This window comes from Ranitomeya imitator, chromosome 7 (assembly GCF_032444005.1).
Source record: "Ranitomeya imitator isolate aRanImi1 chromosome 7, aRanImi1.pri, whole genome shotgun sequence".
In the NCBI taxonomy this organism is placed as follows: Eukaryota; Metazoa; Chordata; class Amphibia; order Anura; family Dendrobatidae; genus Ranitomeya; species Ranitomeya imitator.
In genome coordinates this window covers 186,152,902-186,224,990 of record NC_091288.1, presented here as the reverse complement: position 1 = coordinate 186,224,990, position 72,089 = coordinate 186,152,902, and the positions used below count along the sequence as shown (strand labels likewise).

General features: G+C 45.3%; 1 protein-coding gene across 1 annotated transcript; it reads right to left on the bottom strand.

Annotated features, from left to right (window-relative positions):
• Positions 1-42,605: 42,605 nt before the first annotated feature.
• CRYM (crystallin mu) lies at positions 42,606-69,766 on the bottom strand. The gene is made up of 8 exons (XM_069734188.1): positions 69,501-69,766; positions 62,692-62,842; positions 56,581-56,643; positions 55,025-55,126; positions 51,633-51,816; positions 49,759-49,880; positions 48,413-48,497; positions 42,606-43,001 (listed from the first exon to the last, which is right to left on the bottom strand). The coding sequence occupies exons 1-8, from the start codon at positions 69,665-69,667 to the stop codon at positions 42,928-42,930; spliced, it is 948 nt and encodes a 315-aa protein (XP_069590289.1). The 5' UTR covers positions 69,668-69,766; the 3' UTR covers positions 42,606-42,927.
• Positions 69,767-72,089: the final 2,323 nt, after the last annotated feature.

The window sequence follows — 72,089 nt, the reverse complement described above, 5'->3', positions numbered from 1 at the left end:
TATACAGACAGCAGACTCCTCACCTCCTCCTTATATACAGACAGCAGACTTCTCACCCCCTCCTTATATACAGACAGCAGACTCCTCACCCCCTCCTTATATACAGACACCAGACTCCTCACCTCCTCCTTATATACAGACAGCAGACTCCTCACCCCCTCCTTATATACAGACAGCAGACTCCTCACCTCCTCCTTAAATACAGACAGCAGACTCCTCACCCCCTCCTTATATACAGACAGCAAACTCCTCACCCCCTCCTTATATACCGACAGTAGACTCCTCACCTCCTCCTTATATACAGACACCAGACTCCTCACCCCCTCCTTATATACAGACAGCAAACTCCTCACCCCCTCCTTATATACCGACAGTAGACTCCTCACCTCCTCCTTATATACAGACAACAGACTCCTCACCTCCTCCTTATATACAGACAGCAGACTCCTCACCTCCTCCTTATATACAGACAGCAGACTCCTCACCCCTCCTTATATACCGACAGCAGACTTCTCACCCCCTCCTTATATACAGACAACAGACTCCTCACCTCCTCCTTATATACAGACAGCAGACTCCTCACCCCCTCCTTATATACAGACAGCAAACTCCTCACCCCCTCCTTATATACAGACAGCAGACTCCTCACCCCCTCCTTATATACAGACACCAGACTCCTCACCTCCTCCTTATATACAGACAGCAAACTCCTCACCCCCTCCTTATATACAGACAGCAGACTCCTCACCTCCTCCTTATATACCGACAGCAGACTCCTCACCTCCTCCTTATATACAGACACCAGACTCCTCACCTCCTCCTTTTATACAGACAGCAGACTCCTCACCCCCTCCTTATATACAGACAGCAAACTCCTCACCCCCTCCTTATATACAGACAGCAGACTCCTCACCCCCTCCTTATATACAGACAGCAGACTCCTCACCTCCTCCTTATATACAGACAGCAGACTCCTCACCTCCTCCTTATATACAGACAGCAGACTTCTCACCCCCTCCTTATATACAGACAGCAGACTCCTCACCCCCTCCTTATATACAGACACCAGACTCCTCACCTCCTCCTTATATACAGACAGCAGACTCCTCACCCCCTCCTTATATACAGACAGCAGACTCCTCACCTCCTCCTTATATACCGACAGCAGACTCCTCACCTCCTCCTTATATACAGACACCAGACTCCTCACCTCCTCCTTATATACAGACAGCAGACTCCTCACCCCCTCCTTATATACAGACAGCAAACTCCTCACCCCCTCCTTATATACAGACAGCAGACTCCTCACCCCCTCCTTATATACAGACAGCAGACTCCTCACCTCCTCCTTATATACCGACAGCAGACTCCTCACCTCCTCCTAATATACAGACACCAGACTCCTCACCTCCTCCTTATATACAGACAGCAGACTCCTCACCCCTCCTTATATACAGACAGCAGAGTCCTCACCTCCTCCTTATATACAGACAGCAGACTCCTCACCTCCTCCTTATATACAGACAGCAGACTCCTCACCTCCTCCTTATATACCGACAGCAGACTCCTCACCTCCTCCTTATATACAGACACCAGACTCCTCACTCCTTCTTATATACAGACAGCAGACTCCTCACCTCCTCCTTATATACAGACAGCAGACTTCTCACCCCCTCCTTATATACAGACAGCAGACTCCTCACCCCCTCCTTATATACAGACAGCAGACTCCTCACCTCCTCCTTATATACAGACACCAGACTCCTCACTCCTCCTTATATACAGACAGCAGACTCCTCACCCCTCCTTATATACAGACAGCAGACTCCTCACCCCTCCTTATATACAGACAGCAGACTCCTCACCTCCTCCTTATATACAGACAGAAGACTCCTCACCCCTCCTTATATACAGACAGCAGACTCCTCACCCCTCCTTATATACAGACAGCAGACTTCTCACCCCCTCCTTATATACCGACAGCAGACTCCTCACTCCTCCTTATATACAGACAGCAGACTCCTCACTCCTCCTTATATACAGACAGCAGACTCCTCACCCCTCCTTATATACAGACAGCAGACTCCTCACCCCCTCCTTATATACAGACAGCAGACTCCTCACCCCCTCCTTATATACAGACAGCAGACTCCTCACTCCTCCTTATATACAGACAGCAGACTCCTCACCCCTCCTTATATACAGACAGCAGACTCCTCACCCCTCCTTATATACAGACAGCAGACTCCTCACCTCCTCCTTATATACAGACAGCAGACTCCTCACCCCTCCTTATATACAGACAGCAGACTTCTCACCTCCTCCTTATATACAGACAGCAGACTTCTCACTCCTCCTTATATACAGACACCAGACTCCTCACCCCTCCTTATATACAGACAGCAGACTTCTCACCCCCTCCTTATATACCGACAGCAGACTCCTCACTCCTCCTTATATACAGACAGCCGACTCCTCACTCCTCCTTATATACAGACAGCAGACTCCTCACCCCTCCTTATATACAGACAGCAGACTCCTCACCCCCTCCTTATATACAGACAGCAGACTCCTCACCCCCTCCTTATATACAGACAGCAGACTCCTCACTCCTCCTTATATACAGACAGCAGACTCCTCACCCCTCCTTATATACAGACAGCAGACTCCTCACCCCTCCTTATATACAGACAGCAGACTCCTCACCTCCTCCTTATATACAGACAGCAGACTCCTCACCCCTCCTTATATACAGACAGCAGACTTCTCACCTCCTCCTTATATACAGACAGCAGACTTCTCACTCCTCCTTATATACAGACACCAGACTCCTCACCCCTCCTTATATACAGACAGCAGACTTCTCACCCCTCCTTATATACAGACAGCAGACTCCTCACCTCCTCCTTATATACAGACAGCAGACTTCTCACTCCTCCTTATATACAGACAGCAGACTCCTCACCCCCTCTTTATATACAGACAGCAGACTCCTCACCCCTCCTTATATACAGACAGCAGACTCCTCACCCCTCCTTATATATAGACAGCAGACTCCTCACCCCTCCTTATATACAGACAGCAGACTCCTCACCCCTCCTTATATACAGACAGCAGACTTCTCACCTCCTCCTTATATACAGACAGCAGACTCCTCACCTCCTCCTTATATACAGACAGCAGACTTCTCAACTCCTCCTTATATACAGACAGCAGACTCCTCACCCCTCCTTATATACAGACAGCAGAGTCCTCACCTCCTCCTTATATACAGACAGCAGACTCCTCACCTCCTCCTTATATACAGACAGCAGACTCCTCACCTCCTCCTTATATACCGACAGCAGACTCCTCACCTCCTCCTTATATACAGACACCAGACTCCTCACTCCTTCTTATATACAGACAGCAGACTCCTCACCTCCTCCTTATATACAGACAGCAGACTTCTCACCCCCTCCTTATATACAGACAGCAGACTCCTCACCCCCTCCTTATATACAGACAGCAGACTCCTCACCTCCTCCTTATATACAGACACCAGACTCCTCACTCCTCCTTATATACAGACAGCAGACTCCTCACCCCTCCTTATATACAGACAGCAGACTCCTCACCCCTCCTTATATACAGACAGCAGACTCCTCACCTCCTCCTTATATACAGACAGAAGACTCCTCACCCCTCCTTATATACAGACAGCAGACTCCTCACCCCTCCTTATATACAGACAGCAGACTTCTCACCTCCTCCTTATATACAGACAGCAGACTTCTCACTCCTCCTTATATACAGACACCAGACTCCTCACCCCTCCTTATATACAGACAGCAGACTTCTCACCCCTCCTTATATACAGACAGCAGACTCCTCACCTCCTCCTTATATACAGACAGCAGACTTCTCACTCCTCCTTATATACAGACAGCAGACTCCTCACCCCCTCTTTATATACAGACAGCAGACTCCTCACCCCTCCTTATATACAGACAGCAGACTCCTCACCCCTCCTTATATATAGACAGCAGACTCCTCACCCCTCCTTATATACAGACAGCAGACTCCTCACCCCTCCTTATATACAGACAGCAGACTTCTCACCTCCTCCTTATATACAGACAGCAGACTCCTCACCTCCTCCTTATATACAGACAGCAGACTTCTCACCTCCTCCTTATATACAGACAGCAGACTCCTCACCCCTCCTTATATACAGACAGCAGAGTCCTCACCTCCTCCTTATATACAGACAGCAGACTCCTCACCTCCTCCTTATATACAGACAGCAGACTCCTCACCTCCTCCTTATATACCGACAGCAGACTCCTCACCTCCTCCTTATATACAGACACCAGACTCCTCACTCCTTCTTATATACAGACAGCAGACTCCTCACCTCCTCCTTATATACAGACAGCAGACTTCTCACCCCCTCCTTATATACAGACAGCAGACTCCTCACCCCCTCCTTATATACAGACAGCAGACTCCTCACCTCCTCCTTATATACAGACACCAGACTCCTCACTCCTCCTTATATACAGACAGCAGACTCCTCACCCCTCCTTATATACAGACAGCAGACTCCTCACCCCTCCTTATATACAGACAGCAGACTCCTCACCTCCTCCTTATATACAGACAGAAGACTCCTCACCCCTCCTTATATACAGACAGCAGACTCCTCACCCCTCCTTATATACAGACAGCAGACTTCTCACCCCCTCCTTATATACCGACAGCAGACTCCTCACTCCTCCTTATATACAGACAGCAGACTCCTCACCCCTCCTTATATACAGACAGCAGACTCCTCACCTCCTCCTTATATACAGACACCAGACTCCTCACTCCTCCTTATATACAGACAGCAGACTCCTCACCCCTCCTTATATACAGACACCAGACTCCTCACTCCTCCTTATATACAGACAGCAGACTCCTCACTCCTCCTTATATACAGACAGCAGACTCCTCACTCCTCCTTATATACAGACAGCAGACTCCTCACTCCTCCTTATATACAGACAGCAGACTCCTCACCTCCTCCTTATATACAGACAGCAGACTTCTCACCTCCTCCTTATATACAGACACCAGACTCCTCACTCCTCCTTATATACAGACAGCAGGCTCCTCACCTCCTCCTTATATACAGACAGCAGACTCCTCACCCCTCCTTATATACAGACAGCAGACTTCTCACCTCCTCCTTATATACAGACAGCAGACTTCTCACTCCTCCTTATATACAGACAGCAGACTCCTCACCTCCTCCTTATATACAGACAGCAGACTCCTCACCTCCTCCTTATATACAGACAGCAGACTTCTCACCCCCTCCTTATATACAGACAGCAGACTCCTCACCCCTCCTTATATACAGACAGCAGACTTCTCACCTCCTCCTTATATACAGACACCAGACTCCTCACTCCTCCTTATATACAGACAGCAGACTCCTCACCTCCTCCTTATATACAGACAGCAGACTCCTCACCCCCTCCTTATATACAGACAGCAGACTCCTCACCCCTCCTTATATACAGACAGCAGACTCCTCACCTCCTCCTTATATACAGACACCAGACTCCTCACTCCTCCTTATATACAGACAGCAGACTCCTCACCCCTCCTTATATACAGACAGCAGACTCCTCACCTCCTCCTTATATACAGACAGCAGACTTCTCACCTCCTCCTTATATACAGACAGCAGACTCCTCACCTCCTCCTTATATACAGACAGCAGACTCCTCACCCCTCCTTATATACAGACACCAGACTCCTCACTCCTCCTTATATACAGACAGCAGACACCTCACCCCTCCATATATACAGACAGCAGACTCCTCACCTCCTCCTTATATACAGACAGCAGACACCTCACCCCTCCTTATATACAGACAGCAGACTCCTCACCTCCTCCTTAAATACAGACAGCAGACTCCTCACCCCTCCTTATATACAGACACCAGACTCCTCACTCCTCCTTATATACAGACAGCAGACTCCTCACTCCTCCTTATATACAGACAGCAGACTCCTCACTCCTCCTTATATACAGACAGCAGACTCCTCACTCCTCCTTATATACAGACAGCAGACTCCTCATCTCCTCCTTATATACAGACAGCAGACTCCTCACTCCTCCTTATATACAGACACCAGACTCCTCACCCCTCCTTATATACAGACAGCAGACTCCTCACCTCCTCCTTATATACAGACAGCAGACTTCTCACCTCCTCCTTATATACAGACACCAGACTCCTCACCCCCTCCTTATATACAGATAGCAGAATCCTCACCCCCTCCTTATATACAGACATCAGACTCCTCACCCCCTCCTTATATACAGACACCAGACTCCTCACCCCCTCCTTATATACCGACAGCAGACTCCTCACCTCCTCCTTATATACCGACAGCAGACTCCTCACCTCCTCCTTATATACAGACAGCAGACTCCTCACTCCTCCTTATATACAGACATCAGACTCCTCACCCCCTCCTTATACACAGACACCAGACTCCTCACCCCCTCCTTATATACCGACAGCAGACTCCTCACCTCCTCCTTATATACCGACAGTAGACTCCTCACTCCTCCTTATATACCGACACCAGACTCCTCACCCCCTCCTTATATACAGACAGCAGACTCCTCACTCCTCCTTATATACAGACATCAGACTCCTCACCCCCTCCTTATATACAGACACCAGACTCCTCACCCCCTCCTTATATACCGACAGCAGACTCCTCACCTCCTCCTTATATACAGACAGTAGACTCCTCACTCCTCCTTATATACCGACACCAGACTCCTCACCCCCTCCTTAAATACAGACAGTAGACTCCTCACTCCTCCTTATATACAGACAGCAGACTCCTCACCCCCTCCTTATATACCGACAGCAGACTCCTCACCCCCTCCTTATATACAGACAGTAGACTCCTCACTCCTCCTTATATACCGACACCAGACTCCTCACCCCCTCCTTATATACAGATAGCAGAATCCTCACCCCCTCCTTATATACAGACAGCAGACTCCTCACCCCTCCTTATATACAGACATCAGACTCCTCACCCCCTCCTTATATACAGACACCAGACTCCTCACCCCCTCCTTATATACCGACAGCAGACTCCTCACCTCCTCCTTATATACCGACAGCAGACTCCTCACCTCCTCCTTATATACCGACAGCAGACTTCTCACCTCCTCCTTATATACAGACACCAGACTCCTCACTCCTCCTTATATACAGACAGCAGGCTCCTCACCTCCTCCTTATATACAGACAGCAGACTCCTCACCCCTCCTTATATACAGACAGCAGACTTCTCACCTCCTCCTTATATACAGACAGCAGACTTCTCACTCCTCCTTATATACAGACAGCAGACTCCTCACCTCCTCCTTATATACAGACAGCAGACTCCTCACCTCCTCCTTATATACAGACAGCAGACTTCTCACCCCCTCCTTATATACAGACAGCAGACTCCTCACCCCTCCTTATATACAGACAGCAGACTTCTCACCTCCTCCTTATATACAGACACCAGACTCCTCACTCCTCCTTATATACAGACAGCAGACTCCTCACCTCCTCCTTATATACAGACAGCAGACTCCTCACCCCCTCCTTATATACAGACAGCAGACTCCTCACCCCTCCTTATATACAGACAGCAGACTCCTCACCTCCTCCTTATATACAGACACCAGACTCCTCACTCCTCCTTATATACAGACAGCAGACTCCTCACCCCTCCTTATATACAGACAGCAGACTCCTCACCTCCTCCTTATATACAGACAGCAGACTTCTCACCTCCTCCTTATATACAGACAGCAGACTCCTCACCTCCTCCTTATATACAGACAGCAGACTCCTCACCCCTCCTTATATACAGACACCAGACTCCTCACTCCTCCTTATATACAGACAGCAGACACCTCACCCCTCCATATATACAGACAGCAGACTCCTCACCTCCTCCTTATATACAGACAGCAGACACCTCACCCCTCCTTATATACAGACAGCAGACTCCTCACCTCCTCCTTAAATACAGACAGCAGACTCCTCACCCCTCCTTATATACAGACACCAGACTCCTCACTCCTCCTTATATACAGACAGCAGACTCCTCACTCCTCCTTATATACAGACAGCAGACTCCTCACTCCTCCTTATATACAGACAGCAGACTCCTCACTCCTCCTTATATACAGACAGCAGACTCCTCATCTCCTCCTTATATACAGACAGCAGACTCCTCACTCCTCCTTATATACAGACACCAGACTCCTCACCCCTCCTTATATACAGACAGCAGACTCCTCACCTCCTCCTTATATACAGACAGCAGACTTCTCACCTCCTCCTTATATACAGACACCAGACTCCTCACCCCCTCCTTATATACAGATAGCAGAATCCTCACCCCCTCCTTATATACAGACATCAGACTCCTCACCCCCTCCTTATATACAGACACCAGACTCCTCACCCCCTCCTTATATACCGACAGCAGACTCCTCACCTCCTCCTTATATACCGACAGCAGACTCCTCACCTCCTCCTTATATACAGACAGCAGACTCCTCACTCCTCCTTATATACAGACATCAGACTCCTCACCCCCTCCTTATACACAGACACCAGACTCCTCACCCCCTCCTTATATACCGACAGCAGACTCCTCACCTCCTCCTTATATACCGACAGTAGACTCCTCACTCCTCCTTATATACCGACACCAGACTCCTCACCCCCTCCTTATATACAGACAGCAGACTCCTCACTCCTCCTTATATACAGACATCAGACTCCTCACCCCCTCCTTATATACAGACACCAGACTCCTCACCCCCTCCTTATATACCGACAGCAGACTCCTCACCTCCTCCTTATATACAGACAGTAGACTCCTCACTCCTCCTTATATACCGACACCAGACTCCTCACCCCCTCCTTAAATACAGACAGTAGACTCCTCACTCCTCCTTATATACAGACAGCAGACTCCTCACCCCCTCCTTATATACCGACAGCAGACTCCTCACCCCCTCCTTATATACAGACAGTAGACTCCTCACTCCTCCTTATATACCGACACCAGACTCCTCACCCCCTCCTTATATACAGATAGCAGAATCCTCACCCCCTCCTTATATACAGACAGCAGACTCCTCACCCCTCCTTATATACAGACATCAGACTCCTCACCCCCTCCTTATATACAGACACCAGACTCCTCACCCCCTCCTTATATACCGACAGCAGACTCCTCACCTCCTCCTTATATACCGACAGCAGACTCCTCACCTCCTCCTTATATACAGACAGCAGACTCCTCACTCCTCCTTATATACAGACATCAGACTCCTCACCTCCTCCTTATATACAGACACCAGACTCCTCACCCCCTCCTTATATACCGACAGCAGACTCCTCACCCCCTCCTTATATACCGACAGTAGACTCCTCACTCCTCCTTATATACCGACACCAGACTCCTCACCCCCTCCTTATATACAGACAGCAGACTCCTCACTCCTCCTTATATACAGACATCAGACTCCTCACCCCCTCCTTATATACAGACACCAGACTCCTCACCCCCTCCTTATATACCGACAGCAGACTCCTCACCTCCTCCTTATATACAGACAGTAGACTCCTCACTCCTCCTTATATACCGACACCAGACTCCTCACCCCCTCCTTATATACAGACAGTAGACTCCTCACTCCTCCTTATATACAGACAGCAGACTCCTCACCCCCTCCTTATATACCGACAGCAGACTCCTCACCCCCTCCTTATATACAGACAGTAGACTCCTCACTCCTCCTTATATACCGACACCAGACTCCTCACCCCCTCCTTATATACAGATAGCAGAATCCTCACCCCCTCCTTATATACAGACATCAGACTCCTCACCCCCTCCTTATATACAGACACCAGACTCCTCACCCCCTCCTTATATACCGACAGCAGACTCCTCACCTCCTCCTTATATACCGACAGCAGACTCCTCACCTCCTCCTTATATACAGACAGCAGACTCCTCACTCCTCCTTATATACAGACAGCAGACTCCTCACTCCTCCTTATATACAGACATCAGACTCCTCACCTCCTCCTTATATACAGACACCAGACTCCTCACCCCCTCCTTATATACCGACAGCAGACTCCTCACCTCCTCCTTATATACCGACAGTAGACTCCTCACCCCCTCCTTATATACCGACAGCAGACTCCTCACCTCCTCCTTATATACCGACAGCAGACTCCTCACCTCCTCCTTATATACAGACAGCAGACTCCTCACTCCTCCTTATATACAGACATCAGACTCCTCACCTCCTCCTTATATACAGACACCAGACTCCTCACCCCCTCCTTATATACCGACAGCAGACTCCTCACCTCCTCCTTATATACCGACAGTAGACTCCTCACTCCTCCTTATATACCGACACCAGACTCCTCACCCCCTCCTTATATACAGACAGCAGACTCCTCACTCCTCCTTATATACAGACATCAGACTCCTCACCCCCTCCTTATATACAGACACCAGACTCCTCACCCCCTCCTTATATACCGACAGCAGACTCCTCACCTCCTCCTTATATACAGACAGTAGACTCCTCACTCCTCCTTATATACCGACACCAGACTCCTCACCCCCTCCTTATATACAGACAGTAGACTCCTCACTCCTCCTTATATACAGACAGCAGACTCCTCACCCCCTCCTTATATACCGACAGCAGACTCCTCACCCCCTCCTTATATACAGACAGTAGACTCCTCACTCCTCCTTATATACCGACACCAGACTCCTCACCCCCTCCTTATATACAGATAGCAGAATCCTCACCCCCTCCTTATATACAGACATCAGACTCCTCACCCCCTCCTTATATACAGACACCAGACTCCTCACCCCCTCCTTATATACCGACAGCAGACTCCTCACCTCCTCCTTATATACCGACAGCAGACTCCTCACCTCCTCCTTATATACAGACAGCAGACTCCTCACTCCTCCTTATATATAGACATCAGACTCCTCACCTCCTCCTTATATACAGACACCAGACTCCTCACCCCCTCCTTATATACCGACAGCAGACTCCTCACCTCCTCCTTATATACCGACAGTAGACTCCTCACTCCTCCTTATATACCGACACCAGACTCCTCACCCCCTCCTTATATACAGACAGCAAACTCCTCACCCCCTCCTTATATACAGACAGCAGACTCCTCACCCCCTCCTTATATACAGACACCAGACTCCTCACCTCCTCCTTATATACAGACAGCAGACTCCTCACCCCCTCCTTATATACAGACAGCAGACTCCTCACCTCCTCCTTATATACCGACAGCAGACTCCTCACCTCCTCCTTATATACAGACACCAGACTCCTCACCTCCTCCTTATATACAGACAGCAGACTCCTCACCCCCTCCTTATATACAGACAGCAAACTCCTCACCCCCTCCTTATATACAGACAGCAGACTCCTCACCCCCTCCTTATATACAGACAGCAGACTCCTCACCTCCTCCTTATATACAGACAGCAGACTCCTCACCTCCTCCTTATATACAGACAGCAGACTTCTCACCCCCTCCTTATATACAGACAGCAGACTCCTCACCCCCTCCTTATATACAGACACCAGACTCCTCACCTCCTCCTTATATACAGACAGCAGACTCCTCACCCCCTCCTTATATACAGACAGCAGACTCCTCACCTCCTCCTTAAATACAGACAGCAGACTCCTCACCCCCTCCTTATATACAGACAGCAAACTCCTCACCCCCTCCTTATATACCGACAGTAGACTCCTCACCTCCTCCTTATATACAGACACCAGACTCCTCACCCCCTCCTTATATACAGACAGCAAACTCCTCACCCCCTCCTTATATACCGACAGTAGACTCCTCACCTCCTCCTTATATACAGACAACAGACTCCTCACCTCCTCCTTATATACAGACAGCAGACTCCTCACCTCCTCCTTATATACAGACAGCAGACTCCTCACCCCTCCTTATATACCGACAGCAGACTTCTCACCCCCTCCTTATATACAGACAACAGACTCCTCACCTCCTCCTTATATACAGACAGCAGACTCCTCACCCCCTCCTTATATACAGACAGCAAACTCCTCACCCCCTCCTTATATACAGACAGCAGACTCCTCACCCCCTCCTTATATACAGACACCAGACTCCTCACCTCCTCCTTATATACAGACAGCAAACTCCTCACCCCCTCCTTATATACAGACAGCAGACTCCTCACCTCCTCCTTATATACCGACAGCAGACTCCTCACCTCCTCCTTATATACAGACACCAGACTCCTCACCTCCTCCTTATATACAGACAGCAGACTCCTCACCCCCTCCTTATATACAGACAGCAAACTCCTCACCCCCTCCTTATATACAGACAGCAGACTCCTCACCCCCTCCTTATATACAGACAGCAGACTCCTCACCTCCTCCTTATATACAGACAGCAGACTCCTCACCTCCTCCTTATATACAGACAGCAGACTTCTCACCCCCTCCTTATATACAGACAGCAGACTCCTCACCCCCTCCTTATATACAGACACCAGACTCCTCACCTCCTCCTTATATACAGACAGCAGACTCCTCACCCCCTCCTTATATACAGACAGCAGACTCCTCACCTCCTCCTTATATACCGACAGCAGACTCCTCACCTCCTCCTTATATACAGACACCAGACTCCTCACCTCCTCCTTATATACAGACAGCAGACTCCTCACCCCCTCCTTATATACAGACAGCAAACTCCTCACCCCCTCCTTATATACAGACAGCAGACTCCTCACCCCCTCCTTATATACAGACAGCAGACTCCTCACCTCCTCCTTATATACCGACAGCAGACTCCTCACCTCCTCCTTATATACAGACACCAGACTCCTCACCTCCTCCTTATATACAGACAGCAGACTCCTCACCCCTCCTTATATACAGACAGCAGAGTCCTCACCTCCTCCTTATATACAGACAGCAGACTCCTCACCTCCTCCTTATATACAGACAGCAGACTCCTCACCTCCTCCTTATATACCGACAGCAGACTCCTCACCTCCTCCTTATATACAGACACCAGACTCCTCACTCCTTCTTATATACAGACAGCAGACTCCTCACCTCCTCCTTATATACAGACAGCAGACTTCTCACCCCCTCCTTATATACAGACAGCAGACTCCTCACCCCCTCCTTATATACAGACAGCAGACTCCTCACCTCCTCCTTATATACAGACAGCAGACTCCTCACCCCTCCTTATATACAGACAGCAGACTCCTCACCCCTCCTTATATACAGACAGCAGACTCCTCACCTCCTCCTTATATACAGACAGAAGACTCCTCACCCCTCCTTATATACAGACAGCAGACTCCTCACCCCTCCTTATATACAGACAGCAGACTTCTCACCCCCTCCTTATATACCGACAGCAGACTCCTCACTCCTCCTTATATACAGACAGCAGACTCCTCACTCCTCCTTATATACAGACAGCAGACTCCTCACCCCTCCTTATATACAGACAGCAGACTCCTCACCCCCTCCTTATATACAGACAGCAGACTCCTCACCCCCTCCTTATATACAGACAGCAGACTCCTCACTCCTCCTTATATACAGACAGCAGACTCCTCACCCCTCCTTATATACAGACAGCAGACTCCTCACCCCTCCTTATATACAGACAGCAGACTCCTCACCTCCTCCTTATATACAGACAGCAGACTCCTCACCCCTCCTTATATACAGACAGCAGACTCCTCACCTCCTCCTTATATACAGACAGCAGACTCCTCACCTCCTCCTTATATACAGACACCAGACTCCTCACTCCTCCTTATATACAGACAGCAGACTTCTCACTCCTCCTTATATACAGACAGCAGACTTCTCACCTCCTCCTTATATACAGACACCAGACTCCTCACCCCTCCTTATATACAGACAGCAGACTTCTCACCTCCTCCTTATATACAGACAGCAGACTTCTCACCTCCTCCTTATATACAGACAGCAGACTTCTCACTCCTCCTTATATACAGACAGCAGACTCCTCACCCCTCCTTATATACAGACAGCAGACTTCTCACCTCCTCCTTATATACAGACACCAGACTCCTCACTCCTCCTTATATACAGACAGCAGACTCCTCACTCCTCCTTATATACAGACAGCAGACTCCTCACCCCCTCCTTATATACAGACAGCAGACTCCTCACCCCTCCTTATATACAGACAGCAGACTCCTCACCTCCTCCTTATATACAGACACCAGACTCCTCACTCCTCCTTATATACAGACAGCAGACTCCTCACCCCTCCTTATATACAGACAGCAGACTCCTCACCTCCTCCTTATATACAGACACCAGACTCCTCACTCCTCCTTATATACAGACAGCAGACTCCTCACCCCTCCTTATATACAGACAGCAGACTCCTCACCCCTCCTTATATACAGACAGCAGACTTCTCACCTCCTCCTTATATACAGACAGCAGACTTCTCACTCCTCCTTATATACAGACAGCAGACTCCTCACCCCTCCTTATATACAGACAGCAGACTTCTCACCTCCTCCTTATATACAGACACCAGACTTCTCACTCCTCCTTATATACAGACAGCAGACTCCTCACCTCCTCCTTTTATACAGACAGCAGACTCCTCACCCCCTCCTTATATACAGACAGCAGACTCCTCACCCCTCCTTATATACAGACAGCAGACTCCTCACCTCCTCCTTATATACAGACAGCAGACTGCTCACCCCTCCTTATATACAGACAGCAGACTCCTCACCTCCTCCTTATATACAGACAGTAGGCTTCTCACCCCTCCTTATATACAGACAGCAAACTCCTCACCCCTCCTTATATACAGACAGCAGACTCCTCACCCCCTCCTTATATACAGACAGCAGACTCCTCACCCCTCCTTATATACAGACAGCAGACTCCTCACCTCCTCCTTATATACAGACAGCAGACTCCTCACTCCTCCTTATATACAGACAGCAGACTCCTCACCCCCTCCTTATATACAGACAGCAGACTTCTCACCCCTCCTTATATACAGACAGTAGACTCCTCACCCCCTCCTTATATACAGACAGCAGACTCCTCACCCCCTCCTTATATACAGACAGCAGACTCCTCACCCCCTCCTTATAAACAGACAGCAGACTCCTCACCTCTCCTTATATACAGACAGCAGACTCTTCACCCCTCCTTATATACAGACAGCAGACTCCTCACCTCCTCCTTATATACAGACAGCAGACTCCTCACCCCCTCCTTATATACAGACACCAGACTTCTCAACTCCTCCTTATATACAGACAGCAGAATTATCACCCCCTCCTTATATACAGACAGCAGACTCCTCACCTCCTCCTTATATACAGACAGCAGACTCCTCACTCCTCCTTATATACAGACAGCAGACTCCTCACCCCTCCTAATATACAGACAGCAGACTCCTCACCTCCTCCTTATATACAGACAGCAGACTCCTCACTCCTCCTTATATACAGACAGCAGACTCCTCACTCCTCCTTATATACAGTCAGCAGACTCCTCACTCCTCCTTATATACAGACAGCAGACTCCTCATCTCCTCCTTATATACAGACAGCAGACTCCTCACCTCCTCCTTATATACAGACACCAGACTTCTCACCTCCTCCTTATATACAGACACCAGACTCCTCACTCCTCCTTATATACAGACAGTAGGCTTATCACCTCCTCCTTATATACAGACAGCAGACTCCTCACCGCCTCCTTATATACAGACAGCAGACTTCTCACCCCCTCCTTATATACAGACACCAGACTTCTCACCCCCATCCTTATATACAGACACCAGACTCCTCACCTCCTCCTTATATACAGACACCAGACTCCTCACTCCTCCTTATATACAGACAGCAGACTCCTCACCCCTCCTTATATACAGACAGCAGACTCCTCACCCCTCCTTATATACAGACAGCAGACTCCTCACCCCCTCCTTATATACAGACAGCAGACTCCTCACTCCTCCTTATATACAGACAGCAGACTCCTCACCTCCTCCTTATATACAGACAGCAGACTTCTCACCTCCTCCTTATATACAGACACCAGACTTCTCACCCCCTCCTTATATACAGACATCAGACTCCTCACCTCCTCCTTATATACAGACAGTAGGCTTCTCACCCCCTCCTTATATACAGACAGCAGACTCCTCACCTCCTCCTTATATACAGACAGCAAACTCCTCACCCCTCCTTATATACAGACAGCAGACTCCTCACCCCTCCTTACATAGAGACAGCAGACTCCTCACCCCTCCTTATATACAGACAGCAGACTCCTCACTCCTCCTTATATACAGACAGCAGACTCCTCACCCCTCCTTATATACAGACAGCAGACTCCTCACCCCCTCCTTATATACAGACAGCAGACTCCTCACCCCTCCTTATATACAGACAGCAGACTCCTCACTCCTCCTTATATACAGACAGCAGACTCCTCACCCCTCCTTATATACAGACAGCAGACTCCTCACCCCCTCCTTATATACAGACAGCAGACTCCTCACTCCTCCTTATATACAGACAGCAGACTCCTCACCTCCTCCTTATATACAGACAGCAGACTTCTCACCTCCTCCTTATATACAGACATCAGACTCCTCACCTCCTCCTTATATACAGACAGTAGGCTTCTCACCCCCTCCTTATATACAGACAGCAGACTCCTCACCTCCTCCTTATATACAGACAGCAAACTCCTCACCCCTCCTTATATACAGACAGCAGACTCCTCACCCCTCCTTACATAGAGACAGCAGACTCCTCACCTCCTCCTTATATACAGACAGCAGACTCCTCACCTCCTTATATACAGAGAGCAGACTCCTCAACCCTCCTTATATACAGACAGCAGACTCCTCACCCCCTCCTTATATACAGACAGCAGACTCCTCACCCCTCCTTATATACAGACAGTAGGCTTCTCACCCCCTCCTTATATACAGATAGCAGAATCCTCACCCCTCCTTATATACAGACAGTAGGCTTCTCACCCCCTCCTTATATACAGACAGCAGAGTTCTCACCTCCTCCTTATATACAGACACCAGACTTCTCACCTCCTCCTTATATACAGACAGCAGACTCCTCACCTCCTCCTTATATACAGACAGTAGGCTTCTCACCCCCTCCTTATATACAGACAGCAGACTCCTCACCCCTCCTTATATACAGACAGTAGGCTTCTCACCTCCTCCTTATATACAGACACCAGACTTCTCACCTCCTCCTTATATACAGACAGCAGACTCCTCACCTCCTCCTTATATACAGACAGCAGAAGTCTCATCTCCTCCTTATATACAGACAGCAGACTCCTCACCTCCTCCTTATATACAGACAGTAGGCTTCTCACCCCCTCCTTATATACAGACAGCAGACTCCTCACTCCTCCTTATATACAGACAGCAGACTCCTCACCCCTCCTTATATACAGACAGCAGACTCCTCACCTCCTCCTTATATACAGACAGCAGACTTCTCACCTCCTCCTTATATACAGACACCAGACTCCTCACTCCTCCTTATATACAGACAGCAGACTCCTCACCCCTCCTTATATACAGACAGCAGACTCCTCACCTCCTCCTTATATACAGACAGCAGACTCCTCACCCCTCCTTATATACCGACAGCAGACTTCTCACCTCCTCCTTATATACAGACAGCAGACTCCTCACCCCTCCTTATATACAGACAGCAGACTCCTCACTCCTCCTTATATACAGACACCAGACTCCTCACCTCCTCCTTATATACAGACAGCAGACTCCTCACTCCTCCTTATATACAGACAGCAGACTCCTCACCCCTCCTTATATACAGACAGCAGACTCCTCACTCCTCCTTATATACAGACACCAGACTCCTCACCTCCTCCTTATATACAGACAGCAGACTCCTCACTCCTCCTTATATACAGACACCAGACTCCTCACCCCTCCTTATATACAGACACCAGACTCCTCACTCCTCCTTATATACAGACAGCAGACTCCTCACTCCTCCTTATATACAGACAGCAGACTCCTCACCCCTCCTTATATACAGACAGCAGACTCCTCACTCCTCCTTATATACAGACAGCAGACTCCTCATCTCCTCCTTATATACAGACAGCAGACTTCTCACCTCCTCCTTATATACAGACACCAGACTCCTCACTCCTCCTTATATACAGACAGCAGACTCCTCACCCCTCCTTATATACAGACAGCAGACTCCTCACCTCCTCCTTATATACAGACAGCAGACTTCTCACCTCCTCCTTATATACAGACACTAGACTCCTCACTCCTCCTTATATACAGACAGCAGACTCCTCACCCCTCCATATATACAGACAGCAGACTCCTCACCTCCTCCTTATATACAGACAGCAGACTCCTCACCTCCTCCTTATATACAGACACCAGACTCCTCACTCCTCCTTATATACAGACAGCAGACTTCTCACCTCCTCCTTATATACAGACAGCAGACTCCTCACCTCCTCCTTATATACAGACAGCAGACTTCTCACTCCTCCTTATATACAGACAGCAGACTTCTCACCTCCTCCTTATATACAGACAGCAGACTCCTCACTCCTCCTTATATACAGACAGCAGACTCCTCACCCCCTCCTTATATACAGACAGCAGACTCCTCACCCCTCCTTATATACAGACAGCAGACTCCTCACCTCCTCCTTATATACAGACACCAGACTCCTCACTCCTCCTTATATACAGACAGCAGACTCCTCACCCCTCCTTATATACAGACAGCAGACTCCTCACATCCTCCTTATATACAGACACCAGACTCCTCACTCCTCCTTATATACAGACAGCAGACTCCTCACCCCTTCTTATATACAGACAGCAGACTCCTCACCCCTCCTTATATACAGACAGCAGACTTCTCACCTCCTCCTTATATACAGACAGCAGACTTCTCACTCCTCCTTATATACAGACAGCAGACTCCTCACCCCTCCTTATATACAGACAGCAGACTTCTCACCTCCTCCTTATATACAGACACCAGACTTCTCACTCCTCCTTATATACAGACAGCAGACTCCTCACCTCCTCCTTTTATACAGACAGCAGACTCCTCACCCCCTCCTTATATACAGACAGCAGACTCCTCACCCCTCCTTATATACAGACAGCAGACTCCTCACCTCCTCCTTATATACAGACAGCAGACTGCTCACCCCTCCTTATATACAGACAGCAGACTCCTCACCTCCTCCTTATATACAGACAGTAGGCTTCTCACCCCCTCCTTATATACAGACAGCAAACTCCTCACCCCTCCTTATATACAGACAGCAGACTCCTCACCCCCTCCTTATATACAGACAGCAGACTCCTCACCCCTCCTTATATACAGACAGCAGACTCCTCACCTCCTCCTTATATACAGACAGCAGACTCCTCACTCCTCCTTATATACAGACAGCAGACTCCTCACCCCCTCCTTATATACAGACAGCAGACTTCTCACCCCTCCTTATATACAGACAGTAGACTCCTCACCCCCTCCTTATATACAGACAGCAGACTCCTCACCCCCTCCTTATATACAGACAGCAGACTCCTCACCCCCTCCTTATATACAGACAGCAGACTCCTCACCTCTCCTTATATACAGACAGCAGACTCCTCACCCCTCCTTATATACAGACACCAGACTTCTCAACTCCTCCTTATATACAGACAGCAGACTCCTCACCCCCTCCTTATATACAGACAGCAGACTTCTCACCCCTCCTTATATACAGACAGTAGACTCCTCACCCCCTCCTTATATACAGACAGCAGACTCCTCACCCCCTCCTTATATACAGACAGCAGACTCCTCACCCCCTCCTTATATACAGACAGCAGACTCCTCACCTCTCCTTATATACAGACAGCAGACTCCTCACCCCTCCTTATATACAGACACCAGACTCCTCACCTCCTCCTTATATACAGACACCAGACTCCTCACCCCTCCTTATATACAGACAGCAGACTCCTCACCTCCTCCTTATATACAGACAGCAGACTCCTCACCCCTCCTAATATACAGACAGCAGACTCCTCACCTCCTCCTTATATACAGACAGTAGGCTTCTCACCCCCTCCTTATATACAGACAGCAAACTCCTCACCCCTCCTTATATACAGACAGCAGACTCCTCACCCCCTCCTTATATACAGACAGCAGACTCCTCACCCCTCCTTATATACAGACAGCAGACTCCTCACCTCCTCCTTATATACAGACAGCAGACTCCTCACTCCTCCTTATATACAGACAGCAGACTCCTCACCCCCTCCTTATATACAGACAGCAGACTTCTCACCCCTCCTTATATACAGACAGTAGACTCCTCACCCCCTCCTTATATACAGACAGCAGACTCCTCACCCCCTCCTTATATACAGACAGCAGACTCCTCACCCCCTCCTTATATACAGACAGCAGACTCCTCACCTCTCCTTATATACAGACAGCAGACTCCTCACCCCTCCTTATATACAGACACCAGACTTCTCAACTCCTCCTTATATACAGACAGCAGACTCCTCACCCCCTCCTTATATACAGACAGCAGACTTCTCACCCCTCCATATATACAGACAGTAGACTCCTCACCCCCTCCTTATATACAGACAGCAGACTCCTCACCCCCTCCTTATATACAGACAGCAGACTCCTCACCCCCTCCTTATATACAGACAGCAGACTCCTCACCTCTCCTTATATACAGACAGCAGACTCCTCACCCCTCCTTATATACAGACACCAGACTCCTCACCTCCTCCTTATATACAGACACCAGACTCCTCACCCCTCCTTATATACAGACAGCAGACTCCTCACCTCCTCCTTATATACAGACAGCAGACTCCTCACCCCTCCTAATATACAGACAGCAGACTCCTCACCTCCTCCTTATATACAGACAGCAGACTCCTCACTCCTCCTTATATACAGACAGCAGACTCCTCACTCCTCCTAATATACAGACAGCAGACTCCTCACCTCCTCCTTATATACAGACAGCAGACTCCTCATCTCCTCCTTATATACAGACAGCAGAGTTCTCACCTCCTCCTTATATACAGACAGCAGACTCCTCACCTCCTCCTTATATACAGACACCAGACTTCTCACCTCCTCCTTATATACAGACACCAGACTCCTCACTCCTCCTTATATACAGACAGTAGGCTTCTCACCTCCTCCTTATATACAGACAGCAGACTCCTCACCGCCTCCTTATATACAGACAGCAGACTTCTCACCCCCTCCTTATATACAGACACCAGACTTCTCACCTCCTCCTTATATACAGACAGTAGGCTTCTCACCCCCTCCTTATATACAGACAGCAGACTCCTCACCTCCTCCTTATATACAGACAGCAGACTCCTCACCCCCTCCTTATATACAGACAGCAGACTCCTCACCTCCTCCTTATATACAGACAACAAACTCCTCACCCCTCCTTATATACAGACAGCAGACTCCTCACCCCTCCTTATATACAGACAGTATGCTTCTCTCCCCTCCTTATATACAGACAGCAGACTCCTCACCTCCTTATATACAGAGAGCAGACTCCTCACCCCTCCTTATATACAGACAGCAGACTCCTCACCCCCTCCTTATATACAGACAGCAGACTCCTCACCCCTCCTTATATACAGACAGTAGGCTTCTCACCCCCTCCTTATATACAGATAGCAGAATCCTCACCCCTCCTTATATACAGACAGTAGGCTTCTCACCCCCTCCTTATATACAGACAGCAGAGTTCTCACCTCCTCCTTATATACAGACACCAGACTTCTCACCTCCTCCTTATATACAGACATCAGACTCCTCACCCCCTCCTTATATACAGACAGTAGGCTTCTCACCCCCTCCTTATATACAGACAGCAGACTCCTCACCCCTCCTTATATACAGACAGTAGGCTTCTCACCTCCTCCTTATATACAGACACCAGACTTCTCACCTCCTCCTTATATACAGACAGCAGACTTCTCACCTCCTCCTTATATACAGACAGCAGAAGTCTCATCTCCTCCTTATATACAGACAGCAGACTCCTCACCTCCTCCTTATATACAGACAGTAGGCTTCTCACCCCCTCCTTATATACAGACAGCAGACTCCTCACTCCTCCTTATATACAGACAGCAGACTCCTCACCTTCTCCTTATATACAGACAGCAGACTCCTCATCTCCTCCTTATATACAGACAGCAGACTTCTCACCTCCTCCTTATATACAGACAGCAGACTCCTCACCCCTCCTTATATACAGACAGCAGACTCCTCACCTCCTCCTTATATACAGACAGCAGACTTCTCACCTCCTCCTTATATACAGACACCAGACTCCTCACTCCTCCTTATATACAGACAGCAGACTCCTCACCCCTCCTTATATACAGACAGCAGACTCCTCACCTCCTCCTTATATACAGACAGCAGACTCCTCACCCCTCCTTATATACAGACAGCAGACTCCTCACTCCTCCTTATATACAGACACCAGACGACTCACCTCCTCCTTATATACAGACAGCAGACTCCTCACTCCTCCTTATATACAGACAGCAGACTCCTCACCCCCTCCTTATATACAGACAGCAGACTCCTCACCTCCTCCTTATATACAGACAGCAGACTCCTCATCTCCTCCTTATATACAGACAGCAGACTTCTCACCTCCTCCTTATATACAGACACCAGACTCCTCACTCCTCCTTATATACAGACAGCAGACTCCTCACCCCTCCTTATATACAGACAGCAGACTCCTCACCTCCTCTTTATATACAGACAGCAGACTTCTCACCTCCTCCTTATATACAGACACCAGACTCCTCACTCCTCCTTATATACAGACAGCAGACTCCTCACCCCTCCTTATATACAGACAGCAGACTCCTCACCTCCTCCTTATATACAGACAGCAGACTCCTCACCTCCTCCTTATATACAGACACCAGACTCCTCACTCCTCCTTATATACAGACAGCAGACTTCTCACCTCCTCCTTATATACAGACAGCAGACTCCTCACCTCCTCCTTATATACAGACAGCAGACTCCTCACCTCCTCCTTATATACAGACACCAGACTCCTCACTCCTCCTTATATACAGACAGCAGACTTCTCACTCCTCCTTATATACAGACAGCAGACTTCTCACCTCCTCCTTATATACAGACACCAGACTCCTCACCCCTCCTTATATACAGACAGCAGACTTCTCACCTCCTCCTTATATACAGACAGCAGACTTCTCACCTCCTCCTTATATACAGACAGCAGACTTCTCACTCCTCCTTATATACAGACAGCAGACTCCTCACCCCTCCTTATATACAGACAGCAGACTTCTCACCTCCTCCTTATATACAGACACCAGACTCCTCACTCCTCCTTATATACAGACAGCAGACTCCTCACTCCTCCTTATATACAGACAGCAGACTCCTCACCCCCTCCTTATATACAGACAGCAGACTCCTCACCCCTCCTTATATACAGACAGCAGACTCCTCACGTCCTCCTTATATACAGACACCAGACTCCTCACTCCTCCTTATATACAGACAGCAGACTCCTCACCCCTCCTTATATACAGACAGCAGACTCCTCACCTCCTCCTTATATACAGACACCAGACTCCTCACTCCTCCTTATATACAGACAGCAGACTCCTCACCCCTCCTTATATACAGACAGCAGACTCCTCACCCCTCCTTATATACAGACACCAGACTTCTCACTCCTCCTTATATACAGACAGCAGACTCCTCACCTCCTCCTTATATACAGACAGCAGACTCCTCACCCCCTCCTTATATACAGACAGCAGACTCCTCACCCCTCCTTATATACAGACAGCAGACTCCTCACCTCCTCCTTATATACAGACAGCAGACTCCTCACCCCTCCTTATATACAGACAGCAGACTCCTCACCTCCTCCTTATATACAGACAGTAGGCTTCTCACCCCTCCTTATATACAGACAGCAAACTCCTCACCCCTCCTTATATACAGACAGCAGACTCCTCACCCCCTCCTTATATACAGACAGCAGACTCCTCACCCCTCCTTATATACAGACAGCAGACTCCTCACCTCCTCCTTATATACAGACAGCAGACTCCTCACTCCTCCTTATATACAGACAGCAGACTCCTCACCCCCTCCTTATATACAGACAGCAGACTTCTCACCCCTCCTTATATACAGACAGTAGACTCCTCACTCCTCCTTATATACAGACAGCAGACTCCTCACCTCCTCCTTATATACAGACAGCAGACTCCTCACTCCTCCTTATATACAGACAGCAGACTCCTCACCCCCTCCTTATATACAGACAGCAGACTTCTCACCCCCTCCTTATATACAGACAGCAGACTCCTCACCCCCTCCTTATATACAGACAGCAGACTCCTCACCCCCTCCTTATATACAGACAGCAGACTCCTCACCCCTCCTTATATACAGACAGCAGACTCCTCACCCCTCCTTATATACAGACAGCAGACTCCTCACCTCCTTCTTATATACAGACAGCAGACTCCTCACCTCCTCCTTATATACAGACAGCAGACTCCTCACCCCCTTCTTATATACAGACAGCAGACTCCTCACCCCCTCCTTATATACAGACACCAGACTTCTCAACTCCTCCTTATATACAGACAGCAGAATTATCACCCCCTCCTTATATACAGACAGCAGACTCCTCACCTCCTCCTTATATACAGACAGCAGACTCCTCACCCCTCCTAATATACAGACAGCAGACTCCTTACCTCCTCCTTATATACAGACAGCAGACTCCTCACTCCTCCTTATATACAGACAGCAGACTCCTCACTCCTCCTTATATACAGTCAGCAGACTCCTCACTCCTCCTTATATACAGACAGCAGACTCCTCATCTCCTCCTTATATACAGACAGCAGAGTTCTCACCTCCTCCTTATATACAGACAGCAGACTCCTCACTCCTCCTTATATAGACAGCAGACTCCTCACTCCTCCTTATATGCAGACAGCAGAGTTCTCACCTCCTCCTTATATACAGACAGCAGACTCCTCACTCCTCCTTATATACAGACAGCAGACTCCTCACCCCCTCCTTATATACAGACAGCAGACTCTTCACCCCTCCTTATATACAGACAGCAGACTCCTCACCTCCTCCTTATATACAGACAGCAGACTCCTCACTCCTCCTTATATACAGACAGCAGACTCCTCACCCCCTCCTTATATACAGACAGCAGACTCTTCACCCCTCCTTATATACAGACAGCAGACTCCTCACCTCCTCCTTATATACAGACAGCAGACTCCTCACCTCCTCCTTATATACAGACAGCAGACTCCTCATCTCCTCCTTATATACAGACAGCAGACTCCTCACCCCTCCTTATATACAGACAGCAGACTCCTCACCCCTTCCTTATATACAGACAGTAGGCTTCTCACCCCCTCCTTATATACAGACAGCAGACTCCTCACCCCCTCCTTATATACAGACAGCAGACTCCTCACCCCCTCCTTATATACAGACAGTAGGCTTCTCACCTCCTCCTTATATACAGACAGTAGGCTTCTCACCTCCTCCTTATATACAGACAGTAGGCTTCTCACCTCCTCCTTATATACAGACAGCAGACTCCTCACCCCCTCCTTATATACAGACAGCAGACTCCTCACCCCCTCCTTATATACAGACAGCAGACTCCTCACCCCCTCCTTATATACAGACAGTAGGCTTCTCACCTCCTCCTTATATACAGACAGTAGGCTTCTCACCTCCTCCTTATACACAGACAGTAGGCTTTTCACCTCCTCCTTATATACAGACAGCAGACTCCTCACCTCCTCCTTATATACAGACAGTAGGCTTCTCACCTCCTCCTGATATACAGACAGTAGGCTTCTCACCCCTCCTTATATATAGACAGCAGAGTCCTCACCTCCTCCTTATATACAGACAGCAGACTCCTCACCCCCTCCTTATATACAGACAGTAGGCTTCTCACCCCCTCCTTATATACAGACAGTAGGCTTCTCACCCCTCCTTATATACAGACAGCAGAGTTCTCACCCCTCCTTATATACAGACAGCAGAATTATCACCCCTCCTTATATACAGACAGCAGACTCCTCACCTCCTCCTTATATACAGACAGCAGACTCCTCACCTCCTCCTTATATACAAACAGCAGACTCCTCACCTCCTCCTTATATACAGACAGCAGACTCCTCACCCCTCCTTATATACAGACAGCAGACTCCTCACCTCCTCCTTATATACAGACAGCAGACTCCTCACCTCCTCCTTATATACAGACAGCAGACTCCTCACCTCCTCCTTATATACAGACAGTCGGCTTCTCACCTTCTCCTTATATACAGACACCAGACTCCTCACCCCCTCCTTATATACAGACAGTCGGCTTCTCACCTTCTCCTTATATACAGACACCAGACTTCTCACCTCCTCCTTATATACAGACACCAGACTCCTCACTCCCTCCTTATATACAGACAGCAGACTCCTCACCTCCTCCTTATATACAGACAGCAGACTCCTCACCCCTCCTTATATACAGACAGCAGACTCCTCACCTCCTCCTTATATTCAGACAGCAGACTCCTCACCTCCTCCTTATATACCGATAGCAGACTCCTCACCTCCTCCTTATATACAGATAGTAGGCTTCTCACCCCCTCCTTATATACAGACAGTAGACTCCTCACCTCCTCCTTATATACAGACAGCAGACTCCTCACCTCCTCCTTATATACCGATAGCAGACTCCTCACCTCCTCCTTATATACAGATAGTAGGCTTCTCACCTCCTCCTTATATACAGACAGCAGACTTCTCACCCCCTCCTTTTATACAGACAGCAGACTCCTCACTCCTCTTTATATACAGACAGCAGACTTCTCACCCCTCCTTATATACAGACAGTCGGCTTCTCACCTTCTCCTTATATACAGACACCAGACTCCTCACCTCCTCATTATATACAGACAGCAGACTCCTCACTCCTCCATATATACAGACACCAGACTCCTCACCTCCTCCTTATATACAGACAGCAGACTCCTCACCTCCTCCTTATATACAGACACCAGACTCCTCACCTCCTCCTTATATACAGACAGCAGACTCCTCACCCCCTCCTTATATACAGACAGCAGACTTCTCACCCCCTTCCTTATATACAGATAACGGACTTCTCACCTCCTCCTTATATACAGACATCAGACTCCTCACCTCCTCCTTATATACAGACAGCAGACTCCTCACCTCCTCCTTATATACAGACAGCAGACTCCTCACCTCCTCCTTATATGCAGACAGCAGACTCCTCACCTCCTCCTTATATACAGACAGCATACTTCTCACCCCCTCCTTATATACAGATAGCAGAATCCTCACCCCTCCTTATATACAGACAGTAGGCTTCTCACCCCCTCCTTATATACAGACAGCAGAGTTCTCACCTCCTCCTTATATACAGACACCAGACTTCTCACCTCCTCCTTATATACAGACAGCAGACTCCTCACCTCCTCCTTATATACAGACAGTAGGCTTCTCACCCCCTCCTTATATACAGACAGCAGACTCCTCACCCCTCCTTATATACAGACAGTAGGCTTCTCACCTCCTCCTTATATACAGACACCAGACTTCTCACCTCCTCCTTATATACAGACAGCAGACTCCTCACCTCCTCCTTATATACAGACAGCAGAAGTCTCATCTCCTCCTTATATACAGACAGCAGACTCCTCACCTCCTCCTTATATACAGACAGTAGGCTTCTCACCCCCTCCTTATATACAGACAGCAGACTCCTCACTCCTCCTTATATACAGACAGCAGACTCCTCACCCCTCCTTATATACAGACAGCAGACTCCTCACCTCCTCCTTATATACAGACAGCAGACTTCTCACCTCCTCCTTATATACAGACACCAGACTCCTCACTCCTCCTTATATACAGACAGCAGACTCCTCACCCCTCCTTATATACAGACAGCAGACTCCTCACCTCCTCCTTATATACAGACAGCAGACTCCTCACCCCTCCTTATATACCGACAGCAGACTTCTCACCTCCTCCTTATATACAGACAGCAGACTCCTCACCCCTCCTTATATACAGACAGCAGACTCCTCACTCCTCCTTATATACAGACACCAGACTCCTCACCTCCTCCTTATATACAGACAGCAGACTCCTCACTCCTCCTTATATACAGACAGCAGACTCCTCACCCCTCCTTATATACAGACAGCAGACTCCTCACTCCTCCTTATATACAGACACCAGACTCCTCACCTCCTCCTTATATACAGACAGCAGACTCCTCACTCCTCCTTATATACAGACACCAGACTCCTCACCCCTCCTTATATACAGACACCAGACTCCTCACTCCTCCTTATATACAGACAGCAGACTCCTCACTCCTCCTTATATACAGACAGCAGACTCCTCACCCCTCCTTATATACAGACAGCAGACTCCTCACTCCTCCTTATATACAGACAGCAGACTCCTCATCTCCTCCTTATATACAGACAGCAGACTTCTCACCTCCTCCTTATATACAGACACCAGACTCCTCACTCCTCCTTATATACAGACAGCAGACTCCTCACCCCTCCTTATATACAGACAGCAGACTCCTCACCTCCTCCTTATATACAGACAGCAGACTTCTCACCTCCTCCTTATATACAGACACTAGACTCCTCACTCCTCCTTATATACAGACAGCAGACTCCTCACCCCTCCATATATACAGACAGCAGACTCCTCACCTCCTCCTTATATACAGACAGCAGACTCCTCACCTCCTCCTTATATACAGACACCAGACTCCTCACTCCTCCTTATATACAGACAGCAGACTTCTCACCTCCTCCTTATATACAGACAGCAGACTCCTCACCTCCTCCTTATATACAGACAGCAGACTTCTCACTCCTCCTTATATACAGACAGCAGACTTCTCACCTCCTCCTTATATACAGACAGCAGACTCCTCACTCCTCCTTATATACAGACAGCAGACTCCTCACCCCCTCCTTATATACAGACAGCAGACTCCTCACCCCTCCTTATATACAGACAGCAGACTCCTCACCTCCTCCTTATATACAGACACCAGACTCCTCACTCCTCCTTATATACAGACAGCAGACTCCTCACCCCTCCTTATATACAGACAGCAGACTCCTCACATCCTCCTTATATACAGACACCAGACTCCTCACTCCTCCTTATATACAGACAGCAGACTCCTCACCCCTTCTTATATACAGACAGCAGACTCCTCACCCCTCCTTATATACAGACAGCAGACTTCTCACCTCCTCCTTATATACAGACAGCAGACTTCTCACTCCTCCTTATATACAGACAGCAGACTCCTCACCCCTCCTTATATACAGACAGCAGACTTCTCACCTCCTCCTTATATACAGACACCAGACTTCTCACTCCTCATTATATACAGACAGCAGACTCCTCACCTCCTCCTTTTATACAGACAGCAGACTCCTCACCCCCTCCTTATATACAGACAGCAGACTCCTCACCCCTCCTTATATACAGACAGCAGACTCCTCACCTCCTCCTTATATACAGACAGCAGACTGCTCACCCCTCCTTATATACAGACAGCAGACTCCTCACCTCCTCCTTATATACAGACAGTAGGCTTCTCACCCCCTCCTTATATACAGACAGCAAACTCCTCACCCCTCCTTATATACAGACAGCAGACTCCTCACCCCCTCCTTATATACAGACAGCAGACTCCTCACCCCTCCTTATATACAGACAGCAGACTCCTCACCTCCTCCTTATATACAGACAGCAGACTCCTCACTCCTCCTTATATACAGACAGCAGACTCCTCACCCCCTCCTTATATACAGACAGCAGACTTCTCACCCCTCCTTATATACAGACAGTAGACTCCTCACCCCCTCCTTATATACAGACAGCAGACTCCTCACCCCCTCCTTATATACAGACAGCAGACTCCTCACCCCCTCCTTATATACAGACAGCAGACTCCTCACCTCTCCTTATATACAGACAGCAGACTCCTCACCCCTCCTTATATACAGACACCAGACTTCTCAACTCCTCCTTATATACAGACAGCAGACTCCTCACCCCCTCCTTATATACAGACAGCAGACTTCTCACCCCTCCTTATATACAGACAGCAGACTCCTCACCTCTCCTTATATACAGACAGCAGACTCCTCACCCCTCCTTATATACAGACACCAGACTCCTCACCTCCTCCTTATATACAGACACCAGACTCCTCACCCCTCCTTATATACAGACAGCAGACTCCTCACCTCCTCCTTATATACAGACAGCAGACTCCTCACCCCCTCCTTATATACAGACAGCAGACTCCTCACCCCCTCCTTATATACAGACAGCAGACTCCTCACCTCTCCTTATATACAGACAGCAGACTCCTCACCCCTCCTTATATACAGACACCAGACTCCTCACCTCCTCCTTATATACAGACACCAGACTCCTCACCCCTCCTTATATACAGACAGCAGACTCCTCACCTCCTCCTTATATACAGACAGCAGACTCCTCACCCCTCCTAATATACAGACAGCAGACTCCTCACCTCCTCCTTATATACAGACAGCAGACTCCTCACTCCTCCTTATATACAGACAGCAGACTCCTCACTCCTCCTAATATACAGACAGCAGACTCCTCACCTCCTCCTTATATACAGACAGCAGACTCCTCATCTCCTCCTTATATACAGACAGCAGAGTTCTCACCTCCTCCTTATATACAGACAGCAGACTCCTCACCTCCTCCTTATATACAGACACCAGACTTCTCACCTCCTCCTTATATACAGACACCAGACTCCTCACTCCTCCTTATATACAGAGAGTAGGCTTCTCACCTCCTCCTTATATACAGACAGCAGACTCCTCACCGCCTCCTTATATACAGACAGCAGACTTCTCACCCCCTCCTTATATACAGACACCAGACTTCTCACCTCCTCCTTATATACAGACAGTAGGCTTCTCACCCCCTCCTTATATACAGACAGCAGACTCCTCACCTCCTCCTTATATACAGACAGCAGACTCCTCACCCCCTCCTTATATACAGACAGCAGACTCCTCACCTCCTCCTTATATACAGACAACAAACTCCTCACCCCTCCTTATATACAGACAGCAGACTCCTCACCCCTCCTTATATACAGACAGTATGCTTCTCTCCCCTCCTTATATACAGACAGCAGACTCCTCACCTCCTTATATACAGAGAGCAGACTCCTCACCCCTCCTTATATACAGACAGCAGACTCCTCACCCCCTCCTTATATACAGACAGCAGACTCCTCACCCCTCCTTATATACAGACAGTAGGCTTCTCACCCCCTCCTTATATACAGATAGCAGAATCCTCACCCCTCCTTATATACAGACAGTAGGCTTCTCACCCCCTCCTTATATACAGACAGCAGAGTTCTCACCTCCTCCTTATATACAGACACCAGACTTCTCACCTCCTCCTTATATACAGACATCAGACTCCTCACCCCCTCCTTATATACAGACAGTAGGCTTCTCACCCCCTCCTTATATACAGACAGCAGACTCCTCACCCCTCCTTATATACAGACAGTAGGCTTCTCACCTCCTCCTTATATACAGACACCAGACTTCTCACCTCCTCCTTATATACAGACAGCAGACTTCTCACCTCCTCCTTATATACAGACAGCAGAAGTCTCATCTCCTCCTTATATACAGACAGCAGACTCCTCACCTCCTCCTTATATACAGACAGTAGGCTTCTCACCCCCTCCTTATATACAGACAGCAGACTCCTCACTCCTCCTTATATACAGACAGCAGACTCCTCACCTTCTCCTTATATACAGACAGCAGACTCCTCATCTCCTCCTTATATACAGACAGCAGACTTCTCACCTCCTCCTTATATACAGACAGCAGACTCCTCACCCCTCCTTATATACAGACAGCAGACTCCTCACCTCCTCCTTATATACAGACAGCAGACTTCTCACCTCCTCCTTATATACAGACACCAGACTCCTCACTCCTCCTTATATACAGACAGCAGACTCCTCACCCCTCCTTATATACAGACAGCAGACTCCTCACCTCCTCCTTATATACAGACAGCAGACTCCTCACCCCTCCTTATATACAGACAGCAGACTCCTCACTCCTCCTTATATACAGACACCAGACGCCTCACCTCCTCCTTATATACAGACAGCAGACTCCTCACTCCTCCTTATATACAGACAGCAGACTCCTCACCCCCTCCTTATATACAGACAGCAGACTCCTCACCTCCTCCTTATATACAGACAGCAGACTCCTCATCTCCTCCTTATATACAGACAGCAGACTTCTCACCTCCTCCTTATATACAGACACCAGACTCCTCACTCCTCCTTATATACAGACAGCAGACTCCTCACCCCTCCTTATATACAGACAGCAGACTCCTCACCTCCTCTTTATATACAGACAGCAGACTCCTCACCCCTCCTTATATACAGACAGCAGACTCCTCACCTCCTCCTTATATACAGACAGCAGACTCCTCACCCCTCCTTATATACAGACAGCAAACTCCTCACTCCTCCTTATATACAGACACCAGACGCCTCACCTCCTCCTTATATACAGACAGCAGACTCCTCACTCCTCCTTATATACAGACAGCAGACTCCTCACCCCCTCCTTATATACAGACAGCAGACTCCTCACCTCCTCCTTATATACAGACAGCAGACTCCTCATCTCCTCCTTATATACAGACAGCAGACTTCTCACCTCCTCCTTATATACAGACACCAGACTCCTCACTCCTCCTTATATACAGACAGCAGACTCCTCACCCCTCCTTATATACAGACAGCAGACTCCTCACTCCTCCTTATATACAGACAGCAGACTCCTCACCTCCTCCTTATATACAGACAGCAGACTCCTCACCTCCTCTTTATATACAGACAGCAGACTTCTCACCTCCTCCTTATATACAGACACCAGACTCCTCACTCCTCCTTATATACAGACAGCAGACTCCTCACCCCTCCTTATATACAGACAGCAGACTCCTCACCTCCTCCTTATATACAGACAGCAGACTCCTCACCTCCTCCTTATATACAGACACCAGACTCCTCACTCCTCCTTATATACAGACAGCAGACTTCTCACCTCCTCCTTATATACAGACAGCAGACTCCTCACCTCCTCCTTATATACAGACAGCAGACTCCTCACCTCCTCCTTATATACAGACACCAGACTCCTCACTCCTCCTTATATACAGACAGCAGACTTCTCACTCCTCCTTATATACAGACAGCAGACTTCTCACCTCCTCCTTATATACAGACACCAGACTCCTCACCCCTCCTTATATACAGACAGCAGACTTCTCACCTCCTCCTTATATACAGACAGCAGACTTCTCACCTCCTCCTTATATACAGACAGCAGACTTCTCACTCCTCCTTATATACAGACAGCAGACTCCTCACCCCTCCTTATATACAGACAGCAGACTTCTCACCTCCTCCTTATATACAGACACCAGACTCCTCACTCCTCCTTATATACAGACAGCAGACTCCTCACTCCTCCTTATATACAGACAGCAGACTCCTCACCCCCTCCTTATATACAGACAGCAGACTCCTCACCCCTCCTTATATACAGACAGCAGACTCCTCACCTCCTCCTTATATACAGACACCAGACTCCTCACTCCTCCTTATATACAGACAGCAGACTCCTCACCCCTCCTTATATACAGACAGCAGACTCCTCACCTCCTCCTTATATACAGACACCAGACTCCTCACTCCTCCTTATATACAGACAGCAGACTCCTCACCCCTCCTTATATACAGACAGCAGACTCCTCACCCCTCCTTATATACAGACACCAGACTTCTCACTCCTCCTTATATACAGACAGCAGACTCCTCACCTCCTCCTTATATACAGACAGCAGACTCCTCACCCCCTCCTTATATACAGACAGCAGACTCCTCACCCCTCCTTATATACAGACAGCAGACTCCTCACCTCCTCCTTATATACAGACAGCAGACTCCTCACCCCTCCTTATATACAGACAGCAGACTCCTCACCTCCTCCTTATATACAGACAGTAGGCTTCTCACCCCTCCTTATATACAGACAGCAAACTCCTCACCCCTCCTTATATACAGACAGCAGACTCCTCACCCCCTCCTCATATACAGACAGCAGACTCCTCACCCCTCCTTATATACAGACAGCAGACTCCTCACCTCCTCCTTATATACAGACAGCAGACTCCTCACTCCTCCTTATATACAGACAGCAGACTCCTCACCCCCTCCTTATATACAGAAAGCAGACTTCTCACCCCTCCTTATATACAGACAGTAGACTCCTCACTCCTCCTTATATACAGACAGCAGACTTCTCACCTCCTCCTTATATACAGACAGCAGACTCCTCACCTCCTCCTTATATACAGACAGCAGACTCCTCACTCCTCCTTATATACAGACAGCAGACTCCTCACCCCCTCCTTATATACAGACAGCAGACTTCTCACCCCCTCCTTATATACAGACAGCAGACTCCTCACCCCCTCCTTATATACAGACAGCAGACTCCTCACCCCCTCCTTATATACAGACAGCAGACTCCTCACCCCTCCTTATATACAGACAGCAGACTCCTCACCCCTCCTTATATACAGACAGCAGACTCCTCACCTCCTTCTTATATACAGACAGCAGACTCCTCACCTCCTCCTTATATACAGACAGCAGACTCCTCACCCCCTTCTTATATACAGACAGCAGACTCCTCACCCCCTCCTTATATACAGACACCAGACTTCTCAACTCCTCCTTATATACAGACAGCAGAATTATCACCCCCTCCTTATATACAGACAGCAGACTCCTCACCTCCTCCTTATATACAGACAGCAGACTCCTCACCCCTCCTAATATACAGACAGCAGACTCCTTACCTCCTCCTTATATACAGACAGCAGACTCCTCACTCCTCCTTATATACAGACAGCAGACTCCTCACTCCTCCTTATATACAGTCAGCAGACTCCTCACTCCTCCTTATATACAGACAGCAGACTCCTCATCTCCTCCTTATATACAGACAGCAGAGTTCTCACCTCCTCCTTATATACAGACAGCAGACTCCTCACTCCTCCTTATATAGACAGCAGACTCCTCACTCCTCCTTATATGCAGACAGCAGAGTTCTCACCTCCTCCTTATATACAGACAGCAGACTCCTCACTCCTCCTTATATACAGACAGCAGACTCCTCACCCCCTCCTTATATACAGACAGCAGACTCTTCACCCCTCCTTATATACAGACAGCAGACTCCTCACCTCCTCCTTATATACAGACAGCAGACTCCTCACTCCTCCTTATATACAGACAGCAGACTCCTCACCCCCTCCTTATATACAGACAGCAGACTCTTCACCCCTCCTTATATACAGACAGCAGACTCCTCACCTCCTCCTTATATACAGACAGCAGACTCCTCACCTCCTCCTTATATACAGACAGCAGACTCCTCATCTCCTCCTTATATACAGACAGCAGACTCCTCACCCCTCCTTATATACAGACAGCAGACTCCTCACCCCTTCCTTATATACAGACAGTAGGCTTCTCACCCCCTCCTTATATACAGACAGCAGACTCCTCACCCCCTCCTTATATACAGACAGCAGACTCCTCACCCCCTCCTTATATACAGACAGTAGGCTTCTCACCTCCTCCTTATATACAGACAGTAGGCTTCTCACCTCCTCCTTATATACAGACAGTAGGCTTCTCACCTCCTCCTTATATACAGACAGCAGACTCCTCACCCCCTCCTTATATACAGACAGCAGACTCCTCACCCCCTCCTTATATACAGACAGCAGACTCCTCACCCCCTCCTTATATACAGACAGTAGGCTTCTCACCTCCTCCTTATATACAGACAGTAGGCTTCTCACCTCCTCCTTATACACAGACAGTAGGCTTTTCACCTCCTCCTTATATACAGACAGCAGACTCCTCACCCCCTCCTTATATACAGACAGTAGGCTTCTCACCTCCTCCTTGTATACAGACAGTAGGCTTCTCACCTCCTCCTGATATACAGACAGTAGGCTTCTCACCCCTCCTTATATATAGACAGCAGAGTCCTCACCTCCTCCTTATATACAGACAGCAGACTCCTCACCCCCTCCTTATATACAGACAGTAGGCTTCTCACCCCCTCCTTATATACAGACAGTAGGCTTCTCACCCCTCCTTATATACAGACAGCAGAGTTCTCACCCCTCCTTATATACAGACAGCAGAATTATCACCCCTCCTTATATACAGACAGCAGACTCCTCACCTCCTCCTTATATACAGACAGCAGACTCCTCACCTCCTCCTTATATACAAACAGCAGACTCCTCACCTCCTCCTTATATACAGACAGCAGACTCCTCACCCCTCCTTATATACAGTCAGCAGACTCCTCACCTCCTCCTTATATACAGACAGCAGACTCCTCACCTCCTCCTTATATACAGACAGCAGACTCCTCACCTCCTCCTTATATACAGACAGTCGGCTTCTCACCTTCTCCTTATATACAGACACCAGACTCCTCACCCCCTCCTTATATACAGACAGTCGGCTTCTCACCTTCTCCTTATATACAGACACCAGACTTCTCACCTCCTCCTTATATACAGACACCAGACTCCTCACTCCCTCCTTATATACAGACAGCAGACTCCTCACCTCCTCCTTATATACAGACAGCAGACTCCTCACCCCTCCTTATATACAGACAGCAGACTCCTCACCTCCTCCTTATATTCAGACAGCAGACTCCTCACCTCCTCCTTATATACCGATAGCAGACTCCTCACCTCCTCCTTATATACAGATAGTAGGCTTCTCACCCCCTCCTTATATACAGACAGTAGACTCCTCACCTCCTCCTTATATACAGACAGCAGACTCCTCACCTCCTCCTTATATACCGATAGCAGACTCCTCACCTCCTCCTTATATACAGATAGTAGGCTTCTCACCTCCTCCTTATATACAGACAGCAGACTTCTCACCCCCTCCTTTTATACAGACAGCAGACTCCTCACTCCTCTTTATATACAGACAGCAGACTTCTCACCCCTCCTTATATACAGACAGTCGGCTTCTCACCTTCTCCTTATATACAGACACCAGACTCCTCACCTCCTCATTATATACAGACAGCAGACTCCTCACTCCTCCATATATACAGACACCAGACTCCTCACCTCCTCCTTATATACAGACAGCAGACTCCTCACCTCCTCCTTATATACAGACACCAGACTCCTCACCTCCTCCTTATATACAGACAGCAGACTCCTCACCCCCTCCTTATATACAGACAGCAGACTTCTCACCCCCTTCCTTATATACAGATAACGGACTTCTCACCTCCTCCTTATATACAGACATCAGACTCCTCACCTCCTCCTTATATACAGACAGCAGACTCCTCACCTCCTCCTTATATACAGACAGCAGACTCCTCACCTCCTCCTTATATGCAGACAGCAGACTCCTCACCTCCTCCTTATATACAGACAGCATACTTCTCACCCCCTCCTTATATACAGACAGCAGACTTCTAATCTCTCCTTATATACAGACAGCAGACTTCTCACCTCCTCCTTATATGCAGACTAAAGACTTCTCACATCCTCCTTATATGCAGACAGCAGACTTCTCACCTCCTCCTTATATGCAGACTAAAGACTTCTCACATCCTCCTTATATGCAGACAGCAGACTTCTTATCCTCTTATATACAGACAGCAAACTTCTAATCTCTCCTTATACACAGACTGAAGATTTCTCTCCCCTCCTTATATACAGACTGAAGACTTCTCACATCCTCCTTATATACAGACAGAAGATTCTGTCTTCCATGTGTCCTTATCCACCCAGCGGCCGCCACCACTACATGAACAGTTCTTCTGATTGATGCTTGTGTGCTGTGCTTGACTAATGCTTGTTTCTTCTTTCTGCTATGTAATGATCGGTTACTCGCCTGACTACTCTAGTGGTTCCAGGTCTGTGTTGCTGACGACGCTGCAGCACCCCAGGGTCCTGGTTGTTGCAGTAATATCATTCTCCTCTCGGGGGGAGTGATGTTACGTTTGGAGGCAATGAAAGACAACTGAATCCAGGTATCACAAAAATACAACACATTTCACACTCCAGACCACCAGGGGGAGCCTCTGCTCCAATTTATTAGTTCACTTCTCACACTTAGGTAAAACTGGTTGCCTGGATAGGAAGTTAGGCAGTTGCTGGCTGAGCTTTGCTCAGGTAGTTGGTCCCTGACGGGTGGGATCCTGTCAGAGGCTGAGACAGAAGGACATGGAGCTGCACCTGCCCTGAGTGCGGCAGCCTCCCAGAAAGAGACACTAAAAGAGAACTGTATTGTAGAGAGGGTGAAGAAGTCGCAGAAAAGGAGTGGATATCAGAGGAGTTCTGCCCTGCACAGGCTGCCTCCTTCTGAGGCGCAAGATCCCGGTAGCCGGAACACCGAGAGAGCAACAGTCCTTTATGCTTTGCTCCAGACACCGGCAGGACAGCTAATTTCACGTTTCCTGCCCACCCTATACCCAGGAGGCAAGGTGGCACCCACGAGAGGCCGGGGCATGATAGAGTCCCTGTAAAAAGCCTCAAGCCACCGGTCACACGGATTTGTCCTATCCATCTGGGGGACAGAGAGAGAGACATTACATCTGTAGCATCTTCAGCAGTTGTGAGGACCTTATGAGAAGCTTAGCAGTAAGGTACTACAACACATGGCGCTAGAGGAAGTTTACTGATTTCTACCTGGACAAGGGGCCCTGGATTTGCCTCCAAACCGACTGGACTGTGCCTGCCCCATGGTCTGATGCTCTGGACTGTGGATGCGGAAACCTTCAGTAAAAAGGTAAAGAGACTGCAACCTTGTGTCCTCGTTCTTCACTGCGCCTCTCACCATCCACCATCTACACACTGGGAAGCCCTGGGGGACATACTTCACCTGTGGGAAGGTATACCATCTAGCTGCCATAACATCACCCCAGCGGACCCCTTAAAGCAGCGTCGATCACCCTGACCGAATACCACAGGTGGCGTCATGAACATTTCCCCTTTAAAGACCTTTCCCTTTAACTCGGACGTCCCAAGGGCCACAGACCGGGTCATCCACCGTGACATCCCCCTTGAGAACCGAAGGACCCGGTACCGAGTACCCCTATCCCTTGGGGGTGCTCCAGCGCCCTGAGTTCAGATACCAAAGCACGTACCCCCAGATTTCCAGTAACATAGGTAGCACCACTATGGTACCATATCCTCCTCTATGTTCTTACACATTGGGTAACCGGTATGAATGGCAAATAAATCACTGCAACAATCATTAAGACTGATAGATATTATTTTGTTTACTTTTTGTTTCATTAGATCTTATCAGTCTTTAGACATATTTTAATCAAAACTTTATATTTTCCTATGGTAGATAAGGATTTTCTCACCGTTTGGCAAGATATTCATGCTTTATCTAGGTATAACAATAAACTGCTTTTTCCAATGAATGTTAGTCTAATTATTTCTAGCATAAAATTGAAAATGATTCCAGCAATAAATATTTAGACTGAATCATGTCGCCAAAATAATTTTCGGATTAATTGTTGAAAACTGCATCAGGCCACTGTATAATTAAAGTAAATTTCATATTGAACAAGTGAAAGTCTTACTACTGAATGACTCATAAGGCTCAGGTGGAACAAATGTTTTATATAGTGTGTCACTGGTAATGTTCTGGAGAGTTGATATGTTTCACTGCACTTAACAGCGTCAGTGATTAAAACCCAGAGATTTTTCTCCAGCACACTAAGTGCTGTGAGGGGTTAACAGCTAATTTACATAATGGGCTGGGTTTTTGTGGAAAATCATAGAATGGTTGGGAGGATGTCCACCTTATCTCCACCCCAGGGACTGGTCTGGGGCTTAAATAGCTGGACTCCAGATGTAGTTTTGGTTCAGTAGGGCTGGAGAGAGGATCTCCAGTGGTTTGTGTTCGGAGTAGGAATGACTGAACCTGTGTTGCTCTAGAGAAGGCAGTTTCCAGCAAATATGTGGACTGTGTTACAGCATTTTTTTTTGTTTTCCTGTTTTGCCTGAAGGCCTGTGTTTACTTTTCCCGTCATGTTGGTTTATGCTGTCCATATAATAAACCAACAGAAGGTTTAAAGAGACAGTGTTCCTGTTTTCTACCTCCATGTACTGCTGAGTAAGTTGAACTACCACAATATAAGTATTATGCCCCTCCTCATTAGACCTATAGGAGCTTTTATGGCCTCTCAATGTAAACCCACAGGCATTAATATGGAGTTCGCCCCTTTGCAGCTATAACAGCACCTAGTCTTCGGGAAGGTTTCCTACAAGATTTTGGAGAGGTCTCTGGAAATTTTTGCCCTTTCATTCACAAGAACAATTGGTATTGGTATGCTGAAGATATTTCTTTCTTATTTTTATGTAAGTTTCATTATATTACATTTTGTTTTTGTGCTAGAGGAGTTTTAGCTTTTTTTTTTAATGGTCATGTTGCCAAATACATATGTAGGTTTACAAAAAAAAAATCCCAATCACTTCATGTTTTACGCCTTTCACCAATAACAGCATATAAACCATTTTCTGTGTTGTATAGGTAGTTATGATTACATGCATAGCAGATATGTTAACGTTATTTACTGAATTGGGATGTTTATTTTTGCAAAAAAAAATTAAAAAAAGTGATTATTGTAGTTGTTTAATTAATTTTATAAGAATTTTTTTTTATATTTAACCTCCAATATACAGGTATCTAGAGATGTGGTGTATACAGAGAAGTTTCCATATGTACAGTACTAGTATGATATTCAAAGAATACTATTTAGATATTTAGGAAGAGAAAATTCTCCTATACTTAGCAGTGCATTCTGTGACTGTATGCTAAAGCTCCTGCCTGACAAGCTGGAGGTTATGGGCTTGAATACTCGAACAAACATCAATTCAAGAAAAATAAAGAATTAACTATATCTGAATGTATCTACAGAGCAGGGACAGATGCCAGAGCCCCTAGGTTCTGAGTCAGAGGAGGAGAAACCAAATGATCTCACCTCAAGGCAGATATGGTCTTGTCTGCACCGCAGCACTTGGCAACCGCCTTTGTGTGACTTTGTGGTCTCCATTTCACAGCTGAGGTGCTGTGCTTCATGAGCGCTTCCACTCCTCAGTTGATTAAGGCAGGGGTCCCCAACTCCAGTCCTCAAGGCCCACCAACAGGTCATGTTTTCAGGATTTCCTTTGCATTGCACAGGTGATGCAATTATTACCTGGGCAAGACTAAGGAAATCCTGAAAACATGACATGTTGGTGGGCCTGGAGGACTGGAGTTGGGGACCCCTGGATTAAGGTGTCAAGAAATGTAATGAACTGACTAGTTACACCGGTGACCGGTTACAGGACCACGCTGGTATCAGTGAGCTCTTTACCACCAACCATTCTGTCACGTTAGTAAAGGCAGACAAGATGGTGAGGCACCAGATGTTATACATTGGGGGCAAGACGGTCGGATGTTATATACTGGGGGGGGGGGGATGTCGAGATTCATACACCGGGGTTAGGGGCCGGATGTTAAAAACTGGGGAAGAAGCGGTCAGATATTATATATCAGTGGGGAGGTTGGTCAAATGTTATACACTGGGGGCAAGGTGCCAGATGTTATACACTGGGAAAGAGAGGCGGTCAGACATTATATATCAGTGGGGATGGGCTCAAATGTTATACTACGAGGGTAAGGGGGTCAGATGTTATACACTGGGGGTGAGAGGCCGGATGCTATACACGGGGGAGGGAGGCCGGATATTATACCCTGGGGGTGAAGGGCAGGGTGTTATTCACTGGGGGTAATGGGACTGATTGAAAAACCTGAATTGAATGATTAAGACAGGCCCAATAATTTTGGTTTTATGTATACATGACAGTTACATGTAAAACACTGACACACATGGTCGGGAGGTAGGAGACAAAGGGGAAGTGTCTGTGTATTTGGATAGAGGTTGAGTGACTATAAAACCTCTACATTTCTAATAGACACCAAACAAACATGCACCAAATGACAGTAACTGTTTATTCTTCTCAAAGCAAGGTGTTTAGCATATTCATGTCACTGGCATCATTATTGTGAAATTGTTTCCTCAAAACCAGACAGAACATGTTGATATACAATTTGCTGGAGTGTTATAGCTACGAAGCAACAAATTATACTTAATTTGACAGCAAAACAATGATGCTTAACAGTTGTAGTAAAAATATGATTAATCCGCAATAAAAAACAGAAAAAGCAAAATGATTAAAAAAGACAAAAACCTCTTGAAAATATCTTTATTGGAAATATTTTGTATGCTAATGACTGCTAGAACTGATGCACCTTAGTGTTCATTTATTTCCTTTACTGGATAGCCAGGAGTCATAAACCAGTTTTGCAGAGACTGTGTCTTCGATTGCCATACCTGAAATGACATAAAAGAAAGCAAAACATTAAAAGGGGGGAAAAAAAAAAAAAAAACTACCGGTAATAGTCATACATGTAACACAATAACATAGCCTCACTGTTTTGTCCCTTTTTGGATTTGGTTACCGTAGCCCCACAAAATGAAAGAACGTTGAGGTCCTACCATCTAATTAATTAGATCCTTGATGGTTATTATTGTGTATAAAAGGTCAAAGACCAAAAACTAAAATAAATATATTTATTTAACATAAAAACCTAAATTTAAATATAGGTAATTTTCCAATGACACAATCACTTTTTCTATATCAAATATGGTCATCATTGTGTAGTCTACAAAGGTTGCCATTAACAAATTCCAATTGATTATCAGTATGAAATAATGAGATTATGGCCGCTCAACACTATCCCAGTCTGAATGGTGTCTTAAAAAATAACTCACAGACCAACAGCTTTTGCTTTAAGGCGGTGTTCTAAAATACAAATTCATTTTCATTCTAAATCCCTATCTATTTAATGCCATAATTGAATCTATTTTCTAATATACTTTAAATTTAAATTGTCCCAACATTCCCTCTGCTTTATTTTTTACTACTTCTGTTTTTGATGACACTTTGTTTGAGGGCTGTCCCACACGTCCAGATAATTCCGGTACCGGAAAAAAATCGGTACCGGAATTATCCGTGTCCGTGTGCCCCTGCATTTCTGTGGCACATCAGTGTGGCACACGTGCGGCACACGTGTGCCCACTGGGTACCACACGCACCGTGCAGGAGACAGCGCTAAAGTTTAGCGCTGTCCCCTACATCGTGCTGAAGCCGCGATTCATATCTTCTGTGCAGCAGCGTTTGCTGTAAAGAAGATATGAATAATCCTTTTTTTTTGTGGTTTTTCGTGTATAAAATAAAGGTCCATGTCCCCACCCCCTGTGCGCCCCCCCCTGTTCTGAAAATACTCACCCAGCTCCCTCGTTGGCTGTCGCTGATGTGCCACAGAAACGCACCGGCACACGGACACAGATAATTCTGGTACCGATTTTTCCGGTACCGGAATTATCTGGACGTGTGAGACTGCCCTTAACCAGAGTAGTGGGGCCGTCCCCTGATGATTAGAGTTTTGTGTGGGTATAATTTACTATATATATATATATATATATATATATATATATATATATATATATATATATATATATATATATATATATATATATATATATATATATATATACACACTGCACTAGCGAAAAAGGGAGCATGGACACTGAAATAACAATTTTATTAATATATAAATTCAAGAAATATCATACAAAAAACAATAATTATACATACTGGAAAAAAATACATTAAAAATTTCCAACATGTGGAGAGGAGGAAAACCAGCCAGTACACTAAGAGGTAAAGCACACATCCATAGTATAATCTGGGTAAGAATCAAAGTCCTAACAGATGATACGTGCTCCTATAATAAGGAGACACCTCTAAGGGACTAGCGTCCCATAACATATAGGGCGCCGTAGTGTCCCAACATTACATATATCTTAAAGGCAAAGTGAGCTTACCCATGGTGGATCAGGATACGTGTGTGGCCTTCCCACCACCCCTGACGCGCGTTTCGCTCTATCGCTTTTTCACACACACACACACACACACACACACACACACACACACACACACACACACACACACTATATTTGTTGGAAATGAAAGGTCAATGTTCCAGGAAAGTCACCTCTACATCTTGCGTTATCAAGCAGTCAGTGGCCCTCGCCTTGGGGCTGCGCAGCTGCTTAAATACCAAAGTTCAGGCCTTTTTATCAGATCTCAGAACTCTCGGCTTCTCAGTCACCAGTGTATGCGAGTATATTAAAGACATTTTCAGCTCAGAAGAGGAATTCGCTATTAAATTCTATCTAGATCCACTATTTTTAACCATCAAATAGAAGCCGTTTTTTCCACTTTGTCACCCAAAATTGTACTTCTGGATAGGTCCATACTGCTTAACTGGGGAGTGTCTATCCGCAGGAATGAAGGAGTTAAAAAAAAAAAAAGAAGAAGAAGTTATTATTGGCATGGGTTAATTAGGCAGTTGCCAGGTTGCGGTTAATGTAAGACCCTAATTAACATAAAGGGGTATTTCATGATTATATAGGTAGGGGTTAGCTCAGGGTTTTCCCTCTTTTCCTGACCGATTAGAAATAGAGAATAGTGTGTTCCCCTCCCTCCCATTCTTTCCCTTGTTGGATGCTAGGGGGTCCCATGTTTTTATAGGTTTATTATTTTTTAAAAATATTAAACAGGCATTTAAAAAATAAATAGAAACAAATATACAAATATAAAAAAAAGAGAGAAAGAAAGTTAGAATATGAAACTTTTCTATTCTAAGCATTATCGGTAGTCATGAGCAAATGTGCTGGGATAAGGTGTTATCTGAGCATGCTCAGGTGCTAACTGAGTGACTTTGACGTGCACAAAAAATATGTTCGAGTCCCCGAGCCGCCTGCATGTCTCTTAGCTGTTCGACAGCCGCAATATATGCAGGTGTGGGGACTCGAGCATATTTTTTGAGCACGTCAAAGTCACTCTGTTAGCACCTGAGCATGCTCAGATAACACCTTATCCCAGCATGTTCGCTCATCACTAATTATCGGATGTCCGTGCCTTCACCATCAGTCTGTCACATAACAGAATGAAGTCACATAGCAAAAGCATGTGAAATCCTAGCACTACCAGAGCCATAATGAGGGAATGCAAAAAAAAAAAAAGCTGGTGTAGATTTGTGCATGGAATTTTTGCAAAGAAAGTCAATAATGAAAAATAGCACAATAAAACCTAACCCTGTCTTGCCTTAGCAATTTTTGCAATTTAGTTTTTTTTTCCTCACCTTCTTCAAAGAGCCATTTTTTTTTTTATTGACATAGCCATATGAGGAGATATTATTTTATTGGATGAATTATAGTTTTGAATGAGAATCATTTTACCATGCAATGTACTGAGGAACAGAAACCGAATTCCAAGTGTGGTGAAATGGTTAAAAAAACAACCTGCCATTCATTTTTGGCATTTTATTTTTATGATGCTCATTGTGCGGTAAATTTTACCTGGCAACGTGACTCTTCAAGTCAGTGCGATTTACACCCATACCCAACTTGAATATATATATATATTTTTTTTTAATCAAGTGGGGAAAAAAAAATGTGGAGATTTCTTAAAATAAAATAAGAAAAAATAGTTTGTGTCGCCATTTTCTGAGACCCATAACTTTTTCCTTTGATTGGGCTGAGTGAGGGTTTTGTTTTGCCTGGCAAGCTGATGTTTTTGTAGATCCCACTTTGGGGCACTTATGACATCTTGATAGCTTTCTATTGCATTTTTTAAAGGGAAAGAACGTAGGACCTAAAAATGACAATAATGTTTTCTTTCATGTTCTCTTAACCTTTTTTTTTTAAAGCCTTTAGCTTGCTCTCGAGCTATGGAGACTTGATGGATCCTCTGGAGAAAGATCGATCTTGTGCAAGCCTAGGTAGGTCCACCAGGGTCTTCTCCGCCATTATCTTGATAGTATCAAGCCATTGGGATGTTGGTCTTCCTCTTCGCCTCGTTCCTTCTATTCTGACCATGATGTCCTTCTCCAGTGATGGCTGTCTTCGTATGATGTGTCCAAAGTCATAGCTCGGTGATCCTTGCTTCGAGCGACATGTCTGGCTCGATTTGTTCCTAAATTGATTTGGTTGCTCTTCTTGCCAACCATGGTATTGGTAAGCATCAAATTTCGAAAGCGTCGATTCTTCTTCACTCTTTACGATATGGGTTAAATATTTAGATAGATAATAATAATAATCTTTATTTATATAGTGCCAACATATTCGGCAGCGCTTTACAGTTTAATAGTTCCAAACACAACAGTCATAAGTAACAATGTTAACAATACAATAATTAAAGCGAAATAAGACGACCCTGCTCGTGAGAGCTTACAATCTACAATGATAGATTAGACTTAACAAATGTTTGTTTTTTTGTACTTTTAAACTGGGAAAAAAGGGTGATTCAAACACTTATATTTTGTCATATTTTTTAAAAAATTATATATATTTTTTTACTTCCTTTAGGGAACTTGAACCTGAGATCATTTGATTGCTTGTTTTATATTCTAGAGTTTTGCAGTATATAATTAAATCCTATAAAGACTGGGCTTCAAAGGAAGATCAAGGAGTGATCATCTGTTACGTATCTTCGGTGCATTTCACAACACCTGAATATATTCATGCATCTTAAGAGCAACACCAATTTCTTCTCATTCAATTTATTACGGTACTTCTGGGTCTAGCCCTAAATTAATATAATGACCCAGAAATCCATTAGCGGCCGGCACAATATGAGGCTGAGTTTCAAAGTTTCATTCTTTCAATCATAAAAATGTTATAGTCAGGTTCTGGAATTGATGGATCAGTCATGTAGGTATATTTCATCAGTTACTAATGTGCAATACAATTAAGACAGAATCCGAAAAACTGAGTTCAGGCAACTTTTATTATGTAGAAGCATTAACCAGCGTTCCTGGGAAAATAATGGGATTTACTAACAAAAAAAAGAATAGAGAGGACTGTGCGTGCTATTAGATGTTACCATGGAAATTTATACTGATTTAAATACATTTCTTTATGCGCCTGTTAGCCTAAATCCTGTGGGCTTACATTGCCAAGTATTTATTATATGGGTCACGCTGACCTAAGAATGTGACAAGTAAACGTTTCCAATAAAAGACCAGTACAGTACAGAGAAAATGCACATGCTTGTACAACAAGTAAAAGAATGGCACATTAGTATTATTATTACAATACATTAATTCATTATGCTTGGACACATAGAGAATTTATTCAGATAGAAAATACTCGGCCTCCGCTCAATTAATGGTCTGTGAGTCTGCGGAGTACAGTGTTCGGCTATTTCCGGAAGTCCCATACACAATGATTGGACCTCCGCAACATTCAGGACAAAGCTCAAGAGCCCCGATATAGGCATTGCTGAAGGTCCCACCCATTGGACACCCAGCAATTTGGAGGTTTTGGGTTGTCATTATGATTTAGAAAGAGAAAACACTGTAGTTTGACAATAAATGGCTTCACCCAACCACTAACCATGAGTGGAGAAAAAATGTTGGCGTTATCATTCATATTCTCTGAAAAAAAGGCCAAGAAAGAAAAGATTCTGTCGGGGTGTCAACTTTTGAGTATGTATGTATATTATATATACACACATAATATACCGTATGCAAATTGTATGACCTGAATTAGTTGCACCATGGCACCTTCTTTATATGTATTATTGTAATTTGTTCTATTTTTGCCATCTTATACTATTCATTCAAGCATTTTTTTTTTACAATATAGATCTATATCTCCGATTTGTTTCTTACCTACTGACTTAAAAACCGTTGTTTTATCTGGAAAAGCGGGTTTTGTTCCTTTGAGTATTTCACCAATTTCTCCAAAAATAGTTGCCTAAATGAAAAAAAAAAAAAAAAAAAAAAAAAATCAAAATATTTTCAACTTTTTCATTTCTGATTCTTCAACATCGGCCTAAAAAGAACAAGTATGGAACATGTTGCCTATTGCAGTGTCTGAGTATTGAAAAGGTTTATAACAAAAATGTAACGTTAGGGGGGCGTGGTCTAGGACTGCAACGGAGGAGACGTGCGGCTCCTGAGCTCCTGTGGGATTCCTTCCTAAATCCACACACATCACCCCAAAAAACGTCTCTGCTACTTAGCCCTAGGCAGCTTTCTGTCTGAGACTCCAACAGGATCATTCTGATCCCAAAATTGACCCATTTTTGTGACCTGGACTGCAAAATTTGCCTTCTGAAGGTTTGGGCCCACAGGCCGCATGGTGGAGGCTTTCCCGCCTTCATAACACAGCCCTGAGGGCTGATCACCGCGGCCTCCCCTGCAGACCCTCGGACCATCTCACACCCAGGCCGAATCATACCTTAGAGCCGGGGTCGGATTCACCTCTGTTGGAGGAGTGACACCGAGGACCGATAAGAGCCAGGGGTCTCCTCTGGACACTGAGCAGTAGGGGGTGCCCCTCCCCCCTTAACTCCTCTCCCCCTCCCTCCTCTCCTCCTCCCACCCCTCTCCCCCTCCCACCTCGGTCCTCTCCCCTCCCTCCTCTCCTCCTCCCACCCCTCACTCCTCTCTCCTTTGGAGAATTTTTCCAAAGTCTTTTCATTGGGTATGGATTGTGAGGGGACCTTCAGCTCTTTGAGGATCAGAGGTGGATCCATAGCCGCACTTGCTTCTGCTGACAACTTGGGCATATTGATATTGTCTAGAAACCTCCCTTTCCCAGCATCCTTATGAGTGGATTTAGATTCGTATACCTCCCCTTTAGAGCTTTTATAAGATCGTACTACTGTGGCTAGCAAGTGGCCATCACTTTTCCCCTCTTAAAAATATTTTTGATGATGGACAAAGAAGCGTTTATCATCTTCCTTAGACAAAACATATTTGTATGGTTCATGAGCCTCTTTCCATATGTATGTAGTATTGTCAGAGGGGTCTGATATATAGGTTTGCTCAGTTTGAGATCTTTCCTGAAGTTCTCGTGTCATTTTATTCACTTTTAAACAAAAGATAGATAATAGAGTGATTATCATTTTTTCAGTAGGATACTGTAGTTTTACCATCAGATGATCTGGAAGTGTTCTTCTTCACTGATCGTCATTGGTGGCCAATACATTTTTCTTGTGAAAACATCTTACCCCGGATAGCACAATATCCCCAGACTCCTTCTGACTGGCCTCTCTGGTGTCCACATATAGCACACAATTGTTCATCAGAGTATCGTCTAGTTCTCTCCAGTCCGGCCGGCAAGCACCAAGAGCTGAAAAAGAACGTTGTCTTTATTTAATCTTTAAGTCACTGAATTCTAAATCTAACGAAGGACTATGTTCACTTTGAATCATCCTTACGCGGAGTCTCTCAGCACAAATGACTGTTCAATCCAAGCATAGGAGCTCAGTGCACCTTTGGCATATCCAAGTAGTTCAGTGGATCTTCCCACTTACTTGTTTTCCATCTATTTCCAACCTCCTCATCCTTGATTGGCAGCTCTGGCTTTTCAGGTGCCAACGAAGGGCAGAGATAGATGGAAAACATGACGAAGAGCTGAGCCATTCCCAATGTACACCCAGTCACTGTATTGGGTATGAACAGTCATTTTGTGCTGACAAACTCCTTTTAACTAAATATGATCGAAAATGTTTGGTTCCCGCCTTATTCGGCAAGCTACAGCGGGAACGCAGACACCCAGAGCGCTCCAATAATCAGGTGTCCGGCACCCTGCGTGACAGTCACAACACACAGGCTCTCCATGCATGGGTTGTGACTAGTGTTGAGCATTCCGATACCGCAAGTATCGGGTATCGGCCGATATTTGCGGTATCGGAATTCCGATACCGAGTTCCGATATTTTTGTGATATCGGGATTAAGAATCATGTGTAAAATAAAGAATAAAAATAAAAAATATTGATATACTTACCCTCTGACGCGCCCTGGTTGTCACCGCTGCAACCGCCATGCTTCCGTTACTAAGAATGAGCGCGTTAACGACCTTCGATGACGTCGCGGCTTGTGATTGGTTGCGTGAGTGTCATCTGACCGCTCACGCGACTAATCACAAGCCGCGACGTTATCGAACGTCCTTAACGCGCTCATTCCTAAGAATGAGCGCGTTAAGGACCTCTCGGTGACGTCGCGGCTTGTGATTGGTCACGTGAGCATCATGTGACCGCTCACGCGACCAATCACAAGCCGCGACGTCATCGAAGGTCCTTAACACGCTCATTCTTAGGAAGGGAATCATGGCGGTTGCAGCGGTGACAACCAGGACGCGTCCGAGGGTAAGTATATCAATATTTTTTATTTTTATTCTTTATTTTACACATCAATATGGATCCCAGGGCCTGAAGGAGAGTTTCCTCTCCTTCAGACCCTGGGAACCATAGAGGATACCTTCCGATATTTGTGTCCCATTGACTTGTATTGGTATCGGATATTGGTATCGGCGATATCCGATATTTTTCGGATATCGGCCGATACCATCCGATACCGATACTTTCAAATATCGGACGTATCGCTCAACACTAGTTGTGACTATCACACAGCCGCAACACATGCAGCTGCGGCACCGGGCGCCCAATTATCAGGAGCACTCCAGATATCCGGGTTCCCGCTGCAGCTTTTTCGATAGTGTATGAGTATGGACCAAGGCTGCGCTCACTAGTCAGGTTCTGGCCGGGAATATGTATAACTCCTACATCAATCCCGTTCCTGCATGCGCAGGTGGGTTTCATACATCTGCAGTCACACAAGAGTGACTTCAGACTTATTTTGGACCGGGCAACCCCTTTAATATTTATATATAAAGCCCATATTATCTTAATATTCAAGGTTTTCTAATGTCTTAGCAAAAATGTTGGCTGTCTGATTTTTGCATAAATTGTTAAGGAAAAAAAAATACATCAATTAAAAGGTCAACATAGTTGAAGAGTGTAGGGAATATTTTCATGTGTTGCCAGAGTTTATTCATTTTTCTATATTGTCAGAAAAGAAAAACAGCATTAACTGCAGTACCGTTTATGTGTGCACCTGGCTTGACCCAATCCCCAAAAAGGATGGGTTCTGTAGACATTGTGGCTGTGATAATTACATCAGCATCAGTCACTGCTTCTTGGGCTGTGGAACAAACGTGAACTTTTCCTTCTACGGCTCTTGCAAATTTTTCAGCTTTTTCCTTTGTGCGACTCCAAATCCTGACCTTTATGGTAAGAAAAAAAAAGATTTTCATAGACAGTAATTTTAAGATAAATCTTTACTTTAGGGTGGAAGAAGTTTACTAGGCCACTGGGAGAAGCGTTTTATCACTACAGAGGCGGACATAAAAGAAAATTCCAGCTTTCAAACCGATAGGAAGAATATACGAGTAAATGCCTGCTACATCCTTACCTGGACCTGCTCCATCGATGTCTGCTTCTGTTGCCATGTGCTACCTTATTTACTCCTCGTTCAGTGCTGCTGGTGGTGGGGAAGTTAAGACCAATATTACTGAGAAGATTAGGCACTGTTCAGCAAGCAACACTGGCGTGGTTTGGACTTGAGGTGCTGCCGTCCAAAGAGAATGGGTGTGTGCACAGGCTAGCAGCTCAGAAGGAGTAATCCGTTCCCTGCTGTGGACAATGAGGCAGTACCACACCCTATTTAAACTCCCACACTTCTGTGAATTGCATCTGGGAAGGCAGATGACAAATTTTTCTCCATCTGAGAAAATCAGTCTTGCCGGGATCACAGATACGCGAGATACGGCCAAGTCTGGCAGGTTAAATCCCTCCTCTGGTGCCGGCACTCCGAAGCATAGCATGCAGCCGCACAGCAACACATGGAGCTGCACGCTCCGCTCCCAAGTGCCGGTGCCAGAGGAGAGATTTCACCTGTGAGACTCAGCCGTATTACGCGTATGTGTGATCCCAGCCTTATTATGCTACTCACACTCTGATCAGAGTGTGATTAAAGTTTCTCAACTGTGGAGAGAAATAACAGAAGTTTCTCCACCTTCCACTCGGTAAAGGGACCCCCGCTGCCTGAACTAACCGGCCAGACCTGGGATCCGTCGATCTTCTACAGGTATGTTTGTAAGGATAGGATTCCCGTTACGGACAGGAAACCAACTGATGCGTGGGAGAGGTGCTGACCTTTTATGTCTGTAGGTTTCCTGTCCTTGAAGGGCGGATCCTCTCTCTCTTGGTGCTGTCATGGGAGACCAAATAAAAATTGGTCATGTGCAAGACCTCATAGATTAACATGAGTATGACTGCTAACATGGGTACAAGTGCTATCTGTCATGGATAGCATTTGTCTAATTAGAACGGTCATCTGCATATCCCCTTATTACGCTTCACTTACTCCCTATACTGTGGTGCTACTCTTCTGTTGTGCGCATCGTTTTCTTAACGTCAGGGTCCTACTTGGACACATTGATGCACGATGTAGGAGGGGAGTATGGAAATAAAATAAGGAGAAGGTAATACGTGGGTTCAGAAAACCTGGCTACGGGATCATAAACCACAAGAGGTTTCAGTGCCATCGATGTTCTATATGACGTCTGAATCACTTCATGAATATTTATATGTCTGTGATTGGAAGTCAAGCTTTATTTCTAGCTAACGTGGGCATTTTTTTTTTTAATGTGCTGTACATGGATTCGAAAATATATTAGAACTGCTTACATACTCAGGAAAAAAATATATAAATATATACGTATATTGTGTAGTATGACTGATCTGAGTCACTTTGAATAGGGGGTGTGATATGTGAATAGCGTAGGTGGGCTGCGCAACTTCAAATCTCTTGACTTCTCTATTGCAACATTTTGTCCACTGCCTGCTATTACATTGGAATGTAAAAGTTTGGGCAGCCCTGTTCAAAATTACTGTTAATGTGAACAAGTAAGCAAGTTGAAGATGAAATGATCTCTACAGGGGCTAACGTTAAAGATGACACATTTACTTTGTATTTTAGACTAATACAAGAAAAAAAAAATTATATATATATATATATATATATATATATATATATATATATATATATATATATATGTGTATATATATATATATATATATATATATATATATATCTATAGAGAGAGAGAGAGAGAGAAATATTCTAGACAGAATTATATATATTTTTTGCCATTTCATGACCATTGTTTATTTTTCTGTTTTTTTTTTTTGTTTTTTTTTAGTACATTATATGATAAAATGAGCAGTGTCATTCAAAACTACAAAACAAAAAACAAGCCCTCATGTGGCAATGTCTGCGGAAAAATAAAATACCGGTAGTTATGGCTTATGGAAAAAATAAATAAAAAATGAATTGGTCCTTAAAGGGATAAAATAGGAAAAAAAAACACAACCATGCTCTGAATTATGCTACCAGTGTAGCCCACCAAAATGCCTCAAAGGGAGTCAGTCAGTTCAAACTGACAGTGTAAACTAAGCACATGATCTTTAGATATAGCCCCTATAGCAAATAATTAAAAAAAAAATCACGCTCTCAGGCAGTGTTCACATTTAGGGTAAAAAACAAAAAAACAACACAAGGTTGCCTTCTTAAGTGCAGAATAAAAGCTTTCTGTACTAAAAAAAAAAAGTGCTTCTAATCTGCACCAAAGGGGGGAAAATGTATAAAAAACAAAAATGCAATAATAACAGAAGATTGTTATGGCATAGTTTGGTAAAGAAAATAGTGTTTAGGCTACATATGAACACAGCCTTATTATTGTAATTGCTTCCGCTCCGCAAAAACTGAAGTTGAATTAAATATGCTAATTAGTGTGCTCAGTGCACCCTTGGTGTGGCCGAGAGGCTCAGTGTATGGCTCCTCCCATTGGTTTGCATGTCTCCACCTCCCTCTCCGGTAGTGGCTAACTTGAGCTTCCTCTGCAGACAGAGCTCACTGCAGGCAAAGTAGGTAAAGGTGGTGGGCATGAAAAAACAGTGGGCGGATTGGTGCACTGAGCCTCTCTTGGCCACACCAAGGGTGCACCGAGCCGCCTAATTAACATATTTAAATAAACTTCCATTTTGGCAGAATGAAGGTGGAAATTAGAACAGAAAACATGCCATTTTTATAGCTACATCCCCTACAAGATTGTGTGCAGTTTATACTGTCAGAATGGCCCCTCTTTAAACATTTTGCCCTCTGCCAGTCGCTACTTGCACAAGAATAAACCCATTGCTCCCCACCAGCTTCTCGTTTGACTTCATTCAAGGTAGTATTTGGATTCGGCTATGAAAATGAAAACCTATTATGGTTTTAGAACCTTCTCCGCATTTTGTTTTATTGAATCCCAGACTGTAAAAGAAATGACAAATCTAAAGTTCTCCTTCACATTGTTGAGAGCAATTCTGATTTCACCCAATGCAAGAGCATCGGTTCCTCTTGTTGTTATAATCACGGCTCTTATTTACCTCTTTGAATAAAAACTGCTGTGTGAAGGCTTGGTAATGACTGTGCGCCTGGGCTCCGGAGCCCAGAATGCAGAGCACTTCAGCAGGTGAGGGTTTCAGCAGCTGGAAAATAAAAAAAATGGATCACAAGTAAAGGCTAAATACTGCCATTATGAATATGTTGTCTACATCAAAACTAAATGGACAAAACTATTGGGACATGTCTTCATCACTAAACTCAGGTTTTTAATTTAAAGGGGTTGGCCACTAGTTTCCATGTCCCATTCATATGCCCTACCTCCCATAGATAACCATTTCACTGAATACATGGGCAAATTCTGTTGCACCTTGAGCTGCTTTGTTATCTTAATGTGATCTGATTCTTTTGCTTGAGAGAATTGCAGCACAGGTATGGAGAAGATGGAGAACTTAATTTCTCCATCTTCTCCATTGTCTGTGTCCATGGTAATCTTACTTGGCATTTTTGATTCGTCGCCCTAAGATGATAGAACACTCAAGGATCAATAGACTACCGTATGTTTTGGACTATAAGACGCACCGGACCATAAGACGCACCTCAAATTTTCTGAAGGAAAATAGGGAAAAAAAATTAATGTGTCAAATGGGGGGTTCGTCTTACAGTCCGATTTCAGCTTATCGGGGGGGGGGGGAAATCGGCAGCGCTGGTGGAGCGTGGTCACAAGGGGTGTTCAGTGGTCCCAGGCTTGTGCGGCAGCCTCCGGGAAATCCCATCCTAGGCTGGTGCGGCAGTGGTGCTTTGTGGTGCAGGGGGGTCTGCCAGAATTTTGTGAAAGCCCGGAGGCCTTTGCACATCCATTGCTGCGATGCGGTGGCCTCTGGCAAAATGGCTGCCGGAGATTGAGATCTAGTCAACGAGATTTTGTCCCGAGATCTCGGGACGAGATCTCAATCTGAGCATGCACCGCCCCTGGCGGTCATTTTCCCGGAGGTCACTGCATCGCAACAATTAATGTGCGAAGGCCTCTGGGCTTTCACAAAATGCTGGCAGAGCCCCCTGCACCACACAGCACCACCGCCGAACCTGCCGCACCAGCCTGGGAAGGGAGTGTGATCGTCGGATTGGGACTGCCACAGAATCGCCCGACTCCTGCTGCCGCCACAGTATTTGTAAGTATATACCAACTTTAAGACGCACCCCCATTTTCCCCAAAAAATTTTTGGGAAAAAAGTGTGTCTGATAGTCCGAAAAATACGGTAACTAGATGATGTAATAGACAAGCTACTAACAATGCAATAATGATAAGATAATAAAGAGGACATTTTTCCATAAGCCTGCATAAAAGGTGTCGTAAGTAATTACAACCTCCTCTGGATCTTGAAAATTAGAGCCAATCAGCAAATTTAGGCATCATATTCGTTTTCAACACCACAAAATTAGTTCAGTTCAAATGTTTTCATCTCTGAACCAGTTTAGCTGTAGAACAGTGTAAGCGGCCCGATTCTCTTGGAGAAAATATGGTGGTGTGAGGCTACCACTCCACAACTTGTGATCATTAATTAAGATTTTTCAATTCTTCGCTAAATTGTGCTCTCACCTTTGTCGCAATGGCTGAAACGGCAGCAGTTCTCTTATCTGTAATGACTTGGCCATCGATTACCTAGAACCAAAAGTGACATGACGAAAGAAAAATAGAGAAATAAGTTTGTAAGTAAATCAAGGAGACAGCGCGGACATTACAATGAAAAGAGCAATAATAGATAATGATAGCAGACTGAAAATAAAGTGTTTTAGCAGCTACCATAATACACCATGACGCTCTGAAGTTAAAGGGCCATTTGCGGGATGAGTTGTAGTTGTGAGTGACACCATCCATTTTGCCATAAAATGCATTGAAAAACGGGAAAATTCCAGTTGTACTGAGAATACGAAAAAAAAAAAAAAATGCAATTCCGCAATTTTTTTTCCAGGTTTTCGTTTTATGACTTATCAGTGCACGGCTGACTGTCAATCAATTTGCTTAAAAATTAAAATTGAAGTTGTGAAAGTCTTGACCTTAATCCTATTACAGAATTGCTAAAGGGATAGAAGAGAGCAGTTGATTGGAGAAAACTCACCGACATAACAATCAGAATTGGCACTGACATGTTGTTAGGTCATTTTTACTGTACAATAAATTCTGCAAAAAAGAGAAGAAGAAAAAAACAAAAGTACAATTGTGTTCTCCATTTCATTGCACTTAAGAGTTTTTTTTTATTGTATGGAATTGTACATTAAATAAGGTCATTGAAAACTACAACTCGTACTGCAAAAGTAAACCCTCATACAGTGATGTCTGGAAATATAAAAAAAAAACAAAGTGCAAAAAAAAATGAAAAATTGCCAAGTGTTAAAGGGATTAATAAACTGTGCAGTTTGTATTGTGAATCCACTTTATTCTTAACCTGTCAACACTTGCTTAGATGTGACAGATCCTATCACTACTTGATATGTTTCAACTGTGACAGAGTGTATGTGTGTGTATAATATATATATATATATATATATATATATATATATATATATATATATATATATATATATATATATATATATATATATATACACTAGATGGTGGCCCGATTCTAACGCATCGGGTACTCTAGAATATGCAATTTATACACAGGATTCGGCCGGCCGTGACCAATTAGCGAAGCGTGGTTCAAATTCCGCGCCAAATCACGGGCGGACTGAGCCTGTCGCTGATTGGTCATGCCCGGCCGCGAACAATCAGCGGAGCCAGGGCCGGCTCCAGGTTTTTGAGAACCCCAGGCGAAAGAGTCTCAGTGGGCCCCCCTCCTTAACACATACCACGATTCATGATGCACCGATACAGCAGAGAAATATAGCACAGCCAAGTAGCATACAGCCCACGTAGTATATAGCATATAGTGTGTGTATGTGTGTGTAATATATATACAGTACAGACCAAAAGTTTGGACACACCTCATTTAAAGATTTTTCTGTATTTTCATGACTATGAAAATTGCAAATTTACACTGAAGGCTTCAAAACTATGAATTAACACATGTGGAATTATATACTTAACAAACAAGTGTGAAACAACTGAAATTATGTCTTATATTCTAGGTTCTTCAAAGTAGCCACCTTTTGCTTTAATGACTGCTTTGCACACTCTTGGCATTCTCTTGATGAGCTTCAAGAGGTAGTCACCGAAAGTGGTTTTCACTTCACAGGTGTGCCCTGTCAGGTTTAATAAGTGGGATTTCTTGTCTTATAAATGGGGTTGGGACCATCAGTTGTGTTGAGCAGAAGTCTGGTGGATACACAGCTGGTAGTCCTACTGAATAGACTGTTAGAATTTGTATTATGGCAAGAAAAAAGCAGCTAAGTAAAGAAAAAATGAGTGCAATCATTACTTTAAAAAATGAAGGTCAGTCAGTCTGAAAAATTGGGAAAACTGAAAGTGTCCGCAAGTGCAGTGGCAAAAACCAGGAAAGGAAGACCAAGAGTCACCTCTGCTTCTGAGGATAAATTTATCACCAGCCTCAGAAATCGCAGGTTAACAGCAGCTCAGATTAGAGACCAGGTCAATGCCACACAGAGTTCTAGCAGCAGACACATCTCTACAACAACTGTTAAGAGGAGACTTTGTGCAGCAGGCTTTCATGGTAAAATATCTGCTAGGAAACCACTGCTAAGGACAGGTAACAAGCAGAAGAGACTTGTTTGGGCTAAAGAACACAAGGAATGGACATTAGACCAGTGGAAATCTGTGCTTTGGTCTCATGAGTCCAAATTTGAGATCTTTGGTTCCAACCACCGTGTCTTTGTGTGAAGCAGAAAAGGTGAACGGATGAACTCTACATGCCTGGTTCCCACCGTGAAGCATGGAGGAGGAGGTGTGATGCTGGTGACACTGTTGGGGATTTATTCAAAATTGAAGGCATACTGAACCAGCATGGCTACCACAGCATCTTGCAGTGGCATGCTATTCCATCCGGTTTGCATTTAGTTGGACCATCATTTATTTTTCAACAGAACAATGACCCCAAACACACCTCCAGGCTGTGTAAGAGCTATTTGACCAAGAAGAAGAGTGATGGGGTGCTACGCCAGATGACCTGGCCTCCACAGTCACCAGACCTGAACCCAATCGAGATGGTTTGGGGTGAGCTGGACCACAGAGTGAAGGCAAAAGGGCCATCAAGTGCTAAGCATCTCTGGGAACTCCTTCAAGATTGTTGGAAGACCATTCCGGTGACTACCTCTTGAAGGTCATCAAGAGAATGCCAAGAGTGTGCAAAGCAGTCATCAAAGCAAAAGGTGGCTACTTTGAAGAACCTAGACTATGAGGCCGGCCTCACACTAGCGTGTTTTACGGACGTAAGAGAGGTGCAGAAAATACGGATTGCATACGGTACAATGCTTCTCTATGCCCCAGCTCCTATCTGCTGTATTTTACTGATCCGTATTATACGGGCTTCTACGGCCGTAGAAAGTCGCAGCATGCTGCGTTTGTCACCGTATTGCGCAAAAAAAAATACGCCAATGAAAGTCTATGGGGGCAAGAAAAATACGGATTACACACGGACCAACAGTGTGACTTGCGAGAAATACTCGGTGTTCTATAGAAAAGCCGGAATTTCTGGTGCAGATTCTGCATCTCTTGGCTGAAAACGCAGGTGCGGATTTGTCGCGTTTTTCTCTGCAGATTTGCTGCGGATTTTTTACTGATTTTCTGCGATTTTTATCCCTGCGGATTTATATAATGGAATGGGTACAAAAATGCTGTAGATCAGCAAAAAAGAAGTGACATGCTCCTTCTTTTAATCCGCAGCGTTTCCGCACGGAATTTTCCGCACCATTAGCACAGCATTTTTTTTTTTTACCATTGATTTACATTGTACTGTAAATGACTCGCGGATCTGCAGCATTTCTGCACCGCAAAAAACGCTGCGGATCTGCAGGAAATCCGCAACGTGTGCACATACCCTAAAAGAGTGAGCTCATTGATGGACACTCAGTTAACTCATTCTGCAGCCAGCAATAGACAGTGTAAAACAGGCTATAAAAGGCAAAACGTACAAGCATTTTAATAAAACCCATTTGGAAACATGATTTATAGCCCCAGGCATTTAAAGGGAATCTGTCAGCAAGTTTCTGCAATGTAATCTAATGGTAACATGAAGTAGAGGGCTGAGATCCTGATTTCAGGGATGTATCACTTATTAGGCTGTTGTCACGCCGCGTACGGCGATAAAAGGGCAGGACGGCGTATTTGGAACCCGCACCTGTCCCTGCCACTATAGGGGCCCTAGCTAACCCTTATCTCGGGGGTACCCTTGAAGGTAGGGAGGCCCGAGCCGCCAGCGTATCCCTGTCTCCTATGCAGACCCTATAGTGACCCCCACTCCCCCCCAAGAGTGGACTGCACCAGTGAAAAACTATAACAACTAACAGGAAAACAAAACAATGAAAAGGAAAACCAAACTTAGCTAATTTCTGCAAGAAACAGCACAACAGGGAGAAACACCAGATAAAACGGACTCAGCAGAAGAACAGCAGTTCCCAGCTAGATCCTACTCCTGGCTAGGCCGCTGAAGAATGAGCTAACACCGACAGACAGCTGATGAACCAGGAACAATGCAGTAACATCAGCGGCCACCGGGGGGAAGAAACTGCATTAACCTCCGATGACCAGAACTGAAGCAAACCAGATCTGCCACAAATCCACAATTGGATCGTAACAGCTGTGTGCTATTGTTTCAATGCAATGAGTGTTTTAGCAGCTGGAAATTATCACTGCCTGGATTGGTGTGCAACATCCCAGGTGACCGGTTGCTGCAGTGATGTTGCTTTCCTTTCAGGGAGGGTACGGTCATGCTCAGAGGCAATGGAGTTCTCTTCACCAGGTAAGGCACCCACACACAACACATTCCAAATCCAGGCCAGGAGGGGGAGCTCAGGACCCAGATTCAGGGGAGATTCAGCTGTATCCTGACCTGGAGGAGGAGTTAGCCAGTCTGGGAGAGACAGTGGACAGAGACAGTTGGTCCAGGGAGACCAAAGTAGAAGGAAGTCTGAGAGAGCAGACAGAGAGGCCTGGCAGCCACGAGGGAGCTGCAGCCTCTGGAAGGAGGAAGACCAGAGGGGTTGAATGTGGAGGAGTCAGAAGGGAAGGAGCATAAGAGAGGAACATGGCTCAGAGGGGAACTGTGACCGGGCACCCTCAGAGCCGAAGCACAGTACCGGGAGCCCGAGGGCTTAGTGAAACTGTACGACGCTTGGCAGAACCGGAGGGCTCAGAGCTTTATGTATTGGCCCACACCACGCCTGAGATGCAGAAGCACCTGAGGAGCCTGGGGCATGACAGAGTCCCTGTAAAACGGCTCAAGCTGCCCGTCATGCAGGTACCTGTCTCAGGACAGGGGGAATAGAGGACTCTGCAGGAAGCTTCAGGCAGCAGGGACCTCATATACAGCAAGCGCTAGTTGGAAAAGCTCACAGACCTCTACTGGAACAAGAGAACCCTCCATTGCCTCTGGGCCGGCCGAGCCATACCATCATCTGTGCCTGGTACCCTGGACTGTGGCCTGCCAACTACAGTAAACCAGGTAAAGACTTACAACTTGTGTCCTTTACTTATTGCCCAACATACACCATCATCGCCTTACACCTTAGGACCTCTGGTGACCCCGCTTCACTTGTGGGAAGTGTACCATCTGTGCTGCAATAGCATCCCCCAGAGGACCCCTTTAACGCAGCGTTGGTCCTACTATTGACCGAACACCACAGGTGGCGTCACGACAGACAAACACTTTTCCCTTAAAAGACCTTTCCCCTGTTAATTGGACGCCCAGGGCCACGGACCGGGTTGCAGCCACATGACATCCCCTTTAAGACTGGACCCGGTACCGAGTACCCCGCTACTGAATACCCCGCTGCCCTGGTTGAGGCGCTCCAGGTGCCTCCTGGCCCGACCACGCCCCCACCTCTGATAAGCAGCTTACTGTGGATATACAGTGTACACACAAAGCTGTGGTGTGGGCGGGGCTTGCTTTCTCAGCTCTGCTGCATGCTACATTTAAAAACGTTAATTGCGTCGCAACTGCTGCACCCAGTGAACTAAGTGATACATCGCTGGAATCAGGGTCTCTTTTTCTATTTTATGCTGCTCTCAAATGAGGTAGCAAAATCCTGGTCACATAATAATAATAATAATAATAATAATAATAATAATAATAATAAAAAATGATCCCAAAGTAGACATCTCCTTTAACTCAGTTTGCTAATATTATAATTGAAAATGCGATTCGTAATCCAGATAATCTTGCATTAGTTTCTGCAGATGGTTTCCCAGAAGCATAGACCTGGTCACATACAGAATAGTTTTTAAAGCTATGAAAGATTTAAAAAAAGATTGTACAACTTCCACATAGTTCCAGCACATCTGGGACTTGTAACTAAAGTGCTTTATCGGTTACCCTATAAATTACTGTTAAAATGCCATAATTTATATGAAGAAAAAAAAAAAACTAGAGAGAACATTTTAATGCAGCAAATATTAACCATTTACCATCCATCCTATCTCCACTAGAGACAGAGGAGCATAAAGAGCTTTGGTGCCCCCTGCTGGAGACTGAACCGACTCTCAATGTTCCTATAAACCAGGACCAGTTGGACATGAGCGGAGCACGGTACTTACAGCTTTGAGGGTCCCGTTGGACGGCTCAAATAAAAGGACGGTTGCTTGATGCGAAGGAATGTCAGACGATGTCTTCGTTTCATAGAATGTCACCAACTTTGTTGTTAAGGCATCGTCCTCTGCGCTAAAAGCCGGCATCACCCCTAAGAAACTAAGATCATATTATGCTTAGGATGGGATTAAAAAAAAATCTCAGTACATTATCTGTTAGGACGGCACAAACTTCTCCAATTAATTATTATTAATTTTCATTCACCTAACTTTGTGTAGATAAATGAGTATATACAGCGGATACTAAAAGGGCCACGAATGGGATTTTCATAGAATAAATTAAAAAAATTTTTTTTTTTAGCACAACCAACCTAATGTTTTAGCCAAGTAGTTGATGATCGTGAGATTGTAGGGTCTCATGAGCGCTTTTAGTGCAATCAGTGCTTATAGGGGGCTGCAATATTCGTAGTTGCACTTAGGCCCGACGTACCGACGCAAACTGCGAAAATAATGAACAACGGGGCCAGCGGATGCAGTTTTACAATGCATCTGCTGCCCCATTGTAATGTCCGGGAGGAGGGGGCGGAGTTTCGGCCGTGCATGTGCGGTCGGAAATGGCGGACTCGACGCACCAAAAAACATTACATGTAACTTTTTTTGTGCTGACGATGCACCAAAACACGACGGATGCGACGTGTGGCAATATGTCGCAATGCGTCGCTAATGCAAGTCTATGGAGAAAAAACGCATCCTTCAAGCACATTTGCAGGATGCGTTTTTTCTCCAAAATGACGCATTGCGCCATACAGCAAACAAAGCTAGTGTGAAAGTAGCCTTAGCACTGGTCAGCCCACCACATGGCGTTATTAATAGGCTATGATCCACATGCTGCGCATACTCTGTGTGAACACTGCTGCAGATTAATTATTTGCACCTGTGTGCGAAGCGGCCAACCCCTGATTGTAGGCTGGCTGTCTCATTTGGTATTACCGCCCCTGTGTAGCCGCCATCTTTCCTTGGGCCCGCTGCACCATGATAGTGCAGTCGATTTCAGGCGTGGACAGGTAAGCATCTTTGCCTGTTTTTATTCTGTGGTGTTTTCTCTAAAAACAAAGTCAGACAGGCTGAAGTCAAAGTTCGGAGGGATAAGAGATCAGACAAGGTCAGGAATCTGATCTATCAGGATATCAATAGAAATATTGGAGGAAAACTAAGCACAATATCTGGTAACTACAGGGAGTTTCAATAGGGTGTGGTGCTGCGCAATTGGGCAAAGCATAAAGCTGATTACTCTTGCTGAGCTTCTGGACAGCACACACCACCATCCATTCTGCTTGACTGGACAGCACCACAAATCCCAGCCACACTAATATATTTGGCTTTGCGGCTCCTGCATCTTCCAGAGGCTGTGGCCATAACATCTTGTCCACCACCAGCTCCGCCATCACAGTGCAGCCTGGCAAAAGGAGGTAGCTGGCGCTTAAGCAAGTCCAGGTAGAGATGTTACAAAATTTAATCAAGAATAAACAATTTTTTCCTAAAGGAACTAAGATAAGGTCTTTAAAACAAATGTTTAAAGGGAAGGTGCCATGATTTTTATTTTTTTATTGATAACTGATCAATCATTTTTAATTCAACACTAAATTCACTGTTTTAACGAGGTTTTATTATTATTATTTACCCAACCACTGGAATCTGCCACCGGCATTTGCTGGTGTGTAACAGCATTTACCCACCTAAAATATGGCAGCCCCTGCAAATATGAGTCTGCAGTCACTGTTCAGTGACTCTCTGTGGGGTCATTGTACTGTGGAGCACTATGTGGACCCGTTATACTATGGAGCTCTATGTGGGGTGTGGGGCCATTAATATCCAGGAGTACTATGTGGGGTCATTATACTGTGGAGCACTATGTGGACTCATTATACTAAATGGTGCACTGTGGGCCCATTATACTGTGGAGCATTATGTGGGGCCATTAATACCCAGGAGTACTATGTGGGGTCATTATACTGTGGAGCACTATGTGGGCTCATTATACTGTGGAGCACTGTGTGGGGCCATTATACTTGTGGGCCATTATACTGTGGGGCCATTATACTGTGGGGCCATTATACTGTGGAGCACTGTGTGGGGCCATTATACTTGTGGGGCCATTATACTGGGGGGCCATTATACTGTGGAGCACTGTGGGGGGCCATTATACTGTGGAGCACTGTGTGAGGCCATTATACTGTGGAGCACTGTGTGGGGCCATTATACTGTGGAGCACTGTGTGGGGCCATTATACTGTGGAGCACTGTGTGGGGCCATTATACTGTGGAGCACTGTGTGGGGCCATTATACTGTGGAGCACTGTGTGGGGCCATTATACTGTGGAGCACTGTGTGGGGCCATTATACTGTGGAGCACTGTGTGGGGCCATTATACTGTGGAGCACTGTGTGGGACCATTATACTGTGGAGCACTGTGTGGGGCCATTATACTGTGGGGCCATGATACTGTGGAGCTCTGTCTGACAATTATACTGTAGGGTGCACTATGTGGGCCTATTATACTGTGGAGCTCTGTCTGACAATTATACTGAATGGTGCACTATGTGGGGCCCATGATACTGTACGGAGCACTGTGTGTGTGGCCCGTGATACTGTGTGGGGCCCACGATACTGTATGGAGCACTGTGTGGGGCCCACGATACTGTATGGAGCACTGTGTGGGGCCCATTATATTACCACTAATCCTATAGAAGTGGATGGAGCAGGGTTTACACATTACACTACTACTCCCTTAGAAATGTGTGACCCTGTTCTATGCATGTCTATGGAATCAGTTGGGTAATGTGTGACCCCGCTCTGTCTACTTCTATTGAAAGAGTAATGTAATTGTTTACTTCATCCAACACCCAGAAGGAGAGGAGTGAGGTCACACACGTGAGCAGATCCAATCCACATTTACTGCAGTCGTAATGTGATCGAGCACTATGCTAGGCTTTCATGGCATATTTCAGCAGCTGCTCCCCCCTAGTGTTTAAAAGTTTAAAATATCAACCCTTTTAAACCATTTTTAATATTTTACTTAATGAAAAAGAAATGATCTAAAAAAAAAATGAAAACATTAATACTTCCATTTTTTTTCAATTGTTTACTTTTTTTTTTTAAATTGCACCTTCTCTTTCCTTTAGCAGTTGCATCGAGAACCAGAATCAGCGGGTGTATTTGTAGTTTTTGTATTCAAGGTACAATCTCTAAAGGGCTATGTTTTATTAGACCCACTTACTCTTACATTTGTATATATCTATTTAAGAAATCTAAACTTCAATTTCTCCTAAAAGTGGAAATAAGTGCTGACAGAACATGGTTATGCTAATCATGAGTGATCTGGGGAATACCTTCCTGTCCTCTTGAAGCAATTTCCCGATCTCCACATCTTGTAGTACTTCAAAGGTCAAGATAATGAAATATACTCAGAGTTGTCTTTCTGTATAACGTATGTGGGATACAGAATCGATTCCTTCAAAATTTGCCAACTAGTTTGATAAAGAACGTACAGGTCACTAAGATATTATAGATGAAGTATTTGAATATTGGCCTAGGATAAAGCAGTATCAGTGGGTCAATTTCTAAGGCATTACTGGGAACAGGAGCTGCCGGCAGCATCGAGAAGGCTGCGGGTGACGCCGGAAGGTAAGAATATCATGATTTTTTTTTTCTTTTAAATTATTTTAAAAAGTATATCTTTTGCATAGGCAGCATCAATAGTAAAGAGAGAGAGAGCAAGTGAGAATTTCCCCGATGGGAAATTCTTCCACGCATGCTCAGTTTCAAAAGACTGCATCCGTCGCTGGATTCCTGCTTTTCACAGTCGGCAACGAATCCTGCGTCCATAGGCTTCCATTATAGCCAACGACGGGCAGCGCAGGATCCATCGCTGAGCGCTTTTCCGACGTACAGAAAAAACGTTCCTCTGTGCGTTGTCCCCGATGGACAGCAATTTTACGACGGATCCAGTGCAGGACGGATTAAACGCGAGGCAATCCGTCACTTATACAAGTCTATGAGACGACGACGCATTGTGACAGAAAAAGAAAGACGGAAGTGTGAAACGGGCCTTATGCGTGGGTCTTGACGAGAAACATTGCTTCCTATATGGGGACACGACAAGGATGGAAATAAACAAATGAAGCAGCTCCACCTAGTAGTTAGTCTCTCAAAGAGGACATACTTGATGGTTACACACTGGATAGTGGCACAGAGTTTGGTGGTTATATTTCAATATCAAAGTACAGAGCTTAGAAGTGACACAACAATGCCATGGCACCGAGATTTGCCAGTGATGGTAAACAAGAAGAACAGGAATTGTTTGTAGATGTAGCAGATGATTGGCTTTGGCAATGAACACATACCAATAGCTGCTCAAGGCAATTAACATGGTTCACCTTGACATTTGTCATCCTCAGAGCAGTCCATGTTTTGTTACCTCTAGGAACAATTCATAATATTACTCATTGGCACAAACCCACGGTAGAACTCTCAAAGTAAGATCTACATGCAATTTCCATAGTCGCTTCCCTCCACTAGGTCCAAATAAACCACAGTCCAAAGATGGTGATTAGATGTTTGTAGTGATTGACCACCATATCCAGATCTGAGGATCTCTGCATTTCACGTTAAGCCCAACCCCAGGTGCCCAATAACTGAGCATGAGTATCTATTGCCCTTAAGACCGGCAGGTTGTGTCAAAACCAGAGTGGCCAGCTACTTTTCTAGCTTTAAACCGCTCAAGGACATACATTCACTAACCTGGGGTAGTTTTCATGCTCATGCTCTTCTTCAGTTCACTCCAAACCCTTACAATTATACAATGTTAGCTGTTGCTACTGCATAGTAAAATGGTACTTGTTGCTACTGCATAGTAAAATGGTGCTTGTTGCTACTGCATAGTAAAATGGTACTTGTTGCTACTGCATAGTAAAATGGTACTTGTTGCTACTGCATAGTAAAATGGTACTTGTTGCTACTGCATAGTAAAATGGTACTTGTTGCTACTGCATAGTAAAATGTTACGTCTGGCTACTGCACAGTAAAATGTTACCTGTGGCTACTGCATAGTAAAATGTTACCTGTGGCTACTGCATAGTAAAATGGTACTTGTGGCTACTGCACAGTAAAATGGTACTTGTGGCTACTGCACAGTAAAATGGTACCTGTGGCTACTGCACAGTAAAATGGTACTTGTTGCTACTGCATAGTAAAATGGTACTTGTTGCTACTGCATAGTAAAATGGTACTTGTTGCTACTGCACAGTAAAATGGTACTTGTTGCTACTGCATAGTAAAATGGTACTTGTTGCTACTGCATAGTAAAATGTTACGTCTGGCTACTGCACAGTAAAATGTTACATCTGCCTACTGCATAGTAAAATGTTACCTGTGGCTACTGCATAGTAAAATGGTACCTGTGGCTACTGCATAGTAAAATGGTACCTGTGGCTACTGCATAGTAAAATGGTACTTGTGGCTACTGCATAGTAAAATGGTACCTGTTGCTACTGCATAGTAAAATGGTACTTGTTGCTACTGCATAGTAAAATGGTACTTGTGGCTACTGCATAGTAAAATGGTACCTGTGGCTACTGCATAGTAAAATGGTACCTGTTGCTACTGCATAGTAAAATGGTACTTGTTGCTACTGCATAGTAAAATGGTACTTGTTGCTACTGCACAGTAAAATGGTACTTGTTGCTACTGCATAGTAAAATGGTACTTGTGGCTACTGCATAGTAAAATGGTACCTGTGGCTACTGCATAGTAAAATGGTACTTGTTGCTACTGCATAGTAAAATGGTACTTTTTGCTACTGCACAGTAAAATGGTACTTGTTGCTACTGCATAGTAAAATGGTACTTGTTGCTACTGCATAGTAAAATGGTACTTGTTGCTACTGCATAGTAAAATGGTACTTGTTGCTACTGCATAGTAAAATGTTACCTGTGGCTACTGCACAGTAAAATGTTACATGTGGCTACTGCATAGTTAAATGGTACCTGTGGCTACTGCATTGTTAAATGGTACCTGTGGCTACTGCATTGTTAAATGGTACTTGTGGCTACTGATCTTAACTTGTACCTCTGATTTATGAAACCAATAAAACTCTAAATTTGCATTAAGCAAGCAAATGAGCAATATAATGAAATCAATGAAGGGGTGTCCAGTGCTGGGAGTCCACACATTCTGATTAATTGCTGCCACAATTCGCTGCTTTCTGTCACCAGAAATGCTGAATTTAGCTTTAGACATGAATGGTGGAAAAATCATTATGTAACTAAATTCAGTAAATGATTTTCTGAATATTTCATGTTGAATGTAAGTGGAAATGGGAGTAAAACAGGACCTGACGACTCGCCTGACATGAGTATGAGGCATCTTTTCTTAGAACTTTACGTAACATCATGCCTTTTATTATTCATCATGGAAATGTAATGGACACATTGACAAATGGGTGCTAACATTCCCCTGGTTAATATAGGTGTCCTCCTTACACAGTGCAGACAATATCAAGCTATGTAGGAGCATATACTCTTTGCAAGGACACTGGTAAAACTCAGATAACGATGTACTTCTACAGTAGGAGGAATAACGGAGACGCGGCACAGGACATACTGGTCTGACGAGAAGCTTTACTGGACTCCACTAATAATGATGATATCTGTAAGGCGCTGTGCAATATGATGGTGCTATATATGCAAAGCATAATAAATGAATAATGTTACACATACCCATAAAAGTATTTTATAAAACTTGTTACAAGAATATGCTTACCCTCTGTGCTTTGCCACAGGCACAATGGTCCGGATGGGTTGCACAACGCCGCCTTCCTTTCCGCTAGAATAATTAATCAGAGCTTTCTCCAGCAAAGGGATCAAAGTCGAATAGACTAAATACTTCTCCACGATCTCGGGCCCTAGGAACATCGGCTGCTCACTCATACTGAATGTGTAAAGGGTGACTTCAGAGACAACTCTCCATGTCACCAGACCATGTAAAATACCAAACAGCTGAGAACTTCTCAGCTACTTATCCAGCCCAATTTCTGGTGACACCTCCTCTCCCAGACCCACCTCTCTCCCTGGTTGGGCGACCAGTTCTGAGGTTACTATTTAATCCTTCTGCTGCCGGAACAAGTTTGCAATATCTGCATTATATCACTGCACTCAGGCTGAAAACATAGTGAAATGTATGTACGCTACATAACTTATATAGCAAGAAAACCTTTATTCTTCTATTGCCATATATTTTATCATTTCAGAAGTGCAACAATTTGTTTTAGTATATATTTAAGACGTCAGAGCTGTCGGGCGAGTATCCTATTAAACGGTGGTGGAACTAGAGTCCCATGAGGCCTAGTGCAAAATTTGGACCTGGTCCCCCGTATGTTGGTAACATGTATGAGCTTTTGTAGCATTATAAATCCTAGAAGGACTTCTGAACCCTAATGGGGTGGTCTTTGTTGTCTTTTCTCATTAAAAAAAACAACTTCCTTCTCACCCCCAATGGGGGTGGTCTTTGTTGTCCTTTCTCATTCTCGGGTTCTCTACCAGAGGCCTGTGAGTTTGAGGTTTCTGCGCAGGATCTTGGGTGTTTCTAGCTTTACGTTTTTCTGGATAGAGAGCTCAGATGTTGCTCCTGGGATCTGTTGTAGCCGTTCTTCCAACTTAGGGGTCACTGCTCCAAGTGCTTCTATCACCACTGGAATCACTGTTGCCTTCACCTTCCACATCTTCTCCAGTTCTCCTTTGAGGCCCTGGTATTTCTCCAGCTTCTCATATTCCTTCTTTCTGATGTTGCTGTCACTTGGCCCTGCCACATCGATTATCATTGCTTTCTTCTGATCCTTCTCTATCACAATGTCTGGTTGGTTAGCCAACACCTGCTTATCCGTCTGGATCTTGAAGTCCCACAGCATTTTAACCCTTTCATTCTCCACCACTTCTTCTGGGTCTCCCATTTGGACTTAGGGGGACTTAGGACCAGGACCTACTTAGCATATGGGCTATCTTGGCATATGTTTCTCATCCTGGGCTCCTTCCTTGTATATATGTCCCCATTCTGAAATAGCTGCTGGCATCAGAGGGCCACCTCCCGACCGCGATCTTTACGCCCCTGATAGCAAAGGTCAGGCACACAGTCATATAATTGGTCAGATTTAGGCTATGTGCAATACAGGGCCATACATGGAGAATTCTCCTGACATATACTGTAGACCTCAAAAAATTCACACCAAGTCTAAGAACATGCTCTGTTCGAAACACATCTGGCGATTACTCCAATAACCCAATCCCCCCCCCCCCCCCCCCGCATTTTTTTTTTTTTACTGAAAATTACAGGATAACTTCTTTTAAATGAAAAGAATAAACCATTGATTTTTTTAACTACAACGTACCGGGAGCTGGATCGTTCTCTTTTCTCTGCATACCTCAAAAAATACATTGTGATCTGAACCCCATGCAACGCTGTAGAAGTCGTGAAGAATGATGAAATTTAGCTATTAAATTCCATTAGACATCGGAACTTTCGCTATCTATGCATAAGCCCAGCTGTTGTTCCATGAAGCAAGATTCAGACAGACCGATATTTGTGGAGGAATCTAGGAGAAGCTGTTTTATATTAAATCACTGCTGTTTCGACATACGTTCTTTTTAACATATTTATTAATGACCTTGTAGGGGGCATTCAGAGTAGAATTTCAATATTTGCAGATGACACTAAACTCTGCAGGGTAATCAATACAGAGAGGACAATTTTATATTACAGGATGATTTATGTAAACTAGAAGCTTGGGCTGATAAATGGCAAATGAGCTTTAATGGGGATAAATGTAAGGTCATGCACTTGGGTAGAAGTAATAAGATGTATAACTATGTGCTTAATTCTAAAACTCTGGGCAAAACCGTCAATGAAAAAGACCTGGGTGTATGGGTAGATGACAAACTCAAATTTAGTGGCCAGTGTCAGGCAGCTGCTACAAAGGCAAATAAAATAATGGGATGCATTAAAAGAGACATAGATGCTCATGAGGAGAACATAATTTTACCTCTATACAAGTCACTAGTTCGACCACACTTAGAATACTGTGTACAGTTCTGGTCTCCGGTGTATAAGAAAGACATAGCTGAACTGGAGCGGGTGCAGAGAAGAGCGACCAAGGTTATTAGAGGACTGGGGGGTCTGCAATACCAAGATAGGTTATTACACTTGGGGCTATTTAGTTTGGAAAAACGAAGACTAAGGGGTGATCTTATGTTAATGTATAAATATATATGAGGGGTCAGTACAAAGACCTTTCTGATGATCTTTGTAATCATAGACCTGAAACAGGGACAAGGGGGCATCCTCTGCGTTTGGAGGAAA

What these genes read in the sequence shown, in the direction of transcription:
- CRYM (XM_069734188.1), bottom strand. Translation starts at nt 69,667, where the DNA reads ATGAGTGAGCAGCCGATGTTCCTAGGGCCCGAGATCGTGGAGAAGTAT. An exon ending in CCAACGGGACCCTCAAAGCT is followed by an intron (nt 56,644 to 62,691) that starts GTAAGTACCGTG and finishes TTTTGGTTCTAG; the next exon opens with GTAATCGATGGCCAAGTCAT. An exon ending in GCCAGGTGCACACATAAACG is followed by an intron (nt 49,881 to 51,632) that starts GTACTGCAGTTA and finishes GTTCTTTTTCAG; the next exon opens with CTCTTGGTGCTTGCCGGCCG.